The 72089-nt window shown below is 40.3% G+C and overlaps 2 protein-coding genes across 4 annotated transcripts in view; one reads left to right on the forward strand and one right to left on the reverse strand.

Moving 5' to 3' along the window:
• Positions 1 to 1992: 1992 nt before the first annotated feature.
• Positions 1993 to 56079, forward strand: pip (heparan sulfate 2-O-sulfotransferase pipe). Its single transcript, XM_053782240.2, has 9 exons — positions 1993 to 2232; positions 45164 to 45297; positions 47649 to 47773; positions 50390 to 50578; positions 50978 to 51057; positions 52344 to 52500; positions 52929 to 53044; positions 54282 to 54436; positions 54898 to 56079. The coding sequence occupies exons 1-9, from the start codon at positions 2180 to 2182 to the stop codon at positions 55071 to 55073; spliced, it is 1185 nt and encodes a 394-aa protein (XP_053638215.2). The 5' UTR covers positions 1993 to 2179; the 3' UTR covers positions 55074 to 56079.
• Positions 56080 to 65459: 9380 nt separating this feature from the next.
• Positions 65460 to 72089, reverse strand: part of LOC128692829 (N-acetylglucosamine-6-phosphate deacetylase) — a gene marked incomplete at its 5' end in the record, with an annotated part of 12234 nt that continues 5604 nt past the window's right edge. The window contains 2 exon segments of one of the 3 annotated variants that reach the window (XM_070080778.1): positions 65460 to 66510; positions 70925 to 71195. In XM_070080778.1, coding sequence (XP_069936879.1) covers positions 70963 to 71195 — 233 coding nt within the window. 3 annotated transcript variants of the gene reach the window in all.

A 72089-nucleotide genomic window follows, 5' to 3' on the forward strand; every position in this document is an offset into this window, starting at 1 on the left:
GTCCATGCGCCGAATAAAGGTTACGTACTCTTTGCATGCCACAATCTGTTCCCTAGATTTTCATTTTTTTTTTAAGAAAGTTTTCTCGGTATTCCTTAGTCCTACAGTATTTAAGCCATTTATGTGCATAATAAAATAGTTAGCCAGTAGGCCTACTTGCCCATATTAGGTAGGCGCTACTCACAGATCCTATTTTTTTATACCAGGTAGATTTTACTTCCAGGTCCTACTGACCTACAATATTTAGGTCTTACAGGTTCTATTGGCCCATTCTAGAAAGATATTACTCACAGGTCCTACTGCCCTAAGGTCCTACTGACCTATACTAGGCAGTCGCTGCTGAAGTCCTACTGACCTATACTAGGCAGTCGCTGCTGAGGTCCGACTGACCTATACTAGGCAGTCGCTGCTGAGGTCCTACTGACCTATACTAGACAGTCGCTGCTGAGGTCCTACTGACCTATACTAGGCAGTCGCTGCTGAGGTCCTACTGACCTACACTAGGCAGGTCTTACAACAAACCCTACACCAACCTTGTTGATATCCCTCTTTATTTATTCGTATCTTCCAACTGTAGCTTTAGGGTTCGTGGCATCGTCGTGGAAAATATTCTGATACAGATATAAATTTTCTCATTTACAAATAACATCCACATTCATAGACTTTACATCCTACATTTCTTCTTGTCTAGAATGGACCGAAACCTCTAAATTTTTTCTCCCCAAATTCCTAGTTACTTATACCTGGAGGCAATAGTTCCAGGCACGGTATTGTGACTTATATTTTGACATCCTTCTTTCCATGTTTTCCAGTATATATGTCTTATTTTGTAATATGGAGATCAAAATTGCACCATAATTTATATAAGGCTTCACTGTAACCTTTGGACTTCTGCTTATCATATTTCTTGATATAAATCCGAGCCGTCTAGTAAACTTGTTAAGGCACTTCCCTACAGTAGTCTTTTTTTTCAGATTTCTGCTGACCGGAAATCTGAAATCCCCTCAGTGTCCAAAATTAATGGAGTGTTGGCTAGTAGTTCATAGTGAAGTGTTTTCCATCAGTCTACCATGAAGGCATACCCAGAATTTATTGTAAAACTGGGCCTTGAATTAAAAAAAAAATGAAGTTTAAGGTTGTAAAGGAAGAGTTACAGTTTCTCAGGGATGAGAAATGAAGAGAAAAGCCAGACAAGGAGATGAATTCATGCAGTAAGGAGTAGAAAGTGGTGCATAAAAATGAACGACATTGAAGATGAATAAAGAAAAGTTGAAGAAGCAACTCTGAAGCGCAGCGATCCCTCCTCAGTATTGCAGGAGACCTGCAATCTGGTCATAAATAAAAAGAGAGAGGTAAAGCAAGACATGCAACTCGTACAGGTGTACAGGTAAGAACATAATCAGTTAGTGAAAAAAATAATCTCATATATATGAAGAAAATGAGTTAGATTTTTGGATATGGATACCACGTTTTCTGGCTTATTTTCCATTGGAATTGTTGGGTTCTCTCTTGGGATGCAATCCAAAGTAAACGTCTAACTTCTGGGAGTGTAATTATTGCAAGATAGACAGAGGCAGCAGATATTAAGAAAGTCTGCACACGTGCCAGAAGTAACACCAGCTATAAGCCAAGCTAGCAATAAGCCGCACAACAGCCACAAGTCAACCGTAAGCCACACAGTTCATAAGTCATAGCAGCCATAAGCCACACGCCAGTCAGAAATGCTCCAATAATAAAAATTCTAACCATTCGTGCAGTCAACGGAGTCACTCAGTAAGCATCAAGGCATAGAAATTCCATTTTCTTACGCTAATAACATAAAATACAAAAATATAGCATTCAAGTTTATATGTAATAAACATTATTTCATTAGTGGAATGTTTAGAAAATATTATTTAGATAAGTGTTAAGTGTAAAGTGTTGCTATAAAGCATCACGCTTCATCCAGGGCCTGGGCCCTGGCTTCAGTGTTTACGGTACCTTGTAACAGGTGGAAGGAAGAGGAAGGTAGTGCACACCAGGAGCTGAGGGAGGGTAATCGTCCCTCTGCTGCTGGAGTTTTTGAGAGAACTCTTGTAGTACAGTACGAGACAGTGAACCGCTGACCTTGCACGTGAAGGATATAGTATGACCTAACGTTGAGTGCTTTTTGTGGTTGTGAGTTAATTCAGTGACTTGAATGCTAACAATGACAACGCTTGGTAGGCTGTGGAGGCAATATGTGCCAGCCAGGTGAGTCAAAATATGAAGGGCGTTGCTATTTAAGCCAAAATCGCAAATTTTAACTATTCGGCACGACATTCAAAAACCCTGCCTCGCTTTTCAACCCAGAAAGCCTTGACGGTGGGTAAAAAAAAAACGCTCCTTGTTTTTACCTGATTTTTTTTTAACTTTAATTATACTGCATCTACTATATTCTTGATTATCACCAGCGTCTTGCCAGTCATGGTAGGAAGAAAAATGTGAATATGAAGTACTTGCATGTAATGACTGGGTGAAGAGAATGTTTAGGTGTATTAGTATAAGCTCCATACACCATCACCAAGGTTGAGATGAACTTGGTTATTAAACTCTACCTTCACTACAAACCTGTTGGTAACAACGTTTGGTACAGGATCATACCGCGTGTATCTGTACCCCACATAACCCTTTTACAGGTTTACAAGACCGGTCACCCTTGCTCACATACACATACCCAGGGCACAAATGCCGTACACACCTGTGCATACCCCAAGCACCTGTACACCACGCCCACTTGCATGTACACCAGCACCTGTACACCACGCCCACTTGCATGTACACCAGCACCTGTACACCACGCCCACTTGCATGTACACCAGCACCTGTACACCACGCCCACTTGCATGTACACCAGCACCTGTACACCACGCCCACTTGCATGTACACCAGCACCTGTACACCACGCCCACTTGCATGTACACCAGCACCTGTACACCACGCCCACTTGCATGTACACCAGCACCTGTACACCACGCCCACTTGCATGTACACCAGCACCTGTACACCACGCCCATTTAAACGTACACCAGCACTTGTACACCGCACCCATCTGCACATGCCACGTGTTGCTGTACGCGGTGGCGCGCAGTACATTTCTCTATTCATGTACGCTAGTACTTCTGTCAGATGTTAATTCATGTAAATACAATGTTCACTTATTATATTTCATAATATATATATATATATATATATATATATATATATATATATATATATATATATATATATATATATTATATATATAATATATGCAAAACAACCACTCTGAAAGAATAGAGAAATTCCAAGCGCTTTCGTGACTACTCACATTATCAAGGAACTATGGTTCCTTGATAATGTGAGTAGTCACGAAAGCGCTTGGGATTTCTCTATTCTTTCAGAGTGGTTGTTTTGCATATTCTGAAATCACCTGTTTACTGTGATCTTATTGCATATATATATATATATATATATATATATATATATATATATATATATATATATATATATATATATATATATATTTATAATTTGTGTGTGTGTGGAGGGGTTGGGGGTGAGAAACACACACACATGTCAGTAGTGTTATTACTACAGAAGTACAGTAAAGCTGACACACACACACACACACATAATAACAACTGGAAGCTGAAGACTCAGACGAGTCACAGGGACGTTAGGAAGTATTTCTTCAGTCATAGAGTCGTCAGGAAGTGGAACAGCCTAGCAAGTGAAGTAGTGGAGGCAGGAACCATACATAGTTTTAAGAAGAGGTATGGCAAAGCTCAGGAAGCAGAGGGGGAGAGGACCTAGTAGCGATCAGTGAAGAGGCGGGGCCAGGAGCTGAGACTCGACCCCTGCAACCACAATTAGTCGAGTACAATTAGGTGAATACACACACACACACACACACACACACACACACACACACACACACACACACACACACACAGAGGCTGGACATGTGGTCCAGTAACTGGCTTCTCGAATTCAATCCAGCCAAATGCAAAGTCATGAAGATTGGGGAGGGGCAAAGAAGACCGCAGACAGAGTATAGGCTAGGTGGACAAAGACTACAGACCTCACTCAGGGAGAAAGACCTTGGGGTGACCATAACACCGAGCGCATCACCGGAGGCACACATCAACCAAATAACCGCTGCAGCATACGGGCGCCTGGCAAACCTGAGAATAGCGTTCCGATACCTTAATAAGGAATCGTTCAAGACACTGTACACTGTGTATGTTAGGCCCATACTGGAGTATGCAGCACCAGTCTGGAACCCACACCTGGTCAAGCACGTCAAGAAGTTAGAGAAAGTACAAAGGTTTGCAACAAGGCTAGTCCCAGAGCTCAAGGGAATGTCGTACGAGGAAAGGTTAAGGGAAATCGGACTGACGACACTGGAGGACAGAAGGGTCAGGGGAGACATGATAACGACATACAAGATACTGCGGGGAATAGACAAGGTGGACAGAGATAGGATGTTCCAGAGAGGGGACACAGGGACAAGGGGTCACAACTGGAAGCTGAAGACTCAGACGAGTCACAGGGACGTTAGGAAGTATTTCTTCAGTCATAGAGTTGTCAGCAAGTGGAATAGCCTAGCAAGTGAAGTAGTGGAGGCAGGAACCATACATAGTTTTAAGAAGAGGTATGACAAAGCTCAGGAAGCAGAGAGAGAGAGGATCCAGTAGCGATCAGTGAAGAGGCGGGGCCAGGAGCTGAGTCTCGACCCCTGCAACCACAATTAGGTGAGTACAATTAGGTGAGTACACACACACACACACACAGGAGACAGACATGAAGCATTAAACTACAGACCAGTGTCACTGACATGTATAGTATGCAAAATCATGGAGAAGATTATCAGGAGAAGAGTGGTGGAACACCTAGAAAGGAATGATCTCATCAACAGCAGCCAGCATGGTTTCAGGGATGGGAAATCCTGTGTCACAAACCTACTGGAGTTCTATGACATGGTGACAGCAGTAAGACAAGAGAGAGAGGGGTGGGTGGATTGCATTTTCTTGGACTGCAAGAAGGCGTTTGACACAGTTCCACACAAGAGATTGGTGCAAAAACTGGAGGACCAAGCAGGAATAACAGGGAAGGCACTACAATGGATCAGGGAATACTTGTCAGGAAGACAGCAGCGAGTCATGGTACGTGGCGAGGTGTCAGAGTGGGCACCCGTGACCAGCGGGGTCCCACAGGGGTCAGTCCTAGGACCAGTGCTGTTTCTGGTATTTGTGAACGACATGACGGAAGGAATAGACTCTGAGGTGTCCCTGTTTGCAGATGACGTGAAGTTGATGAGAAGAATACACTCGATCGAAGACCAGGCAGAACTACAAAGGGATCTGGACAGGCTGCAGACCTGGTCCAGCAATTGGCTCCTGGAGTTCAATCCCACCAAGTGCAAAGTCATGAAGATTGGGGAAGGGCAAAGAAGGCTGCAGACGGAGTACAGTCTAGGGGGTCAGAGACTACAAACCTCACTCAAGGAAAAAGATCTTGGGGTGAGTATAACACCAGGCACATCTCCTGAAGCGCACATCAACCAAATAACTGCTGCAGCATATGGGCGCCTAGCAAACCTCAGAACAGCATTCCGACATCTTAATAAGGAATCGTTCAGGACCCTGTACACCGTATACGTTAGGCCCATATTGGAGTATGCGGCACCAGTTTGGAACCCACACCTAGCCAAGCACGTAAAGAAACTAGAGAAAGTGCAAAGGTTTGCAACAAGACTAGTCCCAGAGCTAAGAGGTATGTCCTACGAGGAGAGGTTAAGGGAAATCAACCTGACGACACTGGAGGACAGGAGAGATAGGGGGGACATGATAACGACATACAAAATACTGAGAGGAATTGACAAGGTGGACAAAGACAGGATGTTCCAGAGATTGGACACAGTAACAAGGGGACACAGTTGGAAGCTGAAGACACAGATGAATCACAGGGATGTTAGGAAGTATTTCTTCAGCCACAGAGTAGTCAGTAAGTGGAATAGTTTGGGAAGCGATGTAGTGGAGGCAGGATCCATACATAGCTTTAAGCAGAGGTATGATAAAGCTCACGGCTCAGGGAGAGTGACCTAGTAGCGATCAGTGAAGAGGCGGGGCCAGGAGCTCGGACTCGACCCCCGCAACCTCAACTAGGTGAGTACACACAGGAGCTGAGTCTCGACCCCTGCAACCACAATTAGGTGAGTACACATACATACATACATACATACATACATACATACATACATACATACATACATACATTCATTCATTCATTTGCACTAATAACTCATTCTGCCCGAAATGCCCAGTCATGCTAGGTGTGATAGTGGCTTCTCTGTAATTAGTATTTTATAATATGTAAACCACTCAATATCTTATAATATGTAAACCCCGCATTGTAATCTTTATAGAGAATGAACTTGATTGATTGATTGATTACAGTTGTGACCGGGTGTGGACGTGTGAATGGCTCATTACTTCCTAATTTGTTCATGATTGTGACCATGTATAGACGTGTAGATGATTCATTACCTTTGTAACCTGGTCATGATTGTGACCAGATCTACCTGGAGTTCATTACCTCTGTAACTTGTTCATCTGTCAGAACTTTGGGGCCCAGTCCCTGGACCCATTATGTACCTCTAATCATTTGACTACCACCCACAGGATGGGTATGGGGTGCATAAACATATTAAACTAACTTGTAAACCGTTGTCCTGTTGCTTCAGTCTCACGTCTCCTGTAAACCGTTGCCCTGTTGCTTCAGTCTCACGTCTCCTGTAAACCGTTGCCCTGTTGCTTCAGTCTCACGTCTCCTGTAAACCGTTGCCCTGTTGCTTCAGTCTCGCGTCTCCTGTAAACCGTTGCCCTGTTGCTTCAAACTCGTCTCATACAAACCGTTGTCCTGTTGCTTAAGTCTCAAGTCTTGCATAATAAATACATTTCCAAGTCTTATCTCGCATAACATTCTTTAAGAGGGAATGCTCTGATGCCGATGAATTGTTTTAGATCTAAGGAATTGGAGCTATCCTCCCTTTCGTGGATCAAACCTGATTACCTCCTATTTCCAGGAGTTGTTTGACCCCCTATTTGTTTACCGCTGTCCCCTGAATATTATAATACAATCAGTAATAATCCGCATACAAATAACGTGTCAGGAGTTACTTAAGAAAACTTGAATTTAAAAGCAAGCAAGCAAGCCGTAGGCTATATCTTCACAGTGATGCTGGTGCAGGGCTCTTGATGTCAGGAATAGGAGCTACTCTGCCCCTGAGCCAAATCTCATCATCTTCCAATACCAGAGTGCTCAGTGATTCCTTTCTTTCAAGAAAATAAATATGTAGTCATCCATTCCTTAGGATAAAACCTGATTTCCTCTGAGCCCCTTGGCGCTCTATATTCCTTACCGGTTCTCCGTGAATATATTATTAATCTACTCTGAAGTCTCTACCATAGTTACAGTAGTACTGAGGTACATAATCACAACACTTCAATAGTCTTACACCTATGACTTACTGATTACTGTTCTGCTCACACTCTCATGACCAGCTCTAATAAACAGTTTATATGCTAGAGGCATAGATAGTAGAACATTCAGTCATTACAGTCAGCACAACTCTTGGACCATTGCCTTACTCCTTCCCTTTCCCTCATGCAATCAAACAAAATTAGAGTTCATGACAGTTGCCAGCGTCTGCTAAACACCCTCAGAGTACTGTAACCCGCCATCTGTTGCTAAGTGGTTCACGTAACTACAAGAAGCTCCTTTCCCTTCTAAATAAACTCTTGTATTGCATTCGATCTTTATTGCTTTCTAATTGTTCCGTCACAATTTTCACGTACGTTTTATCTGATATATTCATCCTGTAATTCTTGCATCCTTGTCCTGCTGCTTTTTTGTACGGAGGAATCACATGACAACCTCTGCTCCTGTACTTACTCTAAATATACTTACGGCTTCATTTCGTTTATACTCGCTTGTAGTTCCTCAAAAATTTTATTAAATCTTCTTCCACCTAGTCCCAAGCATGAAATTCCTGTTTCCATAACATCATTAATATTAAAACGATACCAAAAGAAAGTTTACCTCCTTATTCGCTTTCTCAGTTATCTTGTCTTATTATCTCCAAAACTGTTTGTCAAAATAATTGTTGACAGGCCTCACCCATTCGCGCATTTTTATTTTCCATATAATCCTTCTTGGTATAATTTTGACATTATAAAAGGCTTTCATATGCCACTGTTTTTCCCTTCAACCACCACTCTTTTTTCTTCCCACTTGTAACCCAGATTTAAACTATACACTGTCTAGCTTCATTGTTAAATTCACACCATATCTTTTCCTCATCCTCCTCATGACTTTCTCTAGCCAAACTTTCTTTTAACAATTACACATGCCAGAACTAACGATACTTTTCTTTAATTCATTCACTTTCACTTATATTTTATATATTAACATCAGTCTCCTTTTCACATTCCTCTTACTGCACTACTAAGTAAAGATCATACATATTAGTCACTCCTATAAAAAACATGAAGCCTATACCCTACATCTAGAGGACTATCCATGATTCATTTATCCAGTCTCCTACAATCCAGCAAGATAGTTCCGCTGAACACTTCATATTACAGTTGCAGGTGCCATATTGTCATTCATAGTGTTACTTTTTCTTTTTACACCTCCCACAACAGTATCTCCCACTTTTGAAGAAAATTTCGGGGATTAATTATTCTTACTTAGCTCAGAATCTATGAAACATGCACTTAAATGTCTCTCATGTCTTTGCTATACAGTTTTTCACCACCTGCACCTGGCAGCACCATACCCGGATCCCGACAATCACAGCTCCCGTGTCTGGGTACAAAGGTTCGAACTTACAGCATTACCTCGCCTCTTTTCACTGCACAATGTTTATATTAAACCACACAATTCTCCAAACATTTGTGTCCGTTCTTTTCTTTCTAAAATTGTTAATTTAGCATTATCGCCACGCCGGGAGATTCTAACCTTATGCTCTGGGGCAGAAAGGATTATGATCTTTTGCCAGGCCTTTGATATGTAATCCAACCCTAGAAAGGGAAGGGGGATGGAAAGACAAGTTAGTAGCTGTCAGAACCATTAAAAACACATAGGAAAGTCAGAGTTAATAAGACTTAAGTATCTTAATGTTTATGAGACAAGATAAACTCGGCAGTCCTGCCAGAGTTCAACACGTTCATCAGGTTTCCGTTTCTCCCATAACTGGACGGTGTAAATATTACGTTCATGAACACTTACTGTCCTATCATCTTACTAGCTGTAATGATGTAGGTATTATAATTCATGTTTCTAGTCAGTATTATAGTCCCAGTGGGGCTATTGTGAATGAGTAATTTAACATCAAGGCTAGATTAAATGTCCGGAAAATATTTTCTGTGAATTAACTGTTACGGCATCAAGGGGCTTCGTGACTCATAGTTTAGGTGAATCCAGTTGTATAGCGTGTCTCGCTCTTAGCGGACAGAGGATCGAGCCTCTACTACTTGCGCTGAATAACCCTCACGGATTTCGCATTTCACACGACTGTCTCACCAACGCACTGTCAGGGTCCCAGATGTGGCTTAGAGAGAGAGGGGTGGGGCACTGGTCGCTGTTGTAACTTTAATCTCAATTGTTGTACCTCCTTCCTACCATGAATACTCCATCTTCCGCTTGGACAGATTGCTGTGTGAACCAGTCACCTCACAAAAAGGGAAGATTGTGGAGGTAATTGAGGTACGACGCTCAATTTCCTGTAAAGACGATCACTCAATCGTTAGACAGCATATGTGTAACAGACATATTTTTAACTTAGTTACCTGGAGTATACCTGGGGAGGGTTTCGAGGGTCAACGCCCCCGCGGCCCGGTCTGTGACCAAGCCTCGTGGTGGATCAGAGCCTGATCAACCAAGATGTTATGGTTGTAATCCTCGGGAAAAAATGAAAACGAAAATCTTGAATTCTTTTGAGGCATACATGACGGTTAAAGCGAACGAGTGTTGCTCTTCGTATAGTAGCAGCTTTGGTAAGTGTTACAACTTACAGTTGTATGTTCCAAAGAATACGAAATTTTACGCAAAACCTTTCAGGCAAATGCCACACTTTCGTTGTTGCAGCAGTTCTCAGCTAGCACAATTTTAGATGAAACTTTAGACGGCGATAATGGTCTAGCCTGGTACATTATCAAGTCAGTTGACCTAATGATGACAGGCCTTGAGATCTTAACGACCAGGTCTTTTATATTTTGGTAACAGCGGTTCATTAGTTTATTCCTAGTGACCAGGTCAGTGTATTTTTGATGCTGACCCACCACTGGAATTAATTTGTAAGTTTCTAATTTCTTTAGCGGTTCATCAGTCTTGAGTAGTGAAGATTTACTTACATCAACTGAACAGTTTCAGCAACAGAGCAGCAATAAAATCTCAAAAGATCTTGGTGAATATAATCGATGAATTTTAAACTGTAGAGCTACTCAAGAGGAATTCAATACTCGGTCTTCATCTCTCGGCTGTTTTTTTGTAATACAATTGCACTGTATATTTCTGACCGTTCTCCAGCATCTGTGGCTACAGGTGGTCTCACCTTCATTGTGCCAAAGTAGGTAGAAAATGATCCCAGGTTCAGGTTCACTATGGGACAAGAACGTTTGAAGGAACACGCTATGTCCAACCTTTTTTTTTTTTTGTCTGCTTTTACTCCACTTACTTTCCTTGCTCATTAACCTGGTATTGTTTCTTATTCTCACTTCTATCTCCTTTCTCAAGGAAACGATACCAGGCAAGCAAGCGAAGAAAGAGGAAAAGTGTAACCACATCAGTACCCAAAACCAGTTCGACAAGAATTGGTCTGGACTCCACTAGTAACATAAAGCTTCCAGATTTATATAAACCCTCTTGTATTATAAGATCTGTCATCCTCCCCTCTTTCTATGTGACCAAACCATTTGATTATCTTCCGTTCTTTGAAGTATATTATCTCTTATTCTTTGCATTTTAATCGCGGTAAAACGTTGATTTTTATACACCATTTCTGGCTAAATACAAATATCAAGAGCCCGTCACCGGCATCAGGGCTCCCTTCATCATTGAAAGGTGCCTTAAGGAAACTAGCAACCCTGCTTTGAGCTGACCACACTCCCACGATCACTGACTAGCCTCGTCAGGTCCAGTTTCTAAAGAGCCTCCCAGACTGTATTTAGATATCATAGGTAACCTATCTTCGTCCCGCGATCTTACTGAACTCAACCAACAAGTCTTTATTTAGGTATGACATACATATCCTATTAATCTGTTCTATGCTCGTAAGGAAACATGTTAGATTCATTATAGTACATTATGTAGATTTAACCTAGGATAATAGGCTATGACAACACTTTCCAAATAATGTTTTATTTCTAATTCCATTGGGATGTAAAGTCCAGTTTTTTCAACAAGGATGAAATGGCGTATTGCCACCGAGTATGAAGACATCTGCAAAAGAAGTTTTCATGAGGAACACAGTTTCGCTCTGTAGAGCTTTATCCAGTCATGACTTGATAAAAGCTAGTCACGTTAGGACTTGTTAACGTTCTTCACGGAGCGAAACGTTGTCCCAATGAAAGTTTGTTCTGCAGTTTGGTACCTTAAAATTCATTCTTCAGAGCGTCTAAAACTTCCTCTAGATAGAGCGAGTAACGGATTCTCACGTCTCGCGGTGTTACGGAACTTCTAGAAGATGATGCTAGGCTCGTGTCCGTCATCACAGTGAGTTGCGACTCCGGGTGTTCACTTGGAACTTGCAATCACGTCTTCCCTTGACTGTTACTGCCCTCACATACTTCATGGAGGGTTGTATGATGCTGCTGTACGGCTCGTGATCCAAGGAAGCGCAACCTTCCCCTCCCTTGAATCAAGTCTGATTGCTTGATGTACGACTTCACTTCATTATCCCTAACTGAACATTTTCTAATTCATTTAGGTCTATTTATAATTAAAATGAGGACTTGAGCTGCGCCGGGTAATCTAAAGACTTGCAGCGATATATAGAAATGTCATAGCACTTCCCCGTGAATAAAATAAAACTGATAGTTGTAGTAATAACTGGAATGTATCCTAGGGTGTTTTGTTATTGATACTTTATTAATATGATACATGGTTTCTGGTTTCTGCTTGTTGGACCTCTTGTAATTGAGACGTTAGAATTCCTTTCAAGGTATGGTAAAATGTACTGAATTTCCTCTTTTTTCTTGGATTTGAATCTCATAAAAAATTTCAGTATGATATTTACCCGAGGATGATTGTATACTACGCGTGATGTCTAATGGACGATTTTGTGACGAACGATTTGATGTCTGGTGGACGATCTGATATTCCAAACGATTGACGTTTGCGAGATGTAACCTAAATCTACATTCAAAACCCTTTACAAACGTTCCTCCTCTCAACGCGTGTTGACTGTGGTAGTGAAGGTAGATGACTCCTTGGTGTCACTGACCGCTTACTTCCCTTCCCATCCTGCTACCGAACACCATCCCAAGATATTTCCCTCCTACCATAGTAAAGCTATCCCAGACGTTCCTCTACCACCCATACATCTATCACTGAAGTCTCACAGCTCGGCTAACAGAATGCGGCAAATAGAGGTGTAGAAAAAATACAGGGCTGTAGAAGAAAGTGGCAGAAGTTGTTGTGTACCATCGTACACAACAACTTCACTGTTATGACTTGTATTTACATCCCTGCTTTCTAGGTACGTAACATCCAACTTAGTCACATCTCGCTTACTAATCAAACTATCTTCTTGAAGCAGTACGCGATTTCTCATACTATTTTATGCAAATGTCTTGATATAAGGTTAGGTTTAGTTGGATTTGGTTAGTGTTGAAAACGAGGACACAGCCACCTAGCGCATCTTGAAACAGGCAGCCACTTTTTTCATTCTGGTATCAGTCACACTCCCAGCTGTCTAAGCCACAGTAAAATACTACTGAATTGGAAAGTTTGGCTGAAACAGGACTTCGGATGACACCATTTCTTAACTAGTCATTAACCTCTAGCAACAATAATTGTTTCCGTTATGATTATTTTTAAACAAATTCTTATATATATATATATATATATATATATATATATATATATATATATATATATATATATATATATATATATATATATATATATACTATATAATGTCGTGCCGAATAGGTAAAATTGGTTATTTAGCAAGAACGCGTTTAAAATTAAGTCCTTTCTAAAATTTTCTGATATACGTGTAAAGATATTTTTTCCATTTATGTTAATGTAAAAAATAATAATATTGTACCAAAAGAACCTTAGAAAACTTGCCTAACCTTATTATAACAAGCTCAATATAATTTAGCCTAATCCAACTAAATATATTTTAGATAAGTTTACAGTAATTTAATAATAAACAAACACAATGAAATATATATTCTTCGTCAGGTTCAGAATGATTTTTGCGAAATTATTGCATACACAAATTTTCGCTTGCCTTATTCGGCAAGAAGAGCGTTGCTATTTAAGCCAAGCTGGGATGGCCCGATCGCTGAAAAGGTGCTTGCCAACATGCTCAGGGCTATAACACAGACAGGGAAACTGCCTTCTCCAGGCTGTGAGCGCACATCACTCCGGGGACTTCCTCCAAACAGTTCCCATATCAGCAATGGGAACGCGCCTTGACCCTAAGATCCTCCTATTGCAGTGGCTCTGCGTCTTGTTGCCCCAATTCACACGGAATATACGTGTATTTGCGGCGAAGCGCAAGCCGACCAATATGGTCTACATGGTCTTAACTGTTCCAAAGCCAAGGGCTGGCATGCAAGACACAATGAGGTCAACATCATAGAGAGAACCCTTGCTACAGATATATATATATATATATATATATATATATATATATATATATATATATATATATATATATATATATATTATATATATATATATATATATATTATATATATTATATGAAGGAGGGGTGTTAATGTTGCAGTTTAAAAACTGTAGTGTAAATCACCCTTCTGGCAAGACAGTGATGGAGTGAATAATGGTGAAAGTTTTCTTTTTCGGGCCACCCTGCCTTGGTGGGAATCGGCCAGTGTGATAATATATATATATATATATATATATATATATATATATATATATATATATATATATATATATATATATATATATATATATATTATAATGTGTGTGGGTACATTTCGTTAATTAAGGTTGTCAGATTAGATTTGGTACAAAACTGAATACTCGCTGAAGCCTAACTTCTCGAGGGAGCTGCTTTGATGCTCGTGTGGGGCTCTTAATCCAAGGAACTGGAATTACCCCTTTCCTTGGATCGAACCTGATTACCTCCCATTCCCCAGACTCTGTATGACCACTACTAGTTTAGCGTTTTTCCTGATTAAAAAAAAAAATAGGTGAAACCTCAAAAGTTCAGTGAATCCTCACAAGACGTTCAGTCCCCTCAAGGGAGTCTTGATGCCGGTGAAGGGCTCTTGATCCAAGGAATTTGGTCTGTCCTCTCCTCTCTGGATCGAACTTGATCCTCCTCCAGGCACTGCAATTTTCTATTGTAACATTAGTTTTCGCATAAAGATTTCAAGTCTCTTACATTGCTGAAGGCGCTGTGAGAGAGAGTAAGAGGAATTTTGTGTCATGTGAGCGAGTAAAAGTGAGACAGTCATGTGAGGATTCAAGATGAGTAGTGTTATATAGAACAGATGGTAGAGTTAGCAACCTTTAAATGTGGTGTAATTATATTGTTTCGGAACATCAGGAGATAAATCATGTCATTACTTCTGTTTAAACTACGTTGAATATCTCACCACGTCTGTTTCTTCGACTTTAACAATCTGCCAGTAAGTCTCTTTTTGTTGCTTCAATAATATATCAGTACTTTTTTTTTATGCTGCCAACGTATATATTCAGAGATGCGTTTCTTTTGGTGTATATTTCTTGGTAGATACATTGAAACCTTACTTGAATCATAATGCTAGAATTTAAATCAGTTTTAACTGGTGATTACAGGTAAAAATGCAGCATTTAATTATTCTCATCACGACATGACTCTAACCCACATAGACTTCCATCTCTCACTTTCAGGGGTGTTTATACGTGTTTGTCCTCTTTTGAATGACTTTGAAAAGTTTTAGAGAGAGAAAAAGACTTATTATGCATGTTTGTAAGGGCAATTCAGCCCTCAAGCCACTCAAGTGTGAGCCATAGAATTTAAACAGCAAAAAATAAAACCTGCTTTCGAAAAATCTATCCTTGTGGCAAGAGGAAGATGAATTTGTGTATCAGCGTCCTAAATTAAAATTGTTCGTTAAGGAACGACAAAACAGGTATAGGTTTATTTAAAGGCTATGTATTTCACACCATCTGACTCGCATGAAAATAAATCAAAAGGTTTGTGCAAGATATGGTGCTCGTACTGGAACTCGGAAAGAGCTAGATGAAAAAAATATGCTAACCCTAGCTGTCAAAAAAAATTGCAAAACTTTCTTTTTTTTTTTTTTGAAGAGGGGGATTGTATACGACTGTGTCCAGAAACAGATATGTTGCGTTTTTGTTGACAAAAAAAATTAATGGGTTTCAACGACGGCAATATTTAGGGAAAACTGTCACGCTGACTGACAGCAAGCCTCAGGCAGAGAGATCTGAGGTTAGTACTTTCATTTATCTTTTCTAACAACGAATTTCTCTAATTTGAATTTTATTACTATATATATATATATATATATATATATTATATATATGTGTATATATGTATATATGTGTATATATGTATATATGTATATGTGTATATGTATATATGTGTATATATGTATATATGTATATATATATATATATATATGTATATGTGTGTGTGTGTATATATATATATATATTATATATATATACATGTGTGTGTGTATATATATATGTGTATATATATATGTCTATATATATATGTGTGTATGTGTATATGTGTGTATATGTTTATATGTGTATATATATATATATATATATATATATATATTATATATGTATATATATATATATGTATATATATGTATATATATATATGTATATATGTATATATATATATAATGTATATATATATATATATATATATATATGTATATATATATATATATATATAGATATGTATATGTATATGTATATATATATATATATATGTATATGTATATATATATATAATGTATATGTATATATATATATATATATATATATATATATATATATATATATGTATATATATATGTATATATATATGTATATATATATATATATATATATATATATATATATATATATATATATATATATAATTATAACACCAGTGGCCATTTTACATCCAGTGAGTGGCTGTTCTGTGGGTGAAAACGCCTTTATAATGAGAGGTAAGAGGAGAATAGCCTGTCTGGTTCAAACTGACAGGAAGGTGACAATAACTCAACCACGCGTTACAGCAGCTGTATGCAGAAGAGCATCTTTGAACTCACAGCACATTCAACATTGATGAGGATGGGCTTCCGCAGCAGACCACTCCAGTCAGCTAAAAACGGGAAACTGATGCTACAGTCCTCACAGGCTCAGAAAAACGGGACAGTTGAAGATAGGGAAAAACGTCGCTTGGTCTGAAGAATCACAATTTCTGCTACGATATGCAGATGGTAGTCAGCATTTGGCGAAAAACCTTTGGGATGTAGTGGAACGGGGGACCTGGAACATGAATGTACAGTCGATAAATCTGCAGCAACTGAGTGACGCTTTTAGGTCAACATGGACTAGGATTTCTAAGGGATATTTCCGGCACCTTGATGAATTCATGCCATGAAGAATTCAGCCTGCTCTGAGGGCAAAGGGGAGCCGTACCCAGTATTTGAAGGGTGTACCTAATAAAGTGGCCACTCAGTGTGTTTCTGAGTTTGTGCAACACTGCGAACTAAAAGTTGCAACCACACGACTTAGACTATAACCACATTAATTCTACCTGATGTTTTCCCCACTTTCAACTTTCCGCCTGATAGGCAACACTTTCGCCTCACCCACTTGAGTGTCCTTGGTTCAGTCCCCGGCACGGGTGGAAACATTGGGCTTGTTTTCTTACACCTGTTGTCCCCGTACACCCAGCAAGCACGTACGTACCTGGGTGCTAGTCGAATAGTATGGGTTGCATCCTGGGGGACAAAATTAAAAGACCACAATGGAAATGACACATTTCTTGACGCATTGATTTTCTTTGGTTATCTAGGGTTATCCGGGTTAAAAATCCGAACAAAATCTTATCTATCTTCCGGCTAATAGCTCATTCCAGATCACATTACTTATCCAAAGCATGAGACTTTGCCTCTATTTCACCATCGGTATTCTCCAGTTAATATAAATATGTTGTCAACCCCTTACTTTCATTCTTAACCACACTATTCTCTATTTAAAAAAAAATGCGTTTTGTTCACAGTTGTTTATTTGACATCACCGCTACATTGAATAAATCCATCGACAATTTCTAACTCCACAATACGTCTCTTCTGGGGGGTAGTCATCCAGACTACCATTTTATTCATAACATTAAGTCAATTGTTTCTTATCCGTAGCATTCAAGAAAGGTGTATTGATGCTAGCGAGGGCTCTTGATTCAATGAACTGGAGCTACCATTTGATCACACCTGATTACCTCCCATTCTTTAGGCGCTGTATGTCCTCTGCAGGTTTTCAGCTTTCCTACGAATGTAAAAATAAAGTGTATTAAAGTCACGTACATTCAAGGAATCTGATTTTATTTTTTTTAAGAGAGATTGGTTTACCAGCTCCTTGCTGGAGGCTGTGTAGTAGGCTATCACACACCTTGATGAAAGAAGAGGCTTCTAACCGACTTTCCCTAGGATAATATACCAACACTTTAAATGCATAGGGGATGATGATAATGCGTGTGTAATTATCGAATGACACCGTTTAATCACATATGAGAGAATGTTGAATTACGTTACTTAACGAAGCGTGTATATGTACGTTAATGATATATTTATTATTATTCTCTCTCTCTCTCTCTCTCTCTCTCTCTCTCTCTCTCTCTCTCTCTCTCTCTCTCTCTCTCTCTCTCTCTCTCTCTCTCTCCCCAGTATGATAATATAACGATAGTATATAAATAAAACACAATAATGGTTATGGCATTTTATTTTCTTCGGGAGGCCTGGTCTAGGACCAGGACGCGGGGGCGATGACTCTCGGAATCAACACTAGGCAGACATTTCAGTATTTGTGAAACTGCTCAGCGATGCATTGACCCAGAGACGTGTAACTCCTTGCTATATTGTTTTCTTGAAAATTCTGCACCTGACAAACAGACGAAAGAAGTTTACTTCAGTCTGGTTAATTCTAGTGACTGTGCTGTCTGACAAACTTAGTGAAAGTCAGAAGACTGGAACAAGAAAAAAAAAACTGTCGTTTACTCCTTTAATCACCTTGTTGGATAGTTTTTCGATTTAATAGTTTTGTTATCCACCGCATACAGGCAAACTCCAGGTAATACCCATGGTGTGGGCGGTAGTCCTCCCATTCCCATCCTATTGGTAGTTAAGATTCTACAGGCACATAATAAATCTGGGGACTGATCTCTCAAGTTCTTAGAGTTAAGGTGTCTGTGGTGGGGGTCTTGACGAGCCGGTCAAGCTGTCCATCCCCCTGTACCTAGCACTTTTTTTTTTCCGATACAATTCTCGAATAGGTCATAATACTATGTCCAGATTTTGTTCGATAACTCACTGTTTTGATACCTGGTAATATAGTTCACTAGTCCCTGATTACTCCACTCTGAACAGTAATTTTCCCTAAGTCAATATCTTCATAATTTTATAAAGAAGCAGATCACGCTGTGTGGAAGTTTACGTTCCTATTAATATTAAACAGGCTTTTTACAGTTTTCTTTTAAGGGGAAGGGGGGGAGCAAGAATGGGACCAAAAGAATATATGGGTTAAGACAACGTGTAGACGGCGTGAGAGAAAGCTGCGGTCAATGCTGTTGACACAGCAAACTACGAGACTAGACTTTCTTCTGGAGATGCTGTGATGCACCATTTTATCATGCTCCTCAACATTGTCATATCATTCCACTCGTACCTTTAACTGTCTCCTACCTCATTATTATCATGTCTTTCCACTTTCTCAGCTTACCATTTTCGTTAGGTTAGGTAAGGTTTGTCGGGAAAAAAGGTGTTTCCTGACGCGGATCTTTATCATATGATGACCCGCAGCTGGAGCTTTTGGTCATCTGACCGAGGACTCTTGCTGGCTTACCCTTCCACCCCTTTAAAAATTATAGGTATAATTATAACCATTAGATACACCCATTTCTTGCCTCATCATTGTAGTATCTTTAAACGACGTCATTTTACCGTTTCACTGACCTAAATTTGTTTAGTGTAAAGTGTGTTTAACGTTAAACACATTTATATTTCAGAGTCTCCTTGATTAAGCGAGTATATAATTTATAATAAACAATAATGAACATTGTAAAGGTGCAACTAAAGTTATTATTCAAGTTTACAAAAAGATGCTGAATCTTCTACAGATACAAAATGGAAAAATGTAGCAAATAATGTTATAGCTGAAACAATCCCCGGAGGTAGCGCAGATGAAAGGTCACACACACATGAGCTACTAAGTCTCTGCGAAAAACACACCTTAAGCCAGCAGATAGTGGAGCCAACAAGACTAGAAAACACACTTGACCTTTTCACAAATAATGAGGACCTGATAAGACATAAGAATATCAAAAACAACTAATTCCGATCACAATCTAATCGAAGTCCAGACGTACATGCATAGGGGTCCTGAACAGCAGAATGCATGTACCTGTGAAGGTGTCTTCACAAAATACAATTTCAACAACAAGAACTGGGACCAGGTAAACCATGTCCTAAACGAAACATGTTGGGAGGATGTCTTAAATGACATGGACCCAAACCAGTGCCTTGAAAGGATCAACTTCCTGGTAGCCGAAGCATGTTCTAGGCATATTCCCCTAAGAAAGAAGAAGAGCAGGAGTAAACTGGAGAGAAAAAGACGCTCCCTCTACAGAAGACGACGAAGAGTCACTGAGCTCCTCAGGAGTGCTAGAATATCTGATACACGAAAGGAGGCGCTGACCAGGGAAGTGGAAACTATTGAACTTAAGCTAAATGACTCTTACATGAACCAGGAGAGGCAGGAGGAGCTTAAAGCTATTAGTGAAATTGAAAGAAATTCCAAATATTTCTTTTCATATGCCAAAAACAAGGCAAATACCACATCTAGTATCGGGCCCTTACTCAGACAGGATGGGACTTACACAGACGACAACAAGGAAATGAGTGAAATATTGAAATCCCAGTACGACTCTGTGTTTAGTGAACCACTAATCGGTCTGAGGATCGACGACCCAAATGATTTCTTCATGAATGAGCCTCAAAACTCCATAAATGTATGCCAGATTTCCGACATTACCCTAACTCCGATAGATTTCGAAAAAGCCATTGACAACATGCCTATGCACTCAGCCCCGGGCCCAGACTCGTGGAACTCTGTTTTCATTAAGAACTGCAAGAAACCCCTCTCGCGTGCCCTAAGTACACTATGGAGGAGGAGCTTGGACATGGGTGAAATTCCACAGTCACTTAAAACAACGGATATAGCCCCGCTCCATAAAGGTGGCAGCAAAGCATTAGCTAAGAACTATAGACCAATAGCTCTGACGTCCCACATCATAAAAATCTTTGAAAGAGTGCTAAGAAGCAGGATTGCAAATCACCTGGATTCCCAAAATCTGCACAATCCAGGGCAACATGGGTTCAGGGCAGGTCGCTCCTGCCTCTCACAACTACTGGATCACTATGACATGGCCTTGGATGCACTGGAAGAAAATCAGAATGCAGATGTAATATACACAGACTTTGCAAAAGCATTTGACAAATGCGATCATGGCGTAATAGCCCATAAAATACGTGCTAAAGGAATAACTGGGAAAGTGGGAAGATGGATCTTCAACTTCCTAACAAATCGAACACAAAGAGTAGTGGTCAACAGAGTTAAATCGGAGGCTGCCATAGTGAAGAGCTCTGTTCCACAAGGCACAGTACTCGCCCCCATCTTATTCCTTATCCTCATATCAGACATAAACAGAGATATACACCACAGCACCGTATCATCCTTTGCGGATGATACTAGGATCTGCATGAGGCTGTCATCTGCTGAGGACGCGGTTAACCTCCAAGAAGATATAAACAAAGTTTTCCAGTGGGCAACGGTAAACAATATGATGTTCAATGAGGACAAATTCCAACTACTCCGTTATGGAAAACTGGAGGAGATAATAACTAGAACAGAGTATACTACTGACTCCGGCCATACAATAGCGCGGAAAAATAATGTAAGGGACCTGGGAGTAGTAATGTCTGAGGATCTCACTTTCAAAGATCACAACAGTGCCACGATCGCACGTGCAAAGAAAATGATAGGATGGATAATGAGAACTTTCAAAACGAGAGATGCCAAGCCCATGATGATCCTTTTCAAATCACTTGTTCTCTCTAGGCTGGAATACTGCTGTACATTAACATCTCCATTCAAAGCAGGTGAAATCGCAGATCTAGAGAGTGTACAGAGATCCTTTACTGCACGTATAAGTTCTGTCAAGCACCATAACTACTGGGAACGCTTGGAAGCACTTGACTTGTACTCGTTGGAACGCAGGAGGGAGAGATATATCATAATCTACACTTGGAAAATCTTGGAAGGAATGGTCCCAAATCTGCACACAGAAATCACTCCCTACGAAAGTAAAAGACTGGGCAGGCGATGCAAAATGCCGCCAATAAAAAGTAGGGGCGCCATTGGTACACTAAGAGAAAACACCATAAGTGTCCGGGGCCCAAAACTGTTCAACAGCCTCCCATCAAGCATTAGGGGAATTGCCAATAAACCCCTGGCTGCCTTCAAGAGAGAGCTGGACAGATACCTAAAGTCAGTGCCGGATCAGCCGGGCTGTGGCTCGTACGTCGGACTGCGTGCGGCCAGCAGTAACAGCCTAGTTGATCAGGCCCTGATCCATCGGGAGGCCTGGTCGTGGACCGGGCCGCGGGGGCGTTGATCCCCGGAATAACCTCCAGGTAACCTCCAGGTAACTCCACTAAAAGGGAGTTAGTGAACTGTTGCAGCAGCCCAGGATAGACCGGTCAGCATACATAGTGACTCAACGAATTACTCTGAAATATACTACTGTTATAGCCGCATTTGCAGTATAATCCTAGTGGGTTTAGCGCTTCTTTTTTATTATTATAATAATGTTATAGCGGTACACTGAGTCGGAATAAGTGGCACTGCCCAGTTAATTTGTCCCTCTGAGCAGTGTAATCGGCATCACCCGAAGGTACACAAACCGGAATTTGTCTCCATAACGATTTGTGTTGGTTAGCAATTGCTTGATTCCTCAGCTAGATGTAGTATTATCAGAAAGCACTAAACATGTAGGGATCAAACAACGCCTGGGTAATGGGAGAGATGGAAGGCAATTATGTTTGATCCGAGAAAGAGAATCGTGGCTCCAGTTCCTGTACCCTACAGGGTATGAAGGTGTAGACTACAACACAATATTAAAAACACACTTTAGATGCTGTTAAGATATTAGAATGACTACGAGTTAGGTGGATGTTGAAACTTTTGCGGTTGGATGATTTCTTTATTGTAAAAGTATTTTAGAATGATTTACGAGACGGTGTTATATGCCGTTACCGTGGCTGAAATAACTCAGGGCCCGTTAGCAAAATTCTGAACCGTTAGTTATAAGCAAAGATTACAGGGTGGAAAAAACGGTGTCACTGAGGAAATAATACAGTCGCAAGTCTTGAAGACCAACAATAATGGGCCAGTAGGAAGCTTAGACCTGAGATAACACCTACTCACCTCTTCCTCTGTAAATTTTAGCAGTACTTACCACTTACATAATTAAGGGACCCCAGAAATAAATTACTTTCATTTTTTTGTTATCCTTGGTAATTTACACATGTATGATAATTGTACTTTTGTGTACATATGCCTAAATAAAGTTACTTAAGTCAACTGTTCCTTTCGAGTTCACAGCTTTATTATGATGTCCTTTTCGGAATTAGTGATTTTATGACCCCTACAGGTTTACCACTTCCAAATTATTATACTAAAGTCTGTATAAATGTCATACACATAGGCATGTAGGGTTAGTTTAATATGTTTATTATGCACCCCATACCCATCCTGTGGGCGGTAGTCAAAAGATTACAGAGGTACATAATTGGTACAGGGACTGGACTCCAAAGTTTTGATAGCTGAGCAAGTTACAGAGGTAATGAACTCAAAATTACGAAGATAATGAACTCGCAATTTACAAAGGTAATGAACTCACAATTTCAAAGGTAGTGAACTCCAGGTAGGTCTGGTCACAATCATGACAAGTTACAAAGGTATTTACAGATTACAGAGGTACGTAATGGGTCCAGGGACTGGGCCCCCAAAGTTTTGATAGCTGAACTAGGTACAGAGGTAATGAACTCACAAGTTAAAAAGGTAATGAATCCTGTAAGAATGGTTACTTACGTTTATACATGGCTACAATCATGAACAAATTATAGAGTAATGAGCAATTCACACTTCCATACCCGGTCACAACTGTAATGAGTTATTGGTGCAAATATTGATTGTTGAGTCTCTGTCTCTCTCTCTGTCTATTTCTCTGTCTCTATCTCTCTGTATCTCTGTATCTCTCTGTATCTCTGTATCTCTCTGTATCTCTGTATCTCTCTCTCTGTATCTCTCTCTCTCTGTATCTCTCTCTCTCTGTATCTCTCTCTCTCTGTATCTCTCTCTCTCTGTATCTCTCTCTCTCTGTATCTCTCTCTCTCTCTCTCTCTCTCTCTCTCTCTCTCTCTCTCTCTCTGTATCTCTCTGTATCTCTGTATCTCTCTCTCTCACACACACACACACACACACACACACACACACACACACACACACACACACACACACAAACACAAACTCGTACACTAACAAACATACACACGCGCATGTAGGGGACTAAGGCATCCAAATAAAAATAGTTTTGGCATTCAAAATTCTTTTACTAAGTGTATTTAGGCACAGGTATACGTAAGTACAATCATCATACATACTGTAAATTACCTAGGTCGGATAACACAAAAAGTGTAAATTACCTAGGATAACCAAAAAAAAAAGTCCGTGACTTATTGTTAGACTACTTAAAAACAAACTGAAACTTAAAAGCATTTATTGTGGGAACAACAGGTGACACAATAATTAAACAGCACCGTCATCGAGCCAAGAAATCGGAAGTAAACAGACGAGAGAAAATAAAACTGCGTGAGGTAACAGTTAGGCTTGTGGGTGGTTGTGGTGGGGTCGGTCTCTTCTCGGGTGCTACAGAGGTCACCCGCTGCGCATATGTAGGTCAATCTTCACCATCTTTACCTTGCCTGTAACTTTTAATTCACACATCTAAAAGAAAGAATACCTATTATGTACAGGTATGTGTTAATAGTAATAATTTTTTTTGTGCTTATAACACGTTTGTCATCAGGGTCAATGCAACAAATTGTATGCACTAAAAGTCTTAATAAATATTTCTTTATTGTAGGATGGTAGACTAAAAGTTGATAATTTTTATATCGCATCCTCTTGACTGAATTTAATACTTCGCTCAAAGGTATAGACTAAATATATGGTCTGGGTGATTTGCTAGTTTATTACTTTCATGGGGAAGTGCTCTAGGGTGATGTCTGCATGCAGCGCCTAGGGAATGGGAAGAAATCAGGTTTTATTATAGGAAGGGGAAAGCGGCTCAACTGGTTGGACGAAGTCCTTCTCAAGCATCACTGCAACCTCCCTGAAGGGGTTGCTGGAAGAACTCGTACAGTATACCGTTATAGTAGGGACGGTGTATATAGAGCGCTGGCAACTCTCTGCGAGTTATAACGGTGTAGCTTGCGAGCTTAGCTTACCTCACGCTGCATCCATACACCAGAAGCGAAGAGTCGGATGGGAATCCTAGGACACATATCTAGTGAACGCTTAACTACAGGTATGTAACACCATCCAGCGGTTGCTTCAGCACTGATACCCAGTACCGGGAAGCAAAGATTCAGAGCAGAAGACGCTTTTACTGTTTCTTGGGCAACGAATCACCTTAGATGTCAAGAGTAATTTACTTATCTCGGAAAATATCTCCTTTCGCAGGTCATCGATTAGTAACTGCTAGCATATTCGTACTGAGATTCAACCTCATTAAAAAAACGATCACATTGGCTTTATAACTTTCGTGTACCCGTGTCCAGGACGCAATTCTGATCTGCATATTACGTAATGAACAATTGCGTTAGAAAACACAAGAAAAGGGATAAAATTATTACACTATATCGCGAATCTATCCGAAGAAGGGTGAATTATACATAAATAGAAATAAATGAACAAAGAAAATGTGAATAAAGGATACTTATAAGTATACCTGGAGAGGGTTTCGGGGGTCAACGCCCCCGCGGCCCGGTTTGTGACCAGGCTGAAGATCTATACATAACGCGCACGTAGAAGAGAGAGAAAGCTTACAACGACGTTTCGGTCCGACTTGAACCTCACACTAACACAAAAGAGTTCACATTCATGTAGGTTTGCCAGGACGGGTCTTGCCCATGTGACTCGGCAGTGGCTCCCGGAGTGTTGGAGTTTATTCAAGTGATGTACCGTTTACAGCCGTATGGCGGGGGCACGGTGAGCATTCTTAAGTGGAGTACCGTTTACAGCCCTATTGCGGGGGCAACCCTATGACAAAGGGCGCTGTGAGCCGTCTTCGTGTCAGGTTGAGCACCGTTTTACAACCCTGTGGCGGGGGTCTCCCTGGGATGGAGGCAGCCTTATGACAAGGACATGGTCGAGTCTTCAGTGATGTTGCAGTTAGTAGCTACAATCGTCGTCGACGCCCTGCAGCTGGGGTACTACAGCACGTCTTGGGTTCAGGTGGTGTCAGTCTTGAAGGAACTGCGTTCCTTCAAGACTATGGTGCTCTTCAACTCCGAGACTGATTACCTCATCTTTTGTATATATTTCTTCACATTGTCCTTGTATTGATAAAGCCACTGGTTGCCGAAACTTCTACAAATAAAGATACCCAGATGTTGCACATGTCTAATTCTTCAAGAGAAGCCTTTCTAGAATTATTCTTGTAGGAAGCCTGTAAATCTATCGTAACTACTGAACCCATAATTATAGAAGACTGACAGCCTCGTCGAACTGCTGAAGTCTCGGCTCGGGCTGCCACATTTCCTTGTGTGATGAAATATAACAGGATAACCATTAGCAATGGCGTATGACGGAAATCATCTTGTGTGATGAAGTATGAGAAAATTTGATCTTGCGTGTAGTACGACCTTTTTTTTTAGTTTAATGTTTATTATGCACCCCATACCCATCCTGTGGGCGGTAGTCAAAAGATTACAGAGGTACATAATGGGTCCAGGGACTGGACCCCAGTGTTTTGATAGCTGAACAAGGTACAAAGGTAATGAATCATGTAAGTAAATTTACTTACGTTTATACATGGGTGGGTGTAATAGTCGATTGTTGTGGTCGCATCCCCTCAAGGGAAGTTCTTTGATGTCGGTTAAGGGCTCATCATCCAGAGAATTAATCTTAATTTTTAAAGGGGTGGACTGGAAAGCCAGCGGAAGGCCCCGGTCAGATGACCAAAAGCTCGAGCTGCGGGTCATATGACTTCAACCCGAGTTAGGAAACGCTTGTCCCGTTTCCTTATTTAACCTGATAAGTCACATCTGAGGAGGGGTTGCTATATAAGCTTTAAATATAGTTTTTTTTTTTTAACACCAGGCGACGTCATAGAGCGTCTGAGAGACTGGCCCTGACCTAGACAGTGACCGTGATAGAACAAGTTCCACACAACCCGCCTGACGGGCTGTGTTAACCCTCACCTTTAACCCACTCATTGTCACTTGAAATTACAACATAAATAGCAGATGCTTGCCAAAAATACAAGGAAAATGGGAACAAAAAAGTACCATTTAAGTATTTTGACCCAAGCCTTTTCATGCATGTATCTCTCCAAACCATTTTGAAAGCTACCGGAAATATTTTCTCGTACGAGTTTTATAATAAAGGTAGCCCGTGGCTCGTTGGCAGTGCACTCTCACACACCGAGTGTCCGATCGACACCATGCCTAACCCTTCTAGGGTAGGGTAGGTGCCTGAGCCCGAGCCTTTAGCTCATAAGACTGTCATTCCCATTTGCCCCCTTGGGGCGGGGATGGCAGACCAGAGAGGCCTAGCTTGTGGCTAGGCCTGGGGACAGTTGGTCCCAAAGATGAGGAGGTACTTGTGCCTCCTCCCATGGGAGACTTAGGTCTCAGACACTCCCTAAAGAGGGAGCCAAGGCCGGGCCACCACTTGGAACAGGCCCGGGCCGGGAGAATACCGTCTAATCTTTAATAATTAATAACCGAGTGTCCGTGGTTCAATCCCCGGCATGGATTGAAACACTGGACATGTTGCCCCTGTTCACCATGCAGTAAGTAGGTACCTGGTGTTAGTCGACTGGTGTGGGTCTCATTCTGGGAGACAAGATTAAAAAAGACCCCAATGAAAACCAGATACTCCTCAGTGACTGACTGGGTGGTTAACCCCTTTCCCCTGGTTAAAAATCCGAATAAATCTTGTCTTAAGGTCATTACTTTCTAAATGTATCTTAAGCCTTATAATCTGCCATATTTTTATTAGTCTACCCACATTAATGAAGACAGAAAACGAATTGAAACGCACATAAAACTGAATTTTTGGGTAATGTTTCAGTATAACTATTATGGAATTAGTAAGTAAGTTTATTCAGGTATACACAAATACAGTTACATAGAATTATCATACATATCAGCATATGTGTAGAGAACCTAGGATAACCCAAAAAAGTCAGACAGTGACTTATTTCCATTGGGGTCCTTTTACCTTATTATAATATAAAGGTTATAATATTTTCTCATTATTCTATAATGAAGATAACATCTTATTATCATACTAAAAAGACTACTACACGAGGGTCATTAAGACTATCTACTACACGAGGGTCATTAAGACTATCTACAATACGAGGGTCATTACTAGGAATAAGGTAAAATTTACACGTATGTTAGCTAAAAAATAGAAAATCATTCCCCTCCCTTTCTGTAGCTACATTCATCAGACACCTTTTGGCACTCTTCTTGAACTGGTTCATGCTATGACTGGCTTTGACATTGCGGGTAGTCTGTTCCATTCCTTTATTGCTGTACAATAAAAGGTGTTTGAAGCCTGGCCAATGACTGTGGGTACTACAAAGTTATGCGCTCTCCCCCTAGTACTATGATTGCTTTGGTTCCCAACCTTGACAAAATTGACAGCAAGATATTCTGGACACTGTGAGCAATTTTATAAACAAGATTTAGCTTCAGTTGTTTTACTCTGTCTTCAACATTCAGCATATCCAACTTCTGTAATTCATCCTGGCCTACATGTTCTCTTGGTCCCAGCCCCAGGATGAATCTTACGATTTTGTTCTGGGTGATTTGCAGTCTATCAGTTTTTTTTTTTTTTTTTGTCAAGGCAGAGTACCATGAAGAGCAAGCGTAATCCACATGGCATTGTGTAAGGGCTAGACATAGGGTCCTGCGAGCCTCAGTAGGTAGACACTGTGCTTGTCTATACAGGAACTTCAGTCTGGCATTCGCTTTCTTTACTACACTGTTCCCTATCAATTCTCCTGACATGCATGGGTGAAAGGGGATTCCCAGATATTTTACTGATGAAACCAAAGTGATGGGCTCCCCATTACACTGGACATTAAAATTATTTACCCTTCTCAGTTTATGTTTCGTGCCAAAGAGAATGGCTTCAGTTTTCCCGAGGTGTAATGATAGTTTGTTGTCTGCTAACCATTTGCTGCAGGACTCCAGTTCCAGTGTTAAAACATTAGCTATATCTTGTGGGTCTTTACCTGACACTAACAGGGCACTGTCATCTGCATACAGTAGGAGTTTGCACTTGACACTGATAGGCATGTCATTGACATAAGAATAATAAGGGACCCAGAATACTGCCTTGGGGAACTCCACATGCTATCGGCAGGGGTTCTAATACCTGATTATACTATTCTTTGGGTCTTTCAAAGGGGGTAAGATAAGATTTCGTTCGGATTTTTAACCCCAGAGGGTTAGCCACCCAGGATAACCCAAGAAAGTCAGTGCGTCATCGAGGACTGTCTAACTTATTTCCATTGGGGTCCTCAATCTTGTCCCCCAGGATGCGACCCACACCAGTCGACTAACACCCAGGTACCTATTTGCTGCTAGGTGAACATGACAACAGGTGTAAAGAAACGTGTCGAAATGTTTCCACCCGCCGGGAATCGAACCCAGACCCTCCGTGTGTGAAGCGGGAGCTTTAGCCACCAGGCCACCGTGCCTGACGCCGAGTTTGATGCCGATGGTGGGCTCTTGATCCCGTGAGACTGCCATCCCCACAAACCTTTTTGGGGCGGGGCAGATGGCAGACCAGAGGCCTAGCTTCTCCCTACGAGCCCCGTGAGGGCGGGGACTGAGGCTAGGCCTGGGGACAGTTGGTCCCAAATATCTCGAGACTTAGGTCTCGAGATATTCCCCAGATAGGGAGCCAAGGCTGGGTCACCACTATTGAAAAAGACCCGGGTCGGGAGAGCACCGGCGAATAAAAAAAAAATTATTGATATTTATGCACAGTAAATTAGCCGCTTCGGAACAAAACGATATAATTCTTATGAAAAATTAAAATAAAACTATATAAGCTAGTTGTTATTATTTTTATACTATTTGGCTAATTGGGTTTGAAGCCTGTCGACAACACGAGCATTAAACTTGCATATAACCTGATCACCATCATTCGCTGCCTGACCACGGTAGAGTGCAGTTGTGCTCTGCACCCCTCTGCTGTTTTCAGGCGAGCTACCTTGTATCAACATGGCACTGAGTGTGAGGAGGCGCGTAAATACCATTGGTATTGAGCTGCTTCGTGGGGCGATTTCACCCTCTTCAGCGCAAGTCTTACTCCCAACAATCATTAGGGAGACCTATGGAATCCAGGACGATGAGGTGTATGGTGTAGCCCTGAATGGGGCTTACAGAATCTTCGTCAAACTGAATTCCACATCCGTGTACGAGTCTTTGGTGACGAGATTCCAAGACGTGAGTCTTGACGCTACTCCAGCTGTGAAGGTGCGTTTGATCGACGTATCTCGCCACTTTACGTGGGTTAAAAGATACGTAATGTCCCATTTTAGGCAGATGAGGCTGACATCAGGAGTGTTTTTGAGACATATGGAACCGTACATCTGGCACAAAAGGGCAAATGGACGGCAGGTGCTTACATGGGCCATCCGGAGGGTACCTTTTCCCTGAAGATGACTGAGACATCCCATACTGTCTTACGTCGTGTTGGAGGACTTCAGGACGCAAGTTATGGTATCGTATGCCGGACAGAGACGTACGTGCAGAATATGTGGGGCATACGACCATATGGCGGCAGAGTGCGTAAAGCTGAGGAGGGCGCCAGCGCAAACTGGTGAAGCACCAGTTACCAGCGTGATAGCTGTTGAGAGCCCCACGCGAAAGCAAGGGCTTGGGCGCTTGTGGAGTGAAGAGGTGGAGGATTCCAAAGAGGAGACTGGCATGTGTGAGGTAAGCTGTGATGTAAAAGGATCTGTTACTAGACAAGGGAAAAGTACAGAAGTGTAAGTGCAGGAGGAGGTGCAGGCTCTAGAGGAAGAGCTTCAGGAAGTGTTAAGGACATTGACGCCGCCTGCAGAGGATGTTGTTCCTGAGCTGGTGAGAGGCACGGCGTTGCCTGTAGAGGAATGTAAGGATAAAAACCATAGGGTTGACGGGCCAACTAGTAAGAGTGAGTTGTCGCCGTGTGTTGTGGAACGAGGCGTGGTGGAGGTTGAGGTACATCATGAGGGAACCTCAGAAGATAACATGGATGTAGAGGGCATCACGAGGAAGAGAGCGGCGGCGTCAGACTCAGATGATGTCCTGACGCCGGCGCAGAGGTCTGGGAGGAAGGAAGAGCAATGTCGAAGTAGTCACAATAAGAGGCATCGCAAAAAAGGGGGGTTGATGGTGTGAAGCCTTGTGCTGGCTCTGGGGCAGGAGGCCCTGGGATGAATGAAGAGAGGAGGAAGGGTTGGAAACTATAAAGAGGCCTTAGGTGTATGACTGTGAACGTAAATGGACTGTGTAATAGTGTGAAGAAGGAATGGTTTCGAATGTTTCTGTATAAATATAGGGTGGATGTAGTGTTCCTGCAAGAACACAATTTCAAGGAGGGAAGAGTGCTCGAGGTGGAGGGGTTTCAGGTCATGACTCTGCCATCTGCACGTCTGAAAGGTGGTGTGGGTATATTGATCAGGGAGGCAAGCCCATTTGTGTTGCTAAGAAGTGAGGGGGAGGGGGGGAAGAGTATTGCGCATGGATGGGTGGTGGATGGGGCAGAGGGTATCTTTTGTAAGTGTGTATGCACCAGCAGAAAATGATGTGAGGGTAAAAAGGGATTTTGTATGTGAAGAACTAGTTTTCTTCTTACGTGGTTTACCTGCAGTGGCCGTCGTTGGTGGGGACTGGAACTGCGTTATTAGGAGGGCTGACGTGGAACCGAAAGGGGCGGGGCACGTGTCGGCGGCCTTGCGAGATCTTTTGAGGGATATTCAGTTGCGGGATGCGGTTGGAGGAGGGGCGTGGGAGGTAGAGCACACTTTTGTAAGACGGGGTTATGCTGCTAGGTTGGATAGGCTGTATATATCTCAAGGGGTTGGGTTGACATTTTTCCATACAATAGAAGTAGCTTATTCGGATCATCGGGCAGTAGTAGCAGAGGTGGCATGGGAGTCACTAGCAGGTATATCTAGGGGTTATTGGAAATTAAATACAAGTGTGTTAGGTGATGAGGAGGGGATAGAGGGATTTGCAACGCTGTGGGAGGGGTTACGTGCAGAGATAAATGGGGTAGAGGATGTGGTGATGTGGTGGGATGGTGTGGCTAAAGAACGGATTAAGCAATATTACGTAAAGGAAGGGAAACGTATCAATTCTTTAAAATATGGGCTTGCTAACTATTTGGAGGATAGATTACGGGGTTGTTATGCGAGGGGGGCGGTGGCAGGCACTTATCCAATGGATGATATTATGGCAATTAAAGGGAGGCTGCATGAGGTACAGGATGAGAGGTTCCAAGCGGTGTGGGTACAGGCGGGGGTGGAAGAGGTGTTATGGGGCGATAGACCTTCATCGTGCGTATTGCGTAGGCAGAAACAAAGACAGCAGGCAATGACTATTCCATGGTTGGAGGTTCATGAGTCGATAGGAGGGTACAGGGAGGGGCAGGTCATACAAGCTACGGAAGGAATGGGGGCATTTGCTGACAAGTGGTATGAGAAGTACTGGCAACGAGAAGGGGTAGAGGATGGGGTTTTAGAACAGGTGTGTGGGAGTGTGGTATGTCAGTTGCGTAACAGTGATAGGGAAGCACTGGGTGGGGAAATAACTGAGGGGGAAGTATGGAGGGCTTTAAGTGGAATGCGAAAGGGCAAAGCACCGGGAATTGATGGACTCCCGGCAGAGTTTTATCAGCAGCATTGGGAATTATTGAGGCATTTTTTGGTTAGGTTATTAAATTGCATGAGGGAGAGAGGTGAGCTGGGTGAGAAGCAGGCAACGGCTGTCGTTGTATTGGTACCGAAGGGTAAGGGGCAGCATACGCTTCGGGATTACCGGGCGATCTCGTTGTTATGCGCAGATTATAAATTGTTTGCGAAGATTTTGGGAAATCGGGTCAAGTGTGTGGTGGGGCGGGTAGTATCAAAAACTCAGTTTGGTTTGCCAGGGAGGTCTATGGTGGAGGGGCATGGGTTACTTAGGGATTTCGTAGAGGCAAAAGGGGGGGAGGGAGGGAGGTTTGGTGGCGCTCGATTGGCAAGGGGCATACGATAGTGGATCGGAAAGCATTGAAAGCCATCCTCAGGGGTCAGGGGTTTGGGGAAGAAATAGTGGGTTGGGTTGAGGCGTTGTATGGAGGTGCAATGGCGAGGGTACAGATTAATGGTCGATTGGGTGGGAAGATTGTAATGGGTAGGGGACTTAGGCAGGGGTGTCCTATGTCACAATTATTGTTTGTGTGTGTACAGGACCCCTTTTATAGATTGATGGAGCAGCGTATGTGTCACGTAGAGGGACCAGGGTGTGAGGTTGCGAGGGTTTGGCCAGTTTTAATTGGGTATGTGGATGATACAACTGTTCTGATCAGGGAGGGGATGTCAGTGGACACATTAGACGGGGTAGTACAAATGTTCGCAGGGGCAACTGGTATGAGGGTAAATTCAGATAAATCCATGGTCATGGGGTTAGGAGCTTGGGCGGGTAGGGTTGATTGGGGTAGTGCAGTTGTGAGGAGGCAGGTGAATTCGTTAAAAATTTGCGGTCTTATTTATGCAGACGATCTAACTGTGGCACGCATGGAAAACTCGCTTAGGATGGTAGAAAGGATTCAGGGACGCTTGGGTGCATTGCGACCTTATCATTTGACCCTTGTGCAGCGTGCCATTGTTATTAATATCTTACTGTATAGCAAAGTATGGCACGTGGCAGCCGTGTTCCCATTAACTGGGCCAGCAATAACGAACATACTTAGGAAGGTTTTTAAATTCTTGTGGGGTTTGAGCTGTGATTGGATTAAAAGGGATGTGGTAATGTTACCTGTAAGTAAGGGGGAGCTGGGATTGCTGGACTTAAAGCGGAGGGTCAAATGTGTCTTCATTAAAAGGGAGGTGATGAGGGAAAGTGTGGGTGGGGGGGGGGGGTTGGCCAGGATCCATAACAGATTGCAACGGATGTATACAGGAGTTGAATTGCATGAGTGTGAAACTGTTTTGAGGGCTATGGCGTGGGATCGAGAGCCAGCAAAGGTTAAAATAGGTAGGTTGTGTAGATTGTTAGCCGGGAGGGTTGTAGCGCCTGTAGAGGGAATTTTCCCCATGTATGCATGGGGAAGTACTATATGGAATAGGTTGAGTAGGATGAGGTTGCAACCTCGTGTTCGGGATGTAAGGTATCGTTTTCTGCATGGCATTTTACCGTTGGGTGTGGTTCTACGGGATAGACGAGTCGTTGACGGGGGGGAGTGTGGGATGTGGTGGGGAGGAGTCGGCTTTTCATGTAGTATATTTTTGTGATGGAATGAGGAGTGTCAAGGGGTGGTTAAATAGGGTGATAAATAGGATAGGCGGTAAAGGAATTTCTGTATTGAGAGCATTAAGTCTCGACGTGGGGGGTTGGGAGGAAAGTGTAATCAGAGCTGTGGGATACATTATGGCAGATTATATCTATATAGTGTGGGGATTGCGGGGGAAACAGGTTACTGAGGTGAAGAGGAGGGTGTTAGCGGTAACGTTCTATAAAACGGTATGTAGAAATAAGGAAATTTATGGGAGGAGGTGGGTGAAGGATTTTTCAGAGGGATATATATAGGCAACTTACGTTACAGGTTTTATTAGACTTGTAATATACGAGGGAGGGGAGGGTATGATTGGAAAGTGTTGCTGGGGTAGGGAAGTCATGGGTGAAAACAGGGTCGCCTCCCTGGTAATGGATGACAACAAATGTTTGCGTGAGTGTTGGATGAGTGATGCGTGAGTGAATAATATGTGGACCACGGGTGCTAGCACCTGTGGAGCTGGCCAGTTTTTTGTGTGACATGGACTATACACTTATTATACATATTGTGTGTGGTAATATTGATTTACGGTAATGACATTGTAATTTAGAGATTTGCTATAATAATTGCATGTATTTGCTCCAACTTGTTTTCTAGGTGCCTTGCACTGCATAGTGTTGATGCTGTGATCATGCACGGTGTCCAGAGATATGCTGTGATATGTTTGTATTAATGTCTGTGCATTATTGTTCGTCACTGGTGATCTGCAATTTTCAGTTTTGTTTTGAGAGTAAAGAGTTTAATGTATGTCAGATAGTGTAAATAAAGTTGGGCAACAGTGGTGTTATAGGTTTTTGTGGTTAGGTGCGTGCTAGGCACAGTCTTTATGTGTTACTTATGTCATGGTTATATTTTATGTTGTATTGTACTGTTGTCAATAGCACTATGTTATGTCCATATAAGCTGTATAGAGCTTGAATGTCATAGTTGAAGCTGTGTTATTGTTTTTAACACTGGAATTGCATGTTTAAATGTGTAGAAGCTTACATGTGTTGGATTTTTGAGACTAAGTGTATTCCTATGGCTTTGTAGTTATTTTGTATGTCTTTGTGACTTTTCTGTATCACCATTGTTGTGTAATACATATTGTTATGTAACTGAACCATTAGGACAATTACATAAATTAATGTTTTGATCATTGCTGTGTGACATTAGATTAGGCAACATTTATTGTTTATAGTGTGTTAGGTTGTAAATAGTGGGGTAGTTGGATATCCCCGGGGGGGGGGTAATATGTCTGTATAATATGTTCAGTGCAATGAATTGCATGGTCTGTAGTCGATTATTAAGTACCATTTCGAGGGATGTGTATATAAAAGTGTTGTTCATATCATGTAATTCTGTTGGGTAGCTCCAACAGGTTTGGGTTAAGTGATAGGATGAGGGAGGAGGGAGGGAGGGGGGGGTGTACCCACACGGAGTTTTAAGTCTGGTGTGTAATATTAGCTGTAGGTAGGATTGTGTTAATTTATAGCCTTAAATAAGTTTTATATATTATATTTTTGTAATGTCATGTTTTAAATAAAATATAAAAAAAAAAGATCACCATCAGTCAAGGATGATTTAATCCTACGGTGCCGTGTGGCCTGGTGGATAAATCTCTCGCTTCACACGGGCCAGGGTAGAAACATTGAGAGTGTTTCCTTACACCGGTTGTCTGTTGTTCCCCATCAGTAAATGGGTACTTGAGTATTAGTGGACTGGTGTGGGTCGCATCTTGCGACAAAATTGACCTAATTTGCCCGAAATTCTCAGCATAACAAGTGGCTAGCTAGGACTGTATACCTTGTACATGTACTTGTAGTAAATATATTATATTATTAGTCTTAACAAAAAATGACCATAACACTACGGCGCAGTAGGTAACCAAATACAATAGTTTACCATAAACTATCACACACTTAAGCAATGTTAGTAACTAAATTCAATATTTTTTAAGCTTATATTTAGGTAATTATTTTTATTTTTCTCTTTAAAAGAATCTTTTAGCGATTAATTGCATAAATTCTTTTTAAAGCTGTTACATATATTTTTATAGAACAATAAAGATTACATAAATAAATTTACTAAAATAAAATGTATTCTTTTTATTATTTATTATTCTTTTCCGTGATATATAACTAATATTTAACAGGCAGTTTTTAGAAAACCCTGAACTTAAGGGGTTTAATCAGGTTACTATAATTATTTTAAGAAACTCTTGTATATCATATTCCATTATTCAGAATTATTTGACCCTATAAATTGTTTTCTATTTCACTCGTGTTTCACGTAATGACCGCTGTGAGTAGCCCAAGGTCAATAAACTTATTCAGGTAATTTTTTTTTATTATCACACTGGCCGATTCCCACCAAGGCAGGGTGGCCCGAAAAAGAAAAACTTTCACCATTATTCACTCCATCACTGTCTTGCCAGAAGGGTGCTTTACACTACAGTTTTTAAACTGCAACATTAACACCCCTCCTTCAGAGTGCAGGCACTGTACTTCCCATCTCCAGGACTTAAGTCCGGCCTGCCGGTTTCCCTGAACCCCTTCATAAATGTTACTTTGCTCACACTCCAACAGCACGTCAAGTATTAAAAACCATTTGTCTCCATTCACTCCTATCAAACACGCTCACGCATGCCTGCTGGAAGTCCAAGCCCCTCGCACACAAAACCTCCTTTACCCCCTCCCTCCAACCTTTCCTAGGCCGGCCCCTACCCCGCCTTCCTTCCACTACAGACTGATACACTCTTGAAGTCACTCTGTTTCGCTCCATTCTCTCTACATGTCCGAACCACCTCAACAACCCTTCCTCAGCCCTCTGGACAACAGTTTTGGTAATCCCGCACCTCCTCCTAACTTCCAAACTACGAATTCTCTGCATTATATTCACACCACACATTGCCCTCAGACATGACATCTCCACTGCCTCCAGCCTTCTCCTCGCTGCAACATTCATCACCCATGCTTCACACCCATATAAGAGCGTTGGTAAAACTATACTCTCATACATTCCCCTCTTTGGTAATAGGTACATAAATTATCATATATACATTATTATTATCATGGGGCGCTAAACCTGTAGGGATTGTACAGCGCCTTCGGTAATGGGGAGGCGAAGGCATTCAGGCTTACTTCGGGGAATTGGATCACAGATCGGATCACAGATCCAATTCCCTAGGTCAAGAGCCCCTCACCAGCATGATGGAACCTCCCTAGAGGGGACCCGAGGTCTGTATGTTGGGGAAAATTGAACGTTTGTTTTTAATGGAGCGGGGAAACGTAGATCCAGTAAGCTAGTCCATGTTACGAACAAAGTATATTTAATACAAATGTAGAGATGAGATATTTGTGTAATATTAGATAACTATTATGGGAACGATTTGCCACAAGGGAGTCTACAAATCCAATACAGATACAAAAATACAAAGGAAATATAGTTGCGCGAAAGTCGGTTGCAGTAGAGGCGGGATTCACATGACTTGGTAAGATAAGATTTGCTCGGATTTTTTAACCCGGAGGGCTTGTCATCCAGGGTAACCCGAGAAAGTCAGTGCATCATTGAGGATTGTCTTATTTCCAGCGGCGTCCTTCACCGGTGGCCCGGTGGCCTGGTGGCTAAAGCTCCCGCTTCACACACGGAGGGCCCGGGTTCGATTCCCGGCGGGTGGAAACATTCCGACACGTTTCCTTACACCTGTTGTCCTGTTCACCTAGCAGCAAATAGGTACCTGGGTGTTAGTCGACTGGTGTGGGTCGCATCCTGGGGGACAAGATTAAGGACCCCAATGGAAATAAGTTAGACAGTCCTCGATGACGCACTGACTTTCTTGGGTTATCCTGGGTGGCTAACCCTCCGGGGTTAAAAAAATCCGAACGAAATCTTATCTTCCCCAATGGAAATAAGTAAAGGACCCCAATGGAAATAAGTCACTCAGTCTGACTTTTTTGGGTTATCCTAGGTTCTCTACACATATGCTGCTATGTATGATAATTCTATGTAACTGTATTTGCGTATACCTGAATAAACTTACTTACTGCTAGGTGAAGAGGGGCAGTAGGTGTAAGGAAACATGCCAAACGTTTCCACCCGTGTACGTATCAGTGGTTCATTACTTTGTAATTTGTTCATGACTGTAACCATGTATAGGAGTGAAGCTGATTCATTACCTCTGTAACTTGCCATGATTAGTGACCAGATCTACCTGGAGTTCATTACCTTTGTAACTAGTTCAGCTATCATAACTTTGGGGTCCAGTCACTGGACCCATTATGTACCTTTGTAATCTTTTGACTACCGCCCACAGGATGGGTATGGGGTGCATAAAGATATTAAACTAAAGTGTGTGTGTGTGTGTGTGTGTGTGTGTGTGTGTGTGTGTGTGTGTGTGGTGTGTGTGACTCAACAATCAATATTTGCACCAATAACTCATTACAGTTGTGACCGGGTGTGGAAGTGTGAATTGCTCATTACTCTATAATTTGTTCATGATTGTAGCCAAAGTATAAACGTAAGTAACCGTTCTACAGAATTCATTACCTTTGTAACTTGTGAGCTCATTACCTTTGTACCTAGTTCAGCTATCAAAACTTTGGGGGCCCAGTCCCTGGACCCATTACGTACCTCTGTAATCTGTAAATACCTTTGTAACTTGTCATGATTGTGACCAGACTTACCTGGAGTTCATTACCTTTGTAAATTGTGAGTTCATTACCTTTGTAAATTGTGAGTTCATTACCTCTGTAACTTGCTCAGCTATCAAAACTTTGGAGTCCAGTCCCTGGACCAATTATGTACCTCTGTAATCTTTTGACTACCGCCCACAGGATGGGTATGGGGTGCATAATAAACATATTAAACTAACTAACTAACCGTACCGTGGATTGAACCACGGATACTGTGAGAGGCGAGAGCGTTGCCAACCGAACCAAGGTTAGTCAAAGTTCTGCAGGTATCGAAGAACCTTAAGATTCCTCCAATGGAAAGTTCTTTGATAGCGGTGAGGGGGGGGGGCTCTTAACTCAAGGAATTGGACTTGATATTCCCCCTCCTTGAGTCCAACCTGATTGCCACCTGTTTCCAAGGTGCTGTATGGGTGTAGCGCTTCCCCTAAAGATAATAATGAGGTTTTTTTGTAGGACAATGAATAGGAATCGGGAAATTTATGGGAGGAGATGGGAGGGAGATTTCACTGAGGGTTACAGGTTCATCACTGTTGGGGAGTTGCTAGAGTTGTGAGGGGGGGGGAAGTGGGTTTAGATTGTTGTGTAAGGCATTCGATAAAAAAAGGGGGGGGGGGGTACCAAACGGGCTTGCCAAACGAAAGATGTTGGTTTGGTGTGCATGTGCGTGGGTGAGTGATAAGTGCAAGAGAGAACGATTGTGTGTAATTGGGATGTGCATGGGAGTGCTGAGTTCATGCGTTCTTAGTGTTATTTAATATTGTTAATTAATGCCTTGGGGCCTAGTTCCTAGGCCTTTTGTGTATCCATATGCTCTCGCGCTACCGTCCACAGGATGGATATGGGGTGCACAATAAACTAGCCACTTCGGTGGCAAAATCTAAATCTGCTGAAGCCTATCGTAGTAGCGTATAATAGTAGAAGTCTAAGAATGCTGCATGGGACAGCAATAAAGATAGGATTTGACTCCCATTGTAAACTAATTCAGTTTATAATGTATATATATACATATGTATATATAAATAATGTTAGGACAGCAGCTGGCATTTTCACTACTGTAGAGTTGTTATTGTTTTCAATACGTATATGTTCTTAAGTTTAATTTAGTATGGTTAGTTTATAAGTTAAATAAACAACGGTGAAACGCTGTACATTTTGGTGAGCTGGGGTAAATAGGTGGGGGGGTATACTGCTTGCATTTTTTGCGGCATGTAATTATTGTGTGTGTATATTGAAATCAGCAGTCGGGAAGGAGTAAGAGGATTCTTTATTTTGTATTACTTGAATAGTTATATTTTGTTATAATGAATTATGTATATGGCAGTATTCACCTATCAGCTGCATGAAGTGTATATATTTGACATATTACTGCATATTGCAGTGTATAGAAATTGATGAATTTATATTGTCTGTCGATGCTCTCATACTGTATGCTTTTGTTAATGTATTGTATGTTATAAATAAAATATAAAAAAAAGTTACTAAAACAGCTGTTAAAAATTGACCACTGTCTGGAAAATCTTCCAGCTCCTGCACCCAACATCTTGCTCCTGGGGGATTTCAACTTAAGGCACCTAAAATGGAGGAATATAGCAAATAATATTGTTGCAGTAATAACACCAGGAGGCAGCTCTGATGAAAACTCACACTCACACGAGCTTTTAAATCTCTGCACAAAATTCAATTTAAACCAGCAAATAATAGAGCCTACTAGACTGGAGAATACACTAGACCTCATCTTCACTAACAATGATGATCTGATAAGAAATGTCACCATATCAAAAACAATATACTCAGATCACAACATAATTGAGGTTCAGACATGTATGCGTGGAGCCCCAGACCGACAAAATGAGACTAGTCACGAGGGAGCATTCACCAAATTCAGCTTCAATAACAAAAACATAAAGTGGGACCAAGTAAACCAAGTCCTAACCGATATAAGCTGGGAAGATACACTAAGCAACACAGACCCCAACTTATGCCTAGAACAGATTAACTCGGTGGCACTCGATGTATGCACAAGGCTTATTCCTCTAAGAAAAAGGAGGAGTAGATGTAAAATAGAAAGAGACAGGCGCTCCCTTTACAGGCGACGGAAAAGAATAACAGAGCGGCTAAAAGAGGTCAATATATCTGAAATGCGTAGGGAGACACTGGTCAGAGAAATAGCAAGCATCGAACTTAAGCTAAAAGAATCCTTTAGGAGTCAGGAATCGCGGGAAGAACTAAAAGCCATAAATGAAATCGAAAGAAACCCAAAGTATTTCTTCTCCTATGCCAAATCAAAATCGAGAACAACATCCAGTATTGGGCCCCTACTTAAACAAGATGGGTCCTACACAGATGACAGCAAGGAAATGAGTGAGCTACTCAAGTCCCAATATGACTCAGTTTTTAGCAAGCCGCTAACCAGACTGAGAGTCGAAGATCAAAATGAATTTTTTATGAGAGAGCCACAAAATTTGATTAACACAAGCCTATCCGATGTTATCCTGACGCCAAATGACTTCGAACAGGCGATAAATGACATGCCCATGCACTCTGCCCCAGGGCCAGACTCATGGAACTCTGTGTTCATCAAGAACTGCAAGAAGCCCCTATCACGAGCCTTTTCCATCCTATGGAGAGGGAGCATGGACACGGGGGTCGTCCCTCAGTTACTAAAAACAACAGACATAGCCCCACTCCACAAAGGGGGCAGTAAAGCAATAGCAAAGAACTACAGACCAATAGCACTAACATCCCATATCATAAAAATCTTTGAAAGGGTCCTAAGAAGCAAGATCACCACCCATCTAGAAACCCATCAGTTACACAACCCAGGGCAACATGGGTTTAGAACAGGTCGCTCCTGTCTGTCTCAACTATTGGATCACTACGACAAGGTCCTAAATGCAATAGAAGACAAAAAGAATGCAGATGTAATATATACAGACTTTGCAAAAGCCTTCGACAAGTGTGACCATGGCATAATAGCGCACAAAATGCGTGCTAAAGGAATAACAGGAAAAGTCGGTCGATGGATCTATAATTTCCTCACTAACAGAACACAGAGAGTAGTCGTCAACAGAGTAAAGTCCGAGGCAGCTACGGTGAAAAGCTCTGTTCCACAAGGCACAGTACTAGCTCCCATCTTGTTCCTCATCCTCATATCCGACATAGACAAGGATGTCAGCCACAGCACCGTGTCTTCCTTTGCAGATGACACCCGAATCTGCATGACAGTGTCTTCCACTGCAGACACTGCAAGGCTCCAGGCGGACATCAGCCAAATCTTTCAGTGGGCTGCGGAAAACAATATGAAGTTCAACGATGAGAAATTTCAATTACTCAGATATGGTAAACATGAGGAAATTAAATCTTCATCAGAGTACAAAACAAATTCTGGCCACAAAATAGAGCGAAACACCAACGTCAAAGACCTGGGAGTGATTATGTCGGAGGATCTCACCTTCAAGGACCATAACATTGTATCAATCGCATCTGCTAGAAAAATGACAGGATGGATAATGAGAACCTTCAAAACTAGGGAGGCCAAGCCCATGATGACACTCTTCAGGTCACTTGTTCTATCTAGGCTGGAATATTGCTGCACTCTAACAGCACCTTTCAAGGCAGGTGAAATTGCCGACCTAGAAAATGTACAGAGAACTTTCACGGCCCGCATAACGGAGATAAAACACCTCAATTACTGGGAGCGCTTGAGGTTTCTAAACCTGTATTCCCTGGAACGCAGGAGGGAGAGATACATGATTATATACACCTGGAAAATCCTAGAGGGACTAGTACCAAACTTGCACACGAAAATCACTCACTACGAAAGCAAAAGACTTGGCAGACGATGCACCATCCCCCCAATGAAAAGCAGGGGTGTCACTAGCACGTTAAGAGACCATACAATAAGTGTCAGGGGCCCGAGACTGTTCAACTGCCTCCCAGCATACATAAGGGGGATTACCAACAGACCCCTGGCAGTCTTCAAGCTGGCACTGGACAATCACCTAAAGTCAGTTCCTGATCAGCCGGGCTGTGGCTCGTACGTTGGTTTGCGTGCAGCCAGCAGCAACAGCCTGGTTGATCAGGGGCTGATCCACCAGGAGGCCTGGTCACAGACCGGGCCGCGGGGGCGTTGACCCCCGAAACTCTCTCCAGGTAAACTCCAGGTAAAAACAACAGACATAGCCCCACTCCACAAAGGGGGCAGTAAAGCAACAGCAAAGAACTACAGACCGATAGCATTAACATCCCATATCATAAAAATCTTTGAAAGGGTCCTAAGAAGCAAGATCACCACCCATCTAGAAACCCATCAGTTACACAACCCAGGGCAACATGGGTTTAGAACAGGTCGCTCCTGATTGTCTCAACTATTGGATCACTACGACAAGGTCCTAAATGCACTAGAAGATAAAAAGAATGCAGATGTAATATATACAGACTTTGCAAAAGCCTTCGACACGTGTGACCATGGCGTAATAGCTCACAAAATGCGTGCTAAAGGAATAACAGGAAAAGTCGGTCGATGGATCTATAATTTCCTCACTAACAGAACACAGAGTAGTCGTCAACAGAGTAAAGTCCGAGGCAGCTACGGTGAAAAGCTGTTCCACAAGGCACAGTACTCGCTCCCATCTTGTTCCTCATCTTCATATCCGACATAGACAAGGATGTCAAACACAGCACCGGTGGCCTGGTGGCTAAAGCTCCCGCTTCACACACGGAGGGCCCGGGTTCGATTCCCGGCGGGTGGAAACATTTCGACACGTTTCCTTACACCTGTTGTCCTGTTCACCTAGCAGCAAATAGGTACCTGGGTGTTAGTCGACTCGTGTGGGTCGCATCCTGGGGGACAAGATTAAGGACCCCAATGGAAATAAGTTAGACAGTCCTCGATGACGCACTGACTTTCTTGGGTTATCCTGGGTGGCTAACCCTCCGGGGTTAAAAATCCGAACGAAATCTTATCTTATCTTATCTTATGACACCCGAATCTGCATGACAGTGTCTTCCATTGCAGACACTGCAAGGCTCCAGGCGGACATCAACCAAATCTTTCAGTGGGCTGCAGAAAACAATATGAAGTTCAGCGATGAGAAATTTCAATTACTCAGATATGGTAAACACGAGGAAATTAAATCTTCATCAGAGTACAAAACAAATTCTGGCCACAAAATAGAGCGAAACACCAACGTCAAAGACCTGGGAGTGATCATGTCGGAGGATCTCACCTTCAAGGACCCTAACATTGTATCAATCGCATCTGCTAGAAAAATGACAGGATGGATAATGAGAACCTTCAAAACTAGGGAGGCCAAGCCCATGATGACACTCTTCAGGTCACTTGTTCTATCTAGGCTGCAATATTGCTGCACACTAACAGCACCTTTCAAGGCAGGTGAAATTGCTGACCTAGAAAATGTACAGAGAACCTTCACGGCGTGCATAACGGAGATAAAACACCTCAATTACTGGGAGCGCTTGAGGTTCCTAAAACTGTATTCCCTGGAATGCAGGCAGGAGAGATACATGATTATATACACCTGGAAAATCCTAGAGGGACTAGTACCAAACTTGCACACGAAAATCACTCACTACGAAAGCAAAAGACTTGGCAGACGATGCAACATCCCCCCAATGAAAAGCAGCGGTGTCACTAGCACGTTAAGAGACCATACAATAAGTGTCAGGGGCCCGAGACTGTTCAACTGCCTCCCAGCATACATAAGGGGGATTACCAACAGACCCCTGGCAGTCTTCAAGCTGGCACTGGACAAGCACCTAAAGTCGGTTCCTGACCAGCCGGGCTGTGGCTCGTACGTTGGTTTGCGTGCAGCCAGCAGCAACAGCCTGGTTGATCAGGCTCTGATCCACCAGGAGGCCTGGTCACAGACCGGGCCGCGGGGGCGTTGACCCCCGGAACTCTCTCCAGGTAAACTCCAAGTAAACAACCTGCCATGTTCATTTAATTCCGAGTTCTCCTGAAGAAACAACCTGCCGTGTGTATTTATTGCTCAGTTATCTTGTGGATGACTTACCATCGTTCGTGTATTCCCCAGTTATCTTTTAGATATGGCCTGAAATGTTGATTTGTTCCCCAGAGTGAGTGAGTTGCTGGCGGTAGTAAGTTTGACGTCTACTTGTATGTTGTTCCTGCACACCAGCCACTTACAGGCCCAGCTGGCGATATACACCAACCATTTGGACCAGGCCACAGCACCACACAACCAACAGCGTAAGTCATATATTTTAATCATGAAGAATAAGTCACAATACCGTGGCTGGAACGGTTCACAGTTAACCCACTAATTCGATGTAAAAATTGAACGGTTCACTCATTATACCTATGAGGTAGCATAAACCCATAGGTCAAACAGCGCGCCTTGGATCAGGCCTGATCCAAAGAAGTAAAAAATCAGTAAGTCTATTTAGGTACAGGTACACAAGTGCAATTATCATATATAGCAATGTATAAATTATCTAGGATAACCCTCCAAAAAAGTCTTGTTTCCATTGGGGTCCTTGGCTTAATTTTCTCGGTTCAAGAGAGCTTCGGCAGATAGTTTGTTCATCCAAGACCACCACAAACCTTCACTTAGGAACCATATGACGACGTATCGGTCCGTCCTGAACCATTGTCAAGTCACAACTGAATGAGAAAGGTAGAAAAGGCCAAAAGACAGAACGGGAAGAAGAAAGTAATAATGGTAGTGCAGCAGTGGTGAAGGTAATAAAAAGGAAGTAACAACAGCAGTACTGAGGGTATTACAAATGATAGAAGTAACAGTAAAGTGTAGTAGTAGTGGTGAAAGAATTAATAATAGGGGTAGTGTAAGAGAAGGGGAACATTGTATGAGAGCTACTGGCCCACAGGCGAGGCAGAATCCCTAATGGACAAAACCCAGCACAGCAAGATAGGAAAGGTAAAGAAAATACAGAAGACGGATGAAAGGGAGAGGAGGGGGAGCAAAGATCAGGTCAGCTCACGAATGTTCTGAAATTTAGAGCAAATGTGAACAATAATGAAGAAGGCAGTCCATTACAGAAACAAATACTTCTAACCATCTTCGATTGCTTGAAGAAGAGTAGATAATTTTAGCTGAGGACCAGTTAATAGGATGGCAGCGATCCTTGACATGACAGAAAAGAGCATTGTTAGTATGGCAAGGTGAACACTTGTGTTTTTTAAATCTCAGACAGGGAGTGGCCAGTAGTATCACCTAAGCACGTATTGGAAAAAACGGGAGGAACAAGAAATAGAGTAGATAACTAAAGCATCAGGGAAAGATGCAAAATAAACTAGCCACTCAGGCAGCTAGTTTACTGTATAGTCTACACATGCACTGTATTGGTTGTCCTTTACCTGATAAACAGTGATGCTTATTTATTGTTTGTGTTAGGTTAAATTAATGTAAGTCATTTACATTGAAGTATAGTACTATACGAAATTTATTAATATCATGAATGCATTGAAATGCACAGATACCTTTACCCAAAATTGGTATACTGTATAGCCCTTACGGAGGTTAGTTTTTTGGATTTTTTCATTATATATTTCAATAAGACAATACTGCTGATATATGGTTCCCGAATTTTACTGCTAGATGAGCAGGGATGTAAGGAAATTTTCATTTCGTGGACGGGAGAGGGGCGCAAAATCCCAAAAGTCATACAGCACTTTGATAAATGGGAGGCAGTCAGATTCAGTCCAATAAAAGGCCGGGTGGTTCTATTTCTTCAGATCAAGAGCCTTTCACCGGCATCAGAGTTGTTAGGAAAATTTCAGAACGTTTCCTATATGTATGTACAGTATATATGAGGTATGATCGTAACATGGTTTTTTTAAAAGCCACACAGGTAGGCAAAATTGTATAATGGATTGTTATTTTATACGAAAACAAGTGCCTAACCCGTATGGGTTGTATAACCTAATTTGTCTGTATAAATAACTCATTACGATTTTAACCAGTTATAAACATGTAAATAGTTTATTACCATTGTAACTTGTTCATCTATCAAAACTTTACGGCCCAGTTCCTGGACCCATTATGTACCTCTGTAATCTTTTGACTGCAAATTACATGTTCTTTATTTCGGTATGATACAATGTTTGTACAGGGACCATAAACAGAAACATTAAACTCAGTCTTAAAATAATGAATCCTGTGATACTCCAATACTGAAACTATGTACTGTGCCAAAACAAAAGCATTCACATTGCTAAACTCACAAACTAGTATTTAGTCACTTAGCCATAATACCAACTTACCTCATAATTTGTAATATTTTACAATTAAGAATAAAACTAAGTATGCCCGAAATGCCTAGCCATGCTAAGCGTTCTAGTGGTACACTCTGTAATCACAATTTTACTACATGTAAACCAAACAATAACCAAATTTCTGTAAACTCAGCATTGTAATCCTTATAGAGAATAAACTTTGAATTTGAATTGAATTTGAAAAAGTGACCAAATATATACGGTCTAGAGTGGTTTTAACAATAAACACTTGGATACGGGGTGCATAATAAATATATTAAACTAAAACTCTTATAACTGTAATGGAAAAATGTTGCTTTCTTCAGACTATTCGGATTTGGACACGGGAGAGCAACTAGGTAATAGTGGTGGAGGTGCTGGAGGCAACAATGACCTCTATTCACGAAGAAAACTTAAATTCGGTGGCTACAATCTGGAGGAATTTCGAAATGTGAGTACAGTATTCGAGTCCACTTTGTATTCATTTGTGAGCATGGGGTAAAAGGTATGTTAAAGTACTCCATAGCTTTGCTCTAATGTAATTATTTGTAGGGATTTCTGTGACTGTACATGGTCCAAGTCGGACCGAAACGTCTTCGTAAGCTCCTCTCTATGTGCGAGTTATTTGTTTCATTTCCTTGCTGTCATCTGTGTGGGGCCCATCTCGTCCAAGTAGGGGCCCAATACTGGATGTTGTTCTCGACTTAGATTTGGCATAAGAAAAGGAATATTTTGGGTTTCTTTCAATTTTATTTATGGCTTTTAGTTCTTCCAGCATTTCTTGACTCTTGTAAGATTCCTTTAGCTTAAGTTCGATGTTTGCTATTTCTCTGACCAGTGCCTCCCTTCTGCATTTACATATACGTATAGATAAGTACACACATGCACACTTCGCTCTCTCTCTCTCTCTCTCACACACACACACACACTGACGGAAGAAATAGACTCCGAAGTGTCCCTGTTTGCAGATGATGTGAAGTCGATGAGAAGAATTTAATCTGACGAGGACCAGGCAGAACTACAAAGGGATCTGGACAGGCTGCAGGCCTGGTCCAGCAATTAGCTCCTGGAATTCAGCCCCACCAAGTGCAAAGTCATGAAGATTGGGGAAGGGCAAACAAGACTGCAGATGGAGTACAGACTAGGGGCCAGAGACAGCAAACCTCACTCAAGAAAAAAAATCTTGGGGTGAGTATAACACCAGGCACATCTGAAGCGCACATCAACCAAATAACTGCTGCAGCATATGGGCGCCTAGCAAACCTAAGAACAGCATTCAGACATCTTAATAAGGAATCGTTCAGGACACTGTACACTGTACATTAGGCCCATATTGGAGTATGCGGCACCAGTTTGGAACCCACACCTAGCCGAAGTTTGCAACAAGACCAATCCCAGAGCTAAGGGGTATGTCCTATGAGGAGATGTTAAAGGAAATCGACCTGACGACACTGGAGGACAGTCACAAGACTCAGAGGGAAAATTCCTAGGTATTCACCTTGACAGTAGCCTTAAGTTCTGGGCACACATACAACAAATCACCAAGAAAATCTCCAAGACTGTAGGCATACTATCAAAGATAAGGTACTACATTCCACAATCAGCTCTCCTGGCACTGTACCATTCACTCATATACCCTTATATTACATATGGAATTTGTGCATGGGGATCAACAACATCCAATCACCTAAAACCCCTAATAACCCAGCAAAAGGCAGCAGTAAGAATGATAACAAATTCCCACTCCTGCCAGCATACTCCACCAATTTTCAAAAGTCTGAATCTGCTCACCATTAAGAACATCATACTTATTCATGTGCCTACTACTTACACAGAATACACACAAATATAAACCCCCCACTCAAACTTCTCCTCACCAACCTAAACTGGACACATGACCACAACACAAGACACAGATCTCTTTTTGATATACCTCGTGTCCATATCACACTGTGTAAAAACTCTATGCACATAAAGGGCCCCAAAATATGGAATTCATTACCAGAAGATATTAAAGTAACGCAGTCTGAAAATCAATTTAAGACTTCTCAAAAGCCACTTATCACCCTAGACTAAATGCTAAATACTCGGTACACACTTACTCACCTATGTACTCCCACATCATAACTGAAACAATCACATTGAACCTTTTATCCATTGTTGACAGGAATATAATTGAATCATTGTTTTTACAAGAGCATTTTAGAATATAAATATATCTTTGTATTATACAAATTTTGATTCATTTATAATTAATATTCTACTGTACAACTATGAAATAATTACTATCTTACTGTACAACTATGATATACTCCTTAGTATTAAGTAGACTGTAAGCCAGTAATGTTAAGTTGGCCCATAATGCCTAGGCATAATAGAGGCTCTTTGCATTGCAACCCACTATTGTAAATACAAAATCTCAATGTACTGTTTGCAAAGACATAAAATAAATAAACAAATAAAAATAAGGGGGATATGATAACATATAAAATACTGAGAGAAACTGACAAAGTGGACAGAGACAGAATGTTCCAGAGATGGGACACAGCAACAAGGGGCCACAGAAGTTGAAGACTCAAATGAATCACAGGGATGTTAGGAAGTATTTCTTCAGTCACAGAGTAGTCAGGAAGTGGAATAGTTTGGGAAGCGATGTAGTGGAGGCAGGATCCATACATAGCTTTAAGCAGAAGTATGATAAAGTTCATGGTGCAGGGAGAGTGACCCAGTAGTAGCCAGTGAAGAGGCAGGGCCAGGAGCTATGAATTGACCCCTGCAACCACAACTAGGTGAGTACACACACAATTAGTACTACTACTACTACACTCTCTCTCACCCAATACATGTATGTACGTGAGTATTTCATTGTAAAATGAGTTGTCATACATTTTTGCCTTCACTGATTTTGCATAAGCTACAAACTGCATGATGAATAGACATTAAAGTGCATGTTTCACTTTAGTAGTTTTATTGAGTCTTTCAAGCTACTAACATTTTAAAGAAAAATTACAATTTCACCATGTATATTACTACAATTTGTGGTAATTTGCTTGTTAACTCATCACAGATTGACCCCATGACCCTGAACAACACTGTTAATCACCAAAAGATGACGTTAGTGTTCAATCGTGTTCCGAAAGTTGGGAGCCAGAGCACAATGGAGCTACTACGGACCCTAAGCTACAGAAATGGCTTCACTTTTCACAAGGATCGCCCACATAAGGTTGAAAATATTAAACTCACAGAAAGAGAACAGGTACTCTTTGAATGGAACAAGTTTCCAATCTTATATCAGTAATTTTATTATAAGGAAAAAAGAGATTATACATGATCATTAGTAAACATGATACTATAATGACATTTATATAATGTACTGCATTACTTTATTGCGAAGGTTCTCTTTCACATAACTTGCTTTCATGCTGACAGTTCTTGTGAAGCATAGGGTAAAGTATAATGAGGATAAAAGTCTTGGTGATAAATGCTGATGTGTTTGGCAGTCTATGTAAGGTGTTTAGGGTAGCTTTAGGGGGTCTGAAATCCTTCCTTGGCACTAGTACTGCTTTTATTCATTCATTCACTCCTTGAAAGAGGTAGAATGGTGGAATGGAATCTTGGAAAGGTAGGCTAATGATATATCTTTTGATACCCACAGAAGCGGCTGGTGCAGTTGGTGGACGTGTTCAGACCCCCGTCCGTATATGTGAAACATGTTTGTTACATCGACTTTACCATGTCAGTATCACCTTCAGTAATGATACCTACTACCACAACTACTAGAGTAATGTATTAATAACTTCTTTCTTTCAACACACCAGCCGGGCTGTGGCTCGTACGTTGGTTTGCGTGCAGCCAGCAGTAACAGCCTGGTTGAGCAGGCTCTGATCCACCAGGAGGCCTGGTCACAGACCGGGCCGCGGGGGCGTTGACCCTCGGAACTCTCTCCAGGTAAACTCCAGGTATCCCACCAAGGCAGGGTGGCCCAAAAAAGAAAAACGAAAGTTTCTCTTAAATTTAGTAATTTATACGGGAGAAGGGGGTTACTAGCCCCTTGCTCCCGGCATTTTAGTCACCTCTTACAACACACATGGCTTACGGAGGAAGAATTCTGTTCCACTTCCCCATGGGGATAAGAGGAAATAAACAAGAACAAGAACTAGAAAGAAAATAGAAGAATACCTAGAGGGGTGTGTATATATATGCTTGTACATGTATGTGTAGTGTGACCTAAGTGCAAGTAGAAGTAACAAGACATACCTGAAATCTTGCATGTTTATGAGACGGACAAAAGACACCAGCAATCCTACCATCATGTAAAACAATTACAGGTTTTTGTTGTACACTCACTTGGCAGGACGGTAGTACCTCCCTGGGCGGTTGCTGTTTACCAACCTACTATCTAGGTATTAATAACTATGATGATATTTTTATTAGGTATCACTGAAGGGGACTTTTGAGTGGATACTCGAATAGGGCATAATAATAATAAGAATAATATAATCAAATTAAGCACTAAAGGAGAACGGAGTATAAAACAAACTCAGATCTCTTGATAGTGTAAGAGCAGTAGTGGAAGTAATAGCACAGGTGTAGTAGTAATAGTAGTAGTGGTACAGTACTACTATAAATACCAGATGCTGTGGGTGTAAGATATTCTGATAGGCTAGATTATAGATATTTTCTGGCTTATAGGTTTACACTATTTCCTTTACCATTTGTTAGCAAAGTAATTTTGTGGTTATATTAGACTATTTATCTGTTTCATCTATATTCCTTTATTACATCTTTCATGCGTGATTTTATTTTTTCTCGTATACATTACTCCACATTTCATATTCAAAACTAGCATTGGACAGAATTATTTTATATATATATATAATATAGTTAAATTACAGAGGTAAATAGAAAAAATTGGTCAATTATTGCAAAGATCCCCCTAATCACTTCTGGAAAACTCAAGTCTTTGAGCTTTTGCTCCATAAAAAAATTAAAAAAAAAAAAAAAAAAATCACCTTTTCCAGATTTAACCTGACACAGCCTCTGTATGTAAACATGGTGCGTGACCCCGTAGAACGTGCCATCTCCTGGTACTATTATGTTAGAGCTCCCTGGTATTTTGTGGAGCGCAAGCAAGCATTTCCAGAGCTGCCTCTTCCCTCTACTGCCTGGCTTCGAAAGGTAGGTCTGGGAGTTGACAAAATAGCATGATGTAACCAGAGAAAAGACTTGCATAATATTGTGTGATAGTACAGTACATCTATAGATTTTTGTCTTCCTCTCTCTATCTATTCAGTATGATTACATCATAAGCTTACATAACAGAGTGGTAAACTTTCCAACAAATGCACTTGTTGTTCACTGGAATCCTTTATTGACAAAATTCACTTATCAAATCACACACATCTGTAACTGCATTTACCTCTCTTTATCACTGTGGCAGTATCTAATACTGTTCCTGATTCACTAAAGAACAGTTATTTCAGTTTGTTGTACAACACCTTGCATGCCTGGACTCATACTGGCAAAACTGACTTACCATAAAATATTTTGATTATATTGTTGGTAATAATTTTTATATAGTATCTGTCACTGACATATTCCTCCAGGATTATGAGACATGTGTCCTGACCAACGATAAAGAATGCCAGTACATAGAAGGGGATGAACGGCCAGATTTTGCCCAGCTTACCGAGTTCTTCTGTGGTCAGGAGAAGAAATGCACGTATGTCATTTTGATATTCTCATTACACAGGATGGGTATCTAGCATTTACTTTCTTAATTGGTGGGTGTGCATGTGATAGTCTGATATATTAGACACACGTGCAACTCTTGGGCATCTTTATTAAGGAAACGTTTTGCCACACAGTGGCTTCATCAGTCCATACACAGGAGAAACTTGAAGAACAGGAGGAGAATGAGGTAATCAGTCCCTCAACCTTGAGTCTATGTGGTCAGTCCATCATTCAAGATTGATGGACTGACTACATCGACTCAAGGTTGAGGGACTGATTACCTCATTCTCCTCCTGTTCTTCAAGTTTCTCCTGTGTATGGACTGATGAAGCCACTGTGTGGCAAAACGTTTCCTTAATAAAGATACCCAAGAGTTGCACATGTCTAATTTATCAACGTGTCGGTTCTGTGAACCATTCATCTACAATGTGATAGTCTGTATGCAAGTGGATACATGAATTTTCCCATTTGCTGAAAACTTTGAATCAGAATTTTTTCACAAGCTCTGATTTCCATGTACAAATGTTCATGAAACTCGTTCACACTGTGATGTCCGTGTATGTTATCCAGCAAGTCAACTCTTGAATCTCTGTAGTGAAAAATGTTTCATTTTTGGGTCACCATTAATGAAAAAGAGGTGGAATGTGATGTCAGCACACTTCCAGCAAGACAGATTGAATGACTGATGGTGAATATGTTTCCCTTATCTTGTTGGGAGACAGCTAATAAGTTAAAATTAAAAAAAAAAAAAAAGCCATGTGTACCCAGAGAACTCTAAATAAACTACTTTAACTAAATTCAGGTAAAATTGGATGAGAATTGGTTTGTGAATCCTGTGCTCTGCCTTTGGGTCATGTTTACAATACAAAAGTGACAGCCTGTCTTATTCAGGTAAAGTCTGTATGAGTCACCACCAGTAACAACACAAGCAGAGATCTAGCTCTTGTCCCTTCAAAGCCAGCATCAATATACTCAGTCATAATGGATGACACTGACTTTGAAAGGCCAAGTATTAAATTTCCACTTGTGCTGTTGGTAGTGAGGGAAGATGGCTTTAAAAAACTTGCAGACAGTGAGTCTTGCAGACTTTACCTAGAAAAAACAAGTTGTTGCTTTCTCATTCTGAGAAATAAGACCCTGAGATAGAGCACAGGATTTGCAGACATAAAGCCTCTGTTCAATTCTCATCCAGTTATTTGTGATGTAAATGTATTTTATCTTTTCAGAGGCTTCAACACAGAATATGCACTGCAAAAGGCAAAGGAGAATGTGGAGAAACACTATGCTGTAGTGGGTGTGCTCGAGGACCTAAACATAACACTCACTGTTCTTGAGCATTATATTCCCAAGTTTTTTAGAGGAGCAAAGCATCTGTACTGGAGTGAGTACCAAGACCTTAATTTTTAACATACTTCAATATATGAAAGTCTTTTCCTGTTTGTACATACTCTTTTGTATGTATATTTTGAATAAAGGATTCTATGTAATATTGAGATATGCAGAATCAAGCCTCCACCAGTGTGCTGAATGTCCCACAAGGGTTTGTCACTTAACACGTGTATGTAATGTGTATGTATTTTTTACTTTATATGTAGTGTCGGTAATTCACTTTTTCATAAGCTTGCACATCAAGATAGTAAGAAAACAAAAATTCAAAACAAAACTCACTATACATTAAAATCATTTGAATAACCTGAAAATTCTGTTGTATTAATTTTCTTAGAGTAAATAAATTCTTTGACTTTTATGAAGTTTTGTATGGATACTATAATGAACAGTCATATTTTAAGGAGTTTCAAAATGTTAAACATTTAAAAATAATTATTTATTTTCTATCAAAAGATGAGGTGCAGAAATTCAACAAAATCAACCGGAACATCTATAAGCCTCCCGTATTAGAGAAGATCAAGGATATAGTAAGGAAAAATTTTACTAGAGAAATAGAGTTTTACGAATTTTGTAGAAGACGACTTTATATGCAGTATGCTGCCCTTAAGCTTCCTGAAACACTGGAATAGCACAACATTTTACAGCACCTTCGTTATATATAGTGATATAGATATTTTATAAAACAATTAGTACATATGCCATATGTTATTCCTGTGTTAAAGACAGGAAATCCTTGGATTATCAGTATCCTCATAGCCAAAAGCAAGACTGTGTAGACATATGCTGTGCATGCATTGCAAAATTTAGTACTAATTACTGTGTTTACATTTACTCCGACATTTGATTTTTTAAATCAAATGAAATACATTTTATAATTAGCACACCTTATTGTAAATTAACTTATCATTATAGTAGATGGTTCACCTTTACTAACCATAAATATATCTAACCTATCCTGGGTTAGATGGAGTAAGCTTATTTTGCCACATCAGGTCAAGTAGTTTTAAATATTTCTTGTACTACTTGGCACTTTTTTTAAACTTTTAAAAGTTGACCTCGAATCATATTTTATCCAGTCTGTTAGATAACTGAATTTAACTTGCACAGTGTTATGGTCTGGTAGGATTCTATTTTAAAAATGATGCTTATTACAATCCAGGGACAATAAGGCCTGTTATCCTGGGTGTAAATGGGAGCAAGGAGCAGAACAAACACAGAACATAAGAACATAAGAAAGAAGGAACACTGCAACAGGCCTACTGACCCATGCAGAGCAGGTCCATGTCCCCCCCCCTGGATTAGCCCAGTGACCCACCCAGTCTGGTCACCTCCACTCAAGGATGGAGCATTGCACCAAACCCAGTAGCACAAGCTAGTCAGGTCCAACTCACACCCACTCGTGTATTTATCTAACCTATTTTTAAAACTACACAACGTTTTAGCCTCGATAACTGTACTCGGGAGTTTGTTCCACTCATCAACGACTCTATTACCAAACCAGTGCTTTCCTATATCCTTCCTGAATCTGAATTTTTCCAACTTGAAACCATTGCTGTGAGTCCTGTCTTGGTTGGAAATTTTCAGCACGCTATTTACATCCCCTTTATTTATTCCTGTTTTCCATTTATACACCTCGATCATATCCCCCCTAATTCTACACCTTTCGAGAGAGTGCAGATTCAGGGCCCTCAGTCTATCCTCGTAGGGATAGACTGACATAGGGATAGCTGAATGACTTTGAAATATATTTTTCTTCACCAAGAGCAATGTGGATATTTACAGATATGTACACTGTATACAGTTGGAAAATGTATGTGTACAACACGGTTTAGGCAAGGCCAAGACACAGCCTGGAGACAGAATGAACAACCGTGCTCAACCAGCTCTAGTATGGAAATGACAAGGGTAGACAGGCGGGTGGTGCCCACAACACCTCTACGATTGCCAGTCCCATCTTCTCGAAGTTTGATACTTATAAGAGTACGAAGCTGCGCAACTGTGAGAGTGCGTTCATAATCAATGCCAATGGAACGAGCAATTTGCCAGCAACACCGTAGAGAAATTTAGACAAGTTTAATAAAGTGTATTCAGACACTAGACGTCTGACTCATCTTGCCGGCATACCCCAACGTAACACGCTATTTGCAATACACGCTTAGCTGTGCACAGTACTACTGCAGAATAGAGTTGCCCCTCAGCCAACGGTGGCATCGACTGACGCCAAAATTGACTAATGGCCCTCTTTGGCGTCAAAAAATTGGTTCTACCAACGTCTAAAGGCTTTCATCCCGAACGCATCCATGTGGCCTGAGCGGGCCTAGCCACTCCAAGACTCCATGTACAGCCAGTGTGCCAGTATTTACAAGCTGTTTCAGTCGATCCCACGTGTACCTGCGATATATTTTGTATTCCAGTGCTTTTAGTGCTTGTAACCACTTAATAAGCCACCATGGGCCCCAAGAAAGCTTCTAGTACCAAGCCTGTGGTAAAAAGGGTGAGAATTACAATGGAAATGAAGAAAGAGATCATTGAAAAATATGAAAGTGGAGTGCGTATGTCTGAGTTGGAAAGGCTATATAACAAACCCCATTCAATCATCACTACTACCTTGGCGAACAGAAAGGCAATCAAGGAAGCTGTTGTTGCAAATTTTATCCTGTCACAGCTTTTGCAAGCCGTATTGGCAACATGTACAATGATACTCTTGTGTCCCATTTTCGGGAAATCCTAATGGCACGTGAGAAACAGCTTTCTGGACAGATATTTTGTCCGACGGGTCCAGTGATACTCAAGCTGGTCCTAGTGGCATTAAAAAACTGAGAAGGGAGGTAACCCCACCAAAGGACTTGGTACCTGAAGTCTTTATGAAAGGGGATCCCCTTCCAAACAATAGAACACTTGAATCTCCCCTGCTGCTGGCACATCACTCATCAACAACTCCACAGTAAAGGTAAGTGACATTTAATTATTGTTTATTTTGCATGTACCATTCGTTTCTGAGTAGGGAAATGTATATTTTGTGTAAAAATTTTTTTTTTGTTTAACCCTTTGAGGGTTTCGGACGTACTAGTACGGCTTACGACCCAGGGTTTTTGACGTACTAGTACGCCTAAATTCTAGCGCCCTCAAATCTAGTGGGAGAAAGCTGGTAGGCCTTCATATGAAAGAATGGGTCTATGTGGTCAGTGCATAATGAGAAAAAAAAAAACTTTGACCATTTTTTTGGAATAAAACAGCAACTTTGCACTGTATTTTCGTATGGTATTTATTGTTGTATTCTAGTTTTCTTGGTCTCATTTTATAGAATGGAAGACATATTACAGAAATTGAGATGATTTTGACTGGTTTTACAATGAAAGGTACCTTGAAATTGAGCTCAAAGTAGCAGAAATGTTCGATTTTTACCAAATTTCAAAAGTAAACAAATCGTGCCAAGCGTGCAATACACGTCAACTGGTGAATCTAATATTCTTTCACAAGTGCACCAATAATATTTATACCATTTTTTACACTAATGCAGTAGTCTGCATAACAGTAAATCTTATATTTTTTGTGAGAATAAAAATTCTAAGTGGAAAGCAAAAGACTAATGACTAGAGGAAATGTCATTTTAGTGCCAGGAATGTCTTTCTTGTTTATTCTGGACCCTATTCGGAAATTGGCATCTTTTGAAATTTGTGTGAAATTGGCAAAATTGCTAAATTCTGACCACTGTACTGGATAGTTGAATTTCATAAATGGGTGGTTTCTTGCACCCATTCGATAGAAAAAATGGAGTTCTAGCGAAATATTCATGTTTTTTGTCCACTAGTACAGTGGGATTGGCCGAAAATGGGGCTCAAAGTGGGCAAAATTGCCGATGCGTAAACATCGCCGAGACCGCTAACTTTGCGAGAGCATAATTCTGTAAGTTTTCCATCAAATTTCAAACTTTTGGTGTCCTTATGATCGGGAAAAGATTCTCTATCTTTTCATAAGAGAAAATATTTTTTTTTTTTTTAAATTTAGCCGACCCTGAGAACGAGTTTCGGATTATTATTATAATCAAAAAGAAGCGCTAAGCCACAAGGGCTATACAGTGCTGCAGGGTAGGGAAGGAAGCGAGGGTATTGGATGGCAGAAGGGAGGAAGGATGATCAGCAGGTTACAGAAAACAGCGGGGCAGGGGATAGTACGGGGGTAGAGGGTAGCAAGAGATTGAAGTAGAAAGGGCTGAAGGTATCAGAATTTGTGAAGTAAGTCAGTTGTTGTCAAAAAGTCAATGAGAGAGTCCTGGTGAAAGGTGGGTCCTTCAGCGAGAAGGGAAGGTAAAGAGAGAGTAGCGGAGCGAAGACAACGACAGAGGTAAATTCTGCGTGCTCGTTGATAAAGTGGGCAGTCCAACAGAATGTGGCTGACTGATAATGGAGCTTGGCAATTCTCACAGAGAGGAGCAGGATGCCTCTCCATTAGATATCCATGAGTAAGACGAGTATGGCCAATGCGAAGATGGGAGAGAGTAGTCTCCCAACCTCGACACTGGTTAACGAGTTTCGGAGATGGCCTGTCGACCCTCAAAGGGTTAATACTCTTGGGTGTCTGGAACGGATAATTCTATTTCCATTATTTCTTATAGGGAAAATTAATTTGACTAAAGGCTAGCTCTTTGGAACAGATTAAAGCCATTGGGCGAGGGTCCAGTGTACTTGTACCACAACATAACACGCTATTGCAATACACGCTCTGTGCAGAGTATGACTGCAGAATACGCATATACAATAGCAAGGCTGATACACAATAGTAAAGCCGACTGCAAAATATTCACACAACAACAAGATTGGCCATAGCAAAGTGAGCACAATGAACAAGCTAATAGCAAGCTGTCAACGATCATACAATAGCTGGCTGACTATAAAACACAAGGCTGACACGCAAAGTTCCATAAAGTGTTGGCAAAGCTGACGCAATGCCAGATAGCAAGCTACACAATGTTCTGCTTCTTGCTCCCCTTTACACCCAGGATAACAGGCCTTGTCCCTGGGTTGTAATAATGCTCAACTTTAACTTGTGTATATTCAACTATATCCCAACAGTGTGTGTAAATCAATCTCTGACATTCTGCTATAAAATTGTTTTTTATCCTTTATATATCTTTTGTCTTAAAATATTAGTCTTTTAACCTCAACCTATGCTTAGGTAAATATGGTGAATATGGATATAAATTTATTCACTCAAAATTTGTTGGGGAAAAGATACGCAGTATTAAAAATGTCATTTTTAAATATGTATTTTGTGGCACAGTGCTATCTTTATGCAATTTTGAAGTAACCTTGTACAGTACTAGTTATTAGACACAGTATGTATAGAGTACTGTGTATTATTATTTTCACAAAAAAAATATACTAACCCTTACGAACAGTGCTCTATGAATTGTTTAATTCTTGTAGTCGGGGAGAAGCACTAAACCTGTGAGGGTTTTATAATATATACATGTATATGTATTATTGTAAACACGAGCGAGTGGTATTTAATCAATAACACTGCGACTAGCCGGGGGATGGAACCCATGTTTTTAGCCCACCTCGTGGTGAGCAAAAATTCACGATGCTTTAACCCACTGGACAATCCAGTCCTACAAAGATCACGCACCCAGCAGAGCTAGGTGTTGTACCGTGATCCAAGGTCATACAATGGTGTGGGTGCCTCCGAGCTAATTTCATTTTACTCCTCATTGGGTGTACTTGCCTCTACAAGCAGTATATACATGTATAGTATGTATTGTAACCACGAACAAGTGTGGAGTAGAATGAAATTAGCTCTGAGGCACCCACGCCATCGTATGTCCTCGGATCATGGTACAGTACAACACCTAGCTCTGCTGGGCGCATGATCTTTTTAGGATTGGATGGTCCAGTGGGTTAGTGTCATGAATTTTTGCTCACCACGATGTGGGCTAAAACAACATGGGTTCCATCCCCCAGCTAGTCGCAGTGTTGCTACTGATATATATATACGTACTATGTATATATATTAGTGCTTGGGGAATGGGAGACATTCAGGTTCAAGCCATGGAAAAGAATATTTCCAGTTCTTTGGATCAAGATCCCCTTAATGGGACTGTATAATGTAATTCTCAGTGGTCCTTACCTAATACAACTTGGATACAATGTAATATTGTACAATCTTTATTGATATCTGTCAATTTCACTGTTGTTGTCTTGCATTACTATGTTTATATAAGCATTTTTATGAAACAGTTGAAACTGGTAACTTTTTTAATTCTTCAGTTTTATGAACTGAATTTATTGAATTTCTCAGTGTTATAAATTATGGACATACAGTGGACCCCCACCATACGATGGCATCACCTTACGTTAAATCCACCATACGATACATTTTAATGCAAAAATTTTGCCTCGCCTCGCACGATTCATCCGAGATGCGTCCCACGTGTGGCCTGAGCGCGCCTCAGCTGCCAGCCAGTGCGGTTGCATTCATGCATACAATTGGAACATTTCATATTATTACAGCATTTTTAGTGATTGTACCTGCAAAATAAGTCACCATGGGCCCCAAGAAAGCTTCTAGTGCCAACCATGTGGTAAAAAAAGGTGAAAATTACTATGGAAATGAAGAAAGAGATAACTGTTAAGTATGGAAGTGGAGTGCGCGTCTCGGAGCTGGCCAGGTTGTATACCAAACCCCAATCAACCATCGCTACTATTGTGTCCAAGAAAACGGCAATCAAGGAAGCTGTTCTTGCAAAAGGTGCAGGTTTGTTTTCGAAACAGAGATCGCAAGTACTCGAAGATGTTGAGAGACTGTTATTGGTGTGGATAAACGAAAAACAGATAGCAGGAGATACCATCTTTCAAGCGATCATATGTAAAAAGCGTGGGAAATACGTACTATCGTACCACAGTCAGCTGCTGTTGCACCACGGTCAGCTGTTGCTGCACCATGGTCAGCTGGTCCTAGTGGCATTAAAAGAAGGGAAGTAACTCCGGAAAAGGACATGCTACCTAAAGTCTTAATGGAAGGGGATTCCCCTTCTAAACATTAACAACTTCCACACTCTCCCCTCCTCCCATCCCATCAATCACCACCAGATCTTCAATAAAGGAAAGTATCAGTTTGTGTGTATTAAAATTAATATTTCATGTGGTAAAATTTTTTTTTTCATACTTTGTAGTGTCTTGCACGGATTAATTTGATTTCCATTATTTCTTATGGGGAAAATTAATTCACCTTACGATAATTTCAGCATATGATGAGCTCTCAGGAACGGATTAATATCGTAAGGTGGGGGTCCACTGTTTTGTTAGAATATTATCACAAGGAAATGCTATTGTTATATAGAATATATAGTTATTGTATACATGGTGAGGGTCTGTGATACTATCCCCCTTCTCACCTTTTCTTGAAAGTCTTGTAGAATTAATCATTAAAATAATTTTAATAATCATCATTAGAATGCATTGTTTAGTTATTGCATTATCTTTTGTATGCATTATTAAATAATTTTGCAGTTTCCTTGTATATTAATCTGTATTAGCTGTTTTCCTAGTCTGTTGGTAACTGTATTGTTATTATTCCATCAATGTATTTTTATCAGTGGTCATTATTCTCATTTTTCATTATCATTTCTCTAATTTCCCCAGTATTATAATTCACATTTATTATCTGGACAATTTGTTCATTATTTTCATAAATACATTTGCCACACAAGTACATTATGCCCATTCATTAGTTCACAAATAGAATTTTCTATAAAATGTTTTAACTTTTTAACCCCTAAGTACTGTATAGGTGTATGCTTAAACTGTACAGTGAACCCTCTAATTAATGGACTTAAGAGGGACTGGGTGTACGATATTGCCAATTGTCCAGAACATCTGGATCATGAAATTAATATTTAATGATGGTAATAAACGGACAGGATTTTGAAGCAGCAGACCAAGTCCACCGATTCAGAAGACAACTCAACATTAAGAATGTGAATATGGTAATCTGTAATATTCCAGTACAGAACCGCACTGTATAGTAATTTTCAAGTATTGTATGTAATATGTATACCTTTTTGTGGTGTAGAGATGTTTAAACTGCCATAATCAATAGTGTTGACTTGGAATAACTTTCATTGAGTCAGTGGAGCTGTAAAGCTCTGCTGGTAAAAATGTAGATGGCAGAGAAGACGTGGATATCACACTTTCTTAACGCTATATTCCTCACACATCCGTGTGACTGAGACACCAATTATAATAAAAAAAAAAGGGGGCTAATCCTACAAGGGTCATACAGTACATCAGGGCAAGGAAGGGCACAGGGGTATTGGGTACTGAGATATCAAACTAAGCCTTCTTTGTTAATTTAAGTTTCTGCATAACACCAAGAGCTACACATTTTCTTTTGGCACCACCACTTGCTTTAGAAGCCATTTTTAATTGCACTCTGTTAACATAGTCACACAAAACACTGTAAACCCAGGTAAAACCTAGAGAATGAATGACGAATGTAGGCACAAGTAAGCACAAACAACAAACTGGTGCAGGCAGCCTGTAGCTCAGGAAACAGTGAAAACGGACAGGTCCTGGACATGGTCGCGTGGCTTAGCGCTTCTTTTTTGATTATAATAATAATAATGGACATGGTCGCTCTGACCCTTACTGGACAAACATCTTGAATCATCAGATTTGGTCCAGTGATTCAGAAGACAACTGGATGTTATCACTACAGATGAAATCCAGAATTTTGGGCTATTTTCCATTTTGTCCAAAGATGCAACATTTTATTTTATGAAATCCATTTACTGGAGGTCCATTAATAAGAGGTTTTACTTCATTGTATTGTTATATTTGTAGAGAAATTCTAGACCTATAAGGGGCATACAGCACCTGGAGAATAGGTAATCAATTTTGATCCAAGGAAGGTGAAGGTAACTTCTATTTCTTGGATCAAGGCACTCTGCCCTTTCCCCATGAATGGTCAGTATATTTTATGTTTCCTACTGTTTACAGTGCTATTAAATATAAAACATATTAAATTTATCAGCTTAAATGTTTCAATTTTTTTTTCTATAAAATATTTTTTTTAGTTAGCATTTTGTTGGTCATCAATTCAGAAGAAAGGCAAGTAAACAATTTTGCTTACCCACAATGCTATTTACTTAATCATTCAGTCATATTGTAAATTGGTGTTTCAGAGCCTTTCACTGTCCAGACCTCTGATCTGAAACTTGTCCACAGTGTCCAAGAATTTTCAAAAAAAATAATTTTTTCTCGTGGTAGATAATGTTTTTCTGAAGGTAATAAAAAAAAGTACGAAACTTGATCGAAAATTAACAAAATTATGCTTTCGTGAATTTTGCTGTGCCGGCAATATTTATGCATCAGCGATTTTGCCCAATTTGGGTCCTATTTTAGGCCAATTACATTGTTCCAACTGACCAGATTCTTAGCTATTTTGCTAGTATGTCTTGCCATTTTATCAATTTAGCACAAGAGATCACCCAGTCAACTATTTTAACTGCCCAACAGAGTGATCAGAAATTGGTAATTTGGCCAATTTCACATAATTTTAAAATATTCCAACTTCAAAATAGGGTCCAGAATAAACAATGCAGGCATTCCTGGAACTAAATTAACATTTCCTCTGTTCATCAGTTATATTTCCAGGCTTTATATATGAATTCCATTTTATTTTTTATTCACACAAAAATGTGGAAGATTTACTCTTATGCAATATTGTAATAATTGTATAAATATCAGCACATTCATGAACATATATTAGAGGGGGTGTTAATGTTGCAGTTTAAAAACTGTAGTGTAAAGCACCCTTCTGGCAAGACAGTGATGGAGTGAATGATGGTGAAAGTTTTTCTTTTTCGGGCCGCCCTGCCTTGGTGGGAATCGGCCGGTGTGATAATAAAAAAAATAATATATTAGAACCACCAGTTGATGTGTACTGGACGCGTGATGTGATTGGTTTACTCTTGAACGTCGGCAAAAATAGAACATTTCCACTACACTGAGCTCAATTTCAACCTATTTTCACTCCTAAAACCAATCAAAATCATCTCTATAATATATCTTCCATTCTATCAAATGTGAACCAAGAAACCGAGAATACAACCATAAAAACCATACAAAAATAAACTGCAAAGTTGGTGTTGTAAACCAAAGTTTTTTTTTTTTTATCTATACACTGCATAGTGCAGTTTTTTTTTTTTATATGGTGCGCACGTGCCACATCAACCCAATCTCTCATACCTAGACCCAAATTTACCACTCACAGCTTATCTAAGTGAGCTGAGCTCATCGTGTAGTACTACAGCATAGCCAGTGAAAGGGTTAATAAACTTATTGATTAAATGACAGAAATCTGTGCTTTACAGCTAATAGTTCCTAATAGTGTTTACAATAATAATCCAAAGTGTTAAACCCACAAGGGTCATACAGCATTCCTACTTTGAGCATTAGAATGTTTAAACAGATTATTATACTTTAAAAGAAGAAACGTCTAAAAAGCCCAAGTTTGTGATATCACCATTTTATTTTTGGTCTGGCTCATATTATACATAAAATGACTAGTATTGTTTTGTTTTATATGCTTATTTTTTCATAATACATGCTGTCCTTATAGCCATTATCATATCATTATCATCATAATCTTGTTATTGTAACTGGTAAATGCTGAATAAAAAAATAACCTATTTTGTAGTTTTTAACTGTTGTGAAATGGTCTGCTGGCAAGAAAGTTCATCTAATGTTATATCTTATGTACAAGAAAAACCCATACACTTCAAGTTTCAGGAGTTCCTTCCTTGGATCATACTTGATTACCTCTCTTTTCCTAGGCATTTTATGACTCCTAAGGCTTTAGCACTTTCCCATGAATATATCGTAGTACTAATCGTCCAAGGAGTAAATGCTGCGTTGCATCAGGTATGCAAGTAAATCATCATCAACAAACCAGCAGTATCCCACCGAAGCAGGGTGCCCCCCAGCCCCCCCCCCCAAAAAAAAGAAATTCTCTCCAACTTTAGTAATGTACATAAGATAAAGGGTTACTAGCCCCTTGCTTCCAGCATTTTAGTCACCTCTTACAACATGCATGGCTTATGGAGGAAGAATTCTGTTCCACTTCCCCATGGAGAAGGTTAAGTAAATATAGTATTTAAAAATGCTGGACTTATGAAATTATAAAATGATATAATGGATTTAGTTACTCTTAGCATTTGTTCAAAGTTCACTAAAGAAACATATAAATGGAGTAGTTTTATAAACAGCAGTTAAGATATCCTTACTAAAAATTGGAATTGAGACTAACTTAAGTATTAATTATTTTACATAAACAAAAAACTCTGAATTCCCTTTCATCTACATTATTGTATTTATGGAGACAGTGAACCCAAGGGGGTAATACAATACCTATACCTATAATTTTATACCTATGATATAAAATCATGTTTGATCTAAGTAAGGAGAGGGTAGTTCCAGTTCCTTGAATTGAGAGCTCTACTCCAACATCACTTGTTTAAGAGCATCTGGATATTACTTATTTTAACCTTGACAGTCATCTTTCACCAAGATAAGGTAACCAAGGTGATGCAAAGGAAACATTCATACAGTTGCTATTTTGTCATAAGTGTGCTGAGATTACAATTCAGATGGCCCTCTTGACTGCAACATCCGGTACTCAATCCCAACACTTCTGTCATACCCTTTGAGAAACTAGTACACAGTACAGTGAACCCCCGGTTAACGAACTTTTTTCATTCCAGTAGTATGTTCAGGTGCCAGTACTGACCGAATTTGTTCCCATAAGGAATATTGTGAAGTAGATTAGTCCATTTCAGACACCCAAACATACACGTACAAACGCACTTACATAAATACACTTACATAATTGGTCGCATTTGGAGGTGATCGTTAAGCGGGGGTCCACTGTATTTGTATAAAAAAATAATTCACAACCTGTCTCAAGTGTGCTAGATTAAGTTTACTTACTGTGGGTATCACCATTAACACTGGAAGTTGAGAGGCTGACATTATCCACTACATAACACGCTTCACTGCTCCAGTACCACTACTGGGAATAAACAAATAATCTCAAATAAATTTCATCAGTGCTGTGAGAAAGTTTGCTATGCTTACCTCGTTTAGTTGTGTATTAAGGTTAACACACATTGTGCTAACAGGTTTTCAAGAATATCTCGTTAATATGCAAAAAAACATTATACAGTACAATATTTCTTTATTTATTTCACAACAAACAAATCCAACTTTTCAGTGTTTAGTTTAAGATCTCTTGATTTTGGCACTATAAAACTGAAAGATCTATACAGTGGACCCCCGGTTAACGATATTTTTTCATTCCAGAAGTATGTTCAGGTGCCAGTACTGACCGAATTTGTTCCCATAAGGAATATTGTGAAGTAGATTAGTCCATTTCAGACCCCCAAACATACACGTACAAACATAAATACACTTACATAATTGGTCGCATTGGGAGGTGATCGTTAAGCGGGGTCCACTGTATAACTATCTGCAATCTCTCATTTTTACAACAGGTCTGAAGAATTCATATTTTCAATAAGTTTTATACGAGATTCATTTCAGTGTCAAATATGATTTATGCTGTAGGCAAACTGTACAGTATACTGATACAAATAAAAAATAATGAATGAACTGTACTGTACAATCTTCTAGCACAAATTTGGTCATACAGTATCCTTAATATATGAAGAATAACAATTTTACATACTGTAAAAATTCAACTGTTCTTTACGTCATATTACTGGTAAGAATGCTACATATGAACTATATTCTGCAAATAAAACTTACAATTCCTGCTAATACAGTACTTTATGTCAAAATTCAATTACCACTAATTAAACTAGAGCACTCTACACTTGTACACAACTTATTCCTCTCCATTATCACCCAGTCTCTGCTGCATTCTGAAACAAGTGAAGGCATGCGAATACACCAAGCAAGAGTCCTGAATTGTAACGGACATAATGTAATTATCTTGAAAAGCACTAAACGTGCAAGTCATTGCATGCTACATGACAAGAGTGAGAAAGGTGTAAGACAAAAAGGTGCAGGTAACGAGAAGAAAACATCTACAGAAAAGACCGGGTAGGGTCACAATTGATGTAGCAAACTGGTGTTAAGCTATTAGCACTACAGTGCTGTACATTGCAGATGTAGAGCAGAAAATGCATTATCAGAAGCTAGAAAAGTCCAGCAGTACTGTATGATCCTAGTGGGTTTAGTGCTTTATGATTGTTAAGAAAATAGAAAAAGTCCAAAGATAAGCTATAAAATGGCTCCCAGAGCTAAAATATTAAGAAGAACGGTTGAAAGCATTAGATATATAATCATTAACTGAGAGAAAAAAAGGAGGTATGATAACCACATTTACAATTATAAAACAATAAGAAAGAACTGAGAATAAAAATTATCTAACCCCATAAACAAGCAGAGCAAGAGGCCATAACTATAAATTAAAGATTTGTTGTTAAGATACTAGAAACATTTCCTTCACAGAGTGGTAGGACAAAGGAATAATATAAGAGGATGAAATAACTGCAACAACCACTAGATACTACAAAACATTTATGATAGATCACACAAAGATGGGACACCACGAGCCAAGCTCTCTTACTGTAGGTGCTTCGCAGCTAGCTGTTGTTCTCTTCCTGTAGCTACAAATCGGTAATCACATTAGAATCCTGTTCTATTATAAAACAGAGCCAGCTTTACAATAAATTTAAGTTGAAATTTCAAAGTAAATTACTATTAGACTACCTACCTTATACATATATTAATCACAGATCTTACAAAAAATACTAAGAGTAATTATCAACGAAGTTAATACTATACAGTTCATAACAGTAGCATCGACGCAAAGTGAAGACACGTTCAAGAACGAGATCACACCAATATATTAGCACTATCTCAAAATTTTAAAAAATTGTAGAGATACAGTCTTTCTATTTTATATTAAATTTTTCTATAAAAGCTATAAGCAATGCTTATGTTATTTGGTATATTATTATATTTTTCTAGATAAATATTCAGATTCATAAAAACAGTATTTATGAACATTTATAATGAATTAAAGTTATTATGGTAAGAATAACTCAAATTATTTTTAAATCAATGAGCTTGATACTTTAAAGGAGAGGTTTGGGATATTGGTAGTTTGGAGGGACTTCTAAACTGTCGTATCTGAGCGCCTCTGCAAAGACAGTGATTATCTATGAGTGAGGTGAAAGTGTTGAATGATGATTAAAGTATTTTTCCTTTTGGGGATTTTCTTTCTTTTTGGGTCACCCTGCCTCGGTGAGAGACGACCGATGTGTTGAAAAAAAAAATTATATGTATACATATACACCTACCATCCGACTTACAACCTGCTCGACATACGACCATTCAACTTACGACCTTGTTTTCTATGCCAAATTTCTGGGAAATAAACAACTGTTTGTGTTGTATACAGTGTTTATCCTAAACCTTACAGTATAAAATACAGCACTAACAGCATAAAAAGTAAAGTAAAAAATTAAATACCAAAATGAAACAATAAAATAAAGTCATTACAAAAATGTGATGTTCATATTCATTAGTAAGGTTCAACTTGCGTCCATTTCGACTTACGACCGGTTTCTCGGAACCGAACTTGGCTGTAAGTCGGATGGTACCTTTTTTTTTTTTTTCAACAAGTCGGCCGTCTCCCACCGAGGCAGGGTGACCCAAAAAAGAAAGAAAATCCCCAAAAAGAAAATACTTTCATCATTCAACACTTTCACCACACTCACACATTATCACTGCTTTTGCAGAGGTGCTCAGAATACAACAGTTTAGAAGCATATACGTATAAAGATACACAACATATCCCTCCAAACTGCCAATATCCCGAACCCCTCCTTTAGAGTGCAGGCATTGTACTTCCCATTTCCAAGACTAAAGTCCGGCTATATAAAAACAACCGGTTTCCCTGAATCCCTTCACTAAATATTACCCTGCTCACACTGCAACAGATCGTCAGGTCTCAGATACCATTCGTCTCCATTCACTCCTAATGAACACGCTCATGCACACCTGCTGGAGTCCAAGCCCCTCACCCACAAAACCTCCCTTACCCCTTCCTTCCAACCTTTTTGAGAATGACCTCTACCCTGCTTTCCTTCCCCTACAGATTTATATGATCTCCAAGTCATTCTACTTTGTTTCATTCTCTCTCAATGACCAAACCACCTCAATAACCCCTCTTCAGCCCTCTGACAATTACTTTTAGTAACTCCACACCACCTGATATTTCCACACTCCAAATTCTCTGCATAATATTTACACCACACATTGCCCTTAGAGGACATCTCCACTGCCTCTAGCCGCCTCCTTGCTGCAGCATTTACAACCCAAGCTTCACACCCATTTAACAGTGTTGGTACCACTATACTTTCATACATTCCATTCTTTGCCTCCATAGATAACGTTTTTGTCTCCACAGATACCTCAACGCACCACTCACCTTTTTTAATTCATCAACCTATCTGCTGACAAGTCAACTCCAAAATATCTGAAAACATTCACTTCTTCCATACTCCCTCTCTCTAATGTGATGTACAGTTTTTCTTTATCTAAATCATTTGATACCCTCATCACCTTACTCTTATCTATGTTCACTTTCAACTTTCTACCTTTACACACCCTCCCAAACTTGTCCACTAACCTTTGCAACTTTCTGTAGAATGTACACCTACCATCCGACTTACGACCTGCTCAACATACGACCACTCGACTTACGACCGTGTTTTGTATGCCAAATTTCTGGGAAGTTAACAACTGTTTGTGATGTACACAGTGTTTATCCTAAGCCTTACAGTATAAAACACAGTACTAACAGCATAAAAAGTAATGTAAAAAATGAATTACCAGAATAAAACAATAAAATCAAGTTATTACAAAAATGTGATGTTGATATTCAGTAGTAAGGTTCGCCTTACGTCCATTTTGACGACTTATGACCAGTTGGTCGGAACCAAGCTCGGTCGTAAGTCGGATGGTAGGTGTATATATTTATATACATATATAAATATGTTACTACAATAAGCACCATGCATTTCAGCAGCTAATTGGTCTATTTGCAAATACTGTACATACCTATCACAATACAGTAATTATATTTTGCTTTTAGGCAGTATGGCAATAATATACAGTATTAATAATCTTCTTGCCGATTATTTTAACAATTTACTATTACAATGTAATTAAATTATTATATTAGTTTAATTACATTATTATATAGTTTAATTACATAAAACAAATACTACCTTACTTTACCTCTAACCATAATGGATATACCATAAAAGCAATATCCATCTACATCTTTCAACTCTGAGAAACAAGCTATTAAGAAAGAACAAAAAGGCACAATACCATGACTGGAACAATACACAAATAACCCACACACATAGGAGAGAGAAGCTTACGATACTGTTTCGGTCCGACTTGACCATTTACAAAGTCATTATTTCTCTGAGAAATGTTTGTGATAAGTAGATGTAAGCTGTGGGGCATCTGGTGCACTGTAGACACACTCTCCAGCAATGAAAGTGTGTAACACCTTTAGAGGTCCCTCATCAGACACCAAGAGAAAATCTGCATCACTGCCGAAGTCCAGGGTGCCCTTGAGATGCTCGATGCCCATAACCCTAGCTGGGTGAAGGGATGCTGCTTCAATACCTTCGACTAAAGTTGCCCCTGAAAAATAATATTCAATTATACAACTGAAATTTCTTAACCCTTTGATTGTCACTCATGAAGATCTATATAAATGGGTCCAGTGGTGCTTATGTAGATCTACATGTAAATCATAGTGCCCTCAAATATGCTAACAATTAACCCTATGAAAAATGCTAAACCTGTTTTGATCTTTATGAGTAACTCTTGCAAATGTCCTTAATCATAATTCCAACAATTAAGGCTTAAAAGTACAGTTGAAGTAAACTGTGTTAAACATTAAAAATAAGATGAAAAAGTGTTTATCTACATTAATACTGTATACAATATCCTTAGCCTCAAATAATGTACAGGAAGACCCTGTCTGTACGGCTCTTAGGCTCCCAATCCTGTATGGTAAGCAAAAATTGCCAGCAGGTGAAAAAGAGCTTTTTTTTTATTGAATACATCTAAAATGCCTGATGTGTTTACACTCTCATATATTAAGTGTTCAATACAGCTAGCATAAAAAAAAAAAGATAAAGTAAAATGAATATAGAGTACATACAATATTTACCCTAAAGTATAGCACCAGTCGCCCTTCCCTCATGCAACTTGTATGAAAACAGTGGAAAAGCAGTAAAAGCATGGAACATAATGAACAATGGCTCAATTGAAAGCCAACAAAAATGTGAAACACTGAAAATAAAGTGCTGTATATGCAGGGCCCTCCTCTGTTGTTATATAAAGAAAAAATAGGAAGCTTGGGTTAAAAGTTTTATTTACAAAAAATAAAAAATATCCCATTAACCCCTTGACTGTCGCGGTCGTATATATACGTCATGGGAGATACCGTGTTTGACGTATCTATATGCATAAATTCTAGCGGCTTCAAATCAAGCATGAGAGGGCTGGTAGGCCTACATGAGAGAGAAT

This window comes from Cherax quadricarinatus, unplaced genomic scaffold (assembly GCF_038502225.1).
Source record: "Cherax quadricarinatus isolate ZL_2023a unplaced genomic scaffold, ASM3850222v1 Contig948, whole genome shotgun sequence".
In the NCBI taxonomy this organism is placed as follows: Eukaryota; Metazoa; Arthropoda; class Malacostraca; order Decapoda; family Parastacidae; genus Cherax; species Cherax quadricarinatus.

Bases quoted from the DNA above. Each gene is read 5' to 3' on its own strand.
- pip (XM_053782240.2), top strand. From the start codon at position 2,180: ATGCTAACAATGACAACGCTTGGTAGGCTGTGGAGGCAATATGTGCCA. The intron at 45,298-47,648 runs GTAAGTCATATA...TGCTTTCTTCAG, and splicing joins AGCACCACACAACCAACAGC to ACTATTCGGATTTGGACACG. The intron at 51,058-52,343 runs GTCAGTATCACC...CACCTTTTCCAG, and splicing joins TGTTACATCGACTTTACCAT to ATTTAACCTGACACAGCCTC.